This window comes from Lactuca sativa, chromosome 8, assembly GCF_002870075.4.
Source record: "Lactuca sativa cultivar Salinas chromosome 8, Lsat_Salinas_v11, whole genome shotgun sequence".
Taxonomy (NCBI): domain Eukaryota; kingdom Viridiplantae; phylum Streptophyta; class Magnoliopsida; order Asterales; family Asteraceae; genus Lactuca; species Lactuca sativa.
The window spans coordinates 143,499,007-143,571,095 of NC_056630.2; the positions used below are offsets into that span (position 1 = coordinate 143,499,007).

General features: G+C 36.5%; 3 protein-coding genes across 3 annotated transcripts; 2 read left to right on the forward strand and 1 right to left on the reverse strand.

The window, feature by feature from the left end:
* The first annotated feature begins 17,041 nt into the window (after positions 1–17,041).
* On the forward strand, positions 17,042–20,582 carry LOC111910907 (GABA transporter 1). Its single transcript, XM_023906715.3, has 7 exons — positions 17,042–17,368; positions 17,484–17,606; positions 17,724–17,818; positions 17,914–18,100; positions 18,207–18,337; positions 18,872–19,087; positions 20,040–20,582. The coding sequence occupies exons 1-7, from the start codon at positions 17,125–17,127 to the stop codon at positions 20,439–20,441; spliced, it is 1,398 nt and encodes a 465-aa protein (XP_023762483.1). The 5' UTR covers positions 17,042–17,124; the 3' UTR covers positions 20,442–20,582.
* A 123-nt stretch (positions 20,583–20,705) lies between these two features.
* LOC111910909 (anther-specific protein LAT52) lies at positions 20,706–21,929 on the forward strand. Its single transcript, XM_023906716.3, has one exon. The coding sequence runs from the start codon at positions 20,906–20,908 to the stop codon at positions 21,635–21,637; it is 732 nt and encodes a 243-aa protein (XP_023762484.1). The 5' UTR covers positions 20,706–20,905; the 3' UTR covers positions 21,638–21,929.
* Positions 21,930–22,057: 128 nt separating this feature from the next.
* On the reverse strand, positions 22,058–26,999 carry LOC111910910 (E3 ubiquitin protein ligase DRIP2). The gene is made up of 8 exons (XM_023906717.3): positions 26,798–26,999; positions 26,350–26,631; positions 25,663–25,762; positions 24,815–25,136; positions 24,319–24,722; positions 24,153–24,200; positions 22,999–23,071; positions 22,058–22,553 (listed from the first exon to the last, which is right to left on the reverse strand). Exons 2-8 carry the CDS (start codon positions 26,465–26,467, stop codon positions 22,296–22,298), a joined length of 1,323 nt encoding a protein of 440 aa, XP_023762485.1. The 5' UTR covers positions 26,468–26,631; positions 26,798–26,999; the 3' UTR covers positions 22,058–22,295.
* Positions 27,000–72,089: the final 45,090 nt, after the last annotated feature.

Sequence of the window (72,089 nt, forward strand, 5' to 3'; positions counted from 1 at the left end):
AATTATGGGATGGGATATTCAAAATCTTTAATTACCAAATTTAAACATTTAAACGATAATTACAAGATATGACAATATCCAAATCCCTAAAATTTAGGATCTAATTATGGGGAAAGAGGCAATTTTGAAATTCTAGGGTTAGACAACCCTAAAATCGAAATCTTGGGGCCAAAGAAAAAGGTTTAGGAAATCTTACCAATAATTTCGAAATCTAGGGTTTAGAAACCCTAATTTCGAAAATCAAGCCTCCAGGGTTTATTAGCCATAAACCCTAATATGTCAAGTTCATACATTTGAATAAAGCTAATTAAAAACAAAAACCAATGGCTATGATACCACTGTTTGGTTTTATACAAACAATCCTATGTGTGCATGCAACCCTAGAGTTGGATCTATGTTTTCACTATTAGTTATACAACTTTATGAACACAAAAAAAACCTGGCATGCTACTATTATTTTCAAAATTCATATATAAAAATAGAATACATACCTTTTGTTGTTATATAGCAATAACAACTAGTTCCTTGAATTTCCTTAGGTCTTGAAAGCAAGTACCACAAGTGTAATACCTCTAATGGCTCACAAACACACTAGGTGAAAGGATGAATATGGGAGAGAGGAGAGAAGGGTATCTTGCCCTAGATTTCGTCCCTTTTATGGTTTCCCAAGGCTTGGACGAAATCTTAGTGCCTTAGGGTGCTATTTATACTTAAGGCTAACTATGGTTTCAAGGTGTAAACCCTAATCCCTTAGCTTAGGGCCTAAGCAAGTCCATGGACTCCTTTCCTTAAGCCCTTGGACGAAAACTCCTAGATCCTTCTAGGATTTTCGTTCAAGCCTTAATAAAGGTGATCCAATGTCCCAAAGCCTCAACTATTGAATAATTACAAAATAGCCCCTGCACTTTCAGTCAGTTCCTTTAATCCCAAAATTAATTCTAAATTAATTTCTGATTAAATACTAATTAATAATATGATTACAAATTAATATATTATTCATATAATATATTAACAAATCATATTTATACCATAATTTATTATTCTTAACAATAAACCAGCCTCTCTCCTCAACAATCATCTTGTTTAGTCACCAGTGTGAAGGCAACCCAAAAGGACCATACACATTCAGGTCAAGTACATACCAAAATAGATATGGACTTAGACACTAATCCAACAGTATTTACAGAAAAAAGTATTCAATTATTGGGGGAAAAATCAATCCATCTTTCGGCCGCGATCACTCTCTCCTCGAGAGCTGCGTGCCTTTCCTGGTACTCCTTTACCTCCGCTCGAGCAGTGGTAAGGTCCTTGATAAGTTGGTCCACTGGATAAAAGTCGATTTCCAAATCCCTGGTGCGTGCATCGGTGGTTGTCGTAATAGCGCTGAGATTTCGAACCTGATCTGCCATTTCCCTACTCTGGTTCCCCAAATTTGTGATATGCTGGACCATGACGGGGAGGTGTAACATCCAAAGTTTTGAAGGCCAAGAAAGGAAAGAAAACCTTAATGTTAAGGGGCGACTCGGCGAGTCCAAGGAGGAACTCGGCGATTCAGAATGGGATCCGGGTCGAGGAGTAAGTAACCGACTCGGCGAGTCGGACAAGGTGACTCGGCGAGTCTGGTCTGTGCGAGGAAAACCCTAATTCTGGGAGTTGTATCCTATATAAAGGGTGTTATGTCCCTCCCTCAGCCCCCATATCATCCCAGAGAACCTGTAAACCTTATATTTCGTGTGAGCTTCCATCATTTGAGAGAAATAGCTTGGGAGGAAGGAAACTTTGGAAAGGAACTTGAAGATCAAGAAGGTTGCTTCAAAGGAGAGGTGTGTGCTCGAGATCTACTTCAGTTTGTGTTCATCTTGGAGGTATTAAGCTGCCATTTTCCCTTCTTTGCATCTAGATCTATTTTGTCATGAGATTTGGGGGTTTTATGGTTGTTTGAGACCCAAATCGGGTTAGGGGCTTAGATATGTTGTTGCCACTTCAGATCTATTGTTGGGATGGTCCAATATGTCATAAAGCATCAGGAGATGAGTAGTTGGTGAAGCCCTTTTTTCCTTAAACCAAACCCTAGTATGTTTTGAGCCTAGATCTCTTTAGTTATATGTAAAGTTTGCAACTTTACGTATGGATTGATCTTTGGAAGTATGGATCTATGGTTTGGAGTCCCTGCATGAATCAAAAGTCCTCTGCATGTTTGGAGATCTAAATGGACTCGGTGAGTCCTTTGAGTGGACTCGGCGAGTAGCATGAAGATGAGGAGGAACTCGACGAGTGGGATGAACAGCTCGTCGAGTCGGATGATGTTGGGCATGCACTCGGCGAGTTGGATGAACAACTCGGCGAGTTGGATGAAGATTTCCTGGTACTCGGCGAGTCTGTTCTTGGACTCGGCGAGTAAGGTCGCGAAGCCCCAAACCCTTCGAGTTGAGACTCGAATCAGTGAGTCGAATGGAGACTCGGTGAGTTGGATAGGTCAGGACTCGGTAATCGGTAGGCTCGACGAGTTATGGACTGACTCGGCGAGTCGTGTCGCGAATCGAAAGACCCTGAGTATATGAACTTGGCGAGTCAGTAAGTGGACTCGGCGAGTAGGGTTGATCTGGAAAAGTTGACTTTGACCAGGACTTTGTCTTAGACCAGATTTGACTTGGTTAATTGTCGGGGGTCAGTTAGACTAAGTGTTGCTTTGATATTGATAGCTCGGGGAGCAAGTAGAGCAGGAGTTCAGTGAGTGGTCGGGCATCAGCTAGTGGGATCATCAGCAAGTTCAGCCAGTGCAGGTGAGTTTCCCTTTGTATGAATGGGTCTACGGCCACAATGCCGGCCCATGTAGTTATGAGTAGAAGAACCGGGGGTTAGCCCTAGGCACAGTATGCTAGTATGATATTCGGACGAGGTCCAATGATAGAGGGCGGGTGCCCAATAGCAGAGTGTGGATGGTGTTCCATATCTCAGTAGCAGCAGTCCAGGGGCGAGGCCCAAGTTAGGAAACAAGTGAGGGTGGGCTGGGCCCATATCTCACTATCAGCAGGAGTATGGATGAGGTTCCATGACTCATCAATAGCAGGACACGGGCGGGGCCCAGAGATAGGCGAGGCCTTAGAGCAAGAGCTGTTAGTATATGTTTAGCTTCTGTGATGTTATGTGATATGTGTATGTGCTATTATATGTTAGTGGGCGGGGCCTGTGACAGGCGAGGCCTAAGTGAATAGATCTGTATCCGATCGGGGCTCGAAGCCAGGCGGGGCCGTTGTAGCGGGCGAGGCCCGAAGTAGGGGGCGAGGCCCCGGATAGCGGGCGTGGCCCAGTATGTGCAGTATGTGGTTATGCATGGTATGTGGTAAGGTGGGGAACTCACTAAGCTTCGTGCTTACAATTTTCAGTTTTGTTTTCAGGTACTTCCGGTAGCGGAGGGAGGAGCTCGGGGTGATCGCATGGCACACACCATAGATTAGTCAGCCTGGGAATGTTTACTCTGATAATGAACATGTGTTTTGAAAACTTATACTCAGACTATGTTTTGGAATGATGTCTTTGTTTAAAGTAATGTTTTATTAAAAGAAATTTTTGGTCTTGAATTTTGGGTCGTTACAGGAGGGCTCTGTCAGCTATTCCCCCGTGGTTGAGGTCGTAGTAACCATGTTGGTCGCCATATGGTGACCGTTGGCGTTGTTGTCAGCTCTACCTCTCGATCATTGTTACCCAATGGGGCTCAGGCCTGTTGCGGCCGAAGCGGTTCGTAGGCACCCTGGCGATGTAAGGAGGGTTGAAGACTTCCTCCTCTAGTTCTTCTTCTTCTTCTTCCTCCTCCATTTCCTCTTCCTCCTCAGGTTCTTCTTCTTTGTCAATCTCCTATGGGTCCTCCTCAGGATCCTCTTCTTCGTCAATCTCCTCTGGGTCCTCTTCAGGATCCTCTTCGTGATCCTCTTCGATTAGTTCTTCGGGCTCTTCTTCGATCCAGCCGGCATTCCCCTGATTGGGAAAGTATGGGTCTCCTGGTAAGTGGAATCCTGCCATGTCGTCTGCTCGAGAATAGGGGAGTAAGAAGCAGGTAACGGTTAATAATAATAATATTGCGCTATATGTCACACCCTGAAACCGATGGCGGAAACATTCCGGGGCGGAGGACGTCATGAAGTATCGCAACTAATGTACATAGTAAGCATAGTAAACACAAAACATTACATTACATAAGAATATTTACATTTGTTTCAAAGCAAAGTGTTACAAAAGTTATACATATGTATCAGATAAACAAAAGTTAAGACGAGTCTTCTATACGCTTCGTCTTCTCCAAAAGATCGTTGTGTACCTGTCTAATGTGGCCCTGAGAATACAAGCAGTTTGAAAATCAACATAAAGCTGGTGAGTTCATAAGAGGTTTGTTTTCTGAAAATGCACAAATTTCCTTTGGTTTTCCAAAAAAGTTTGATATTCAAGAAAATCCCATATTTTCTTATAAGTAAAGTTTAGTTATCTGTTTGTTATACGATCCGGTTATGTATAGTTTGTTATCCCAGGAAAAACCCTTATTTTCCTAAAAGTTAAGTTTAGTTGTCGGTTCTGAAAGTAATGTACAAGTGTCTACCATACTTTATGTGTTCGTGTGATGTTTCCTGTAAACCTGATTATCCTAGAAAACTACATTAGTTTTAACACGTATATAAAACTAATAAGTAAGTATAAAAGTATTCATAATCTAAATTACGAGTTCCATAACCATACTATAGACTGGATAAGGCTCGAAACAGGGGCCAGTATCTTTTATGACTTTTGTCACCCTTGAACCTTTCAGTTCGACTGTAGCTAGCAGCTAGGTGCGGGGTTGTCAATCCCGTATAGATCTATACACTCAAGTCACGTTCTCCCTCCAAGAGATTCTGGTTACGGGGGTAGTCCTACACTCTCGTAACTAGGGGGAGTGTTACAAGGACGTGTCTCCAATCTTAAGATTAATGAATTAAAAGACAATAAAACGGGAAATTCTGATTAATTAGTCCTTCACTCTCGTAACTAGGGGGAGTGTTATCAAGGACTTGTCTAAAGTTCTAAGTTTAATGTTACTATTCCTCCACTCTCGCAACTAGGGGGAGTGGTAAGGTTCTAAGTTTAATGTTATTATTCCTTCACTCTCGAATCTACGGGGAGTGGTAAAGTTCTAAGTTTAATGTTATTAGTCTTGCACTCTCGTATCTACGGGGAGTGATATCAATAACATTTTAAAGTTTTAAGATTCATGCTTTTAACAATAATGATATGGAAATTCATTTGTGAAATATAAAATGTAGCATTTTAAAACGAGTTTCACTAATAATATGACGGTTTACTCTGCAAGTTGAACGATTGGTTAGTACAGTTTTCTAGTGTTAAAAGCGTACGAAATATGAAACATTTCAAATGAAATCATAAGTTTGAGTACAAGATTTCCTTGTAATTTTGCTTTTATTCCCCCCCCCCCTATGAAAACATTGAATGAAAACATGGAAAAACGTAGGGGTATGAACTCACCAGTCGCGGAATGTGTCGGTTTGGATGCTAAACATCAGTTCGAGGCTTGATTATGCGCGAGGTTCCTATGTAATATGAAAAGATACATATTTGTATCTAATTAGACCTTGATATACTAATTAGATGTGATTATACACTCCAAGACGCGAAAACACTTCAAATCAAGTGTTTGGGGTGACCCGGGTGACATCTACGGACGTATAGGGCATAGATATGGAGTTTGCTCTTCAAGAGTAAACTCCTAAGGGAGTTTTCAGCCCTAAGACCATGTCCCCATGAGTTTACGGCCGTAAACTCATGGTTGATGGGTTCTTGGTTGTTAAATGGCCTTAAAACACTTGGGGAAATTAGCTAGGATCAAATCTAGGGTATAGGGAAGGATTAAACCACCAAAAGGACCATTTAATGGATTTTACGGCCGTGAACTAGGATTTTATGGCTGTAAGCTCCTAATTACTCTTTCCTTTCATGTTTTGGTGGCCCTAGATTAATCACATGTGATTCAAACTCATTTTACAAGTCATGGGGTGAAGTTAGGGCACATTTTGACCAAGATATAGGAGTTTATGGCCCATGAACATATCCTTGAGGGGTTTACGGACGTGAACTCCTAAGGGAGGGGTTTTTATCAAGTTTAGGGTCCCTAACTCATTTGTGGTTGCTTCTAGACTTTATTCCAAGGCTTAGAAGGTGTTTAAGGGGCATCTTAACACCTTAGAAGGTGTTTACGGCCTATGAATTGGTGTTCACGGCCTAAGAATTTTCTTGGGCAGTAAACTCATGTTTAATCCTTAAATGATAAGGTTTTGGTGTTCTAAGTCCAATATGGTAAGTCCCTAAGTCATATCTAAGCTCTAAAGGTGGTTTGGAAGGGTTTTAAGGCTCAAAAACCCCATTTGCATGTGTTCACGGCCTAAGGCTGTTCCAGGGCCGTAAACACATGTTTATGGTCCTATTCCATGATTTGAACACAAAATTGAAGGCTAAATATGTTATACTATGAGCTAGGATAGTTACCTTGAAGATTTGGAGCTTGAATTTGATGATTTTGGACCTAGAGCTTGGATTGGAGGAGAGGGAGTAGAGAGAGAGTGGAAAAGGGCTTCAAATGAGGCTCATTCCACTTTATATATGGTTAAAGTTTGGGACACGGTGGAATTCCACCCAATACTGATGTTAGACGGGACTTTTGGTCGTACCCGATTTAATTGTTTATAACCCGACGGAATAAAACTAAAACTTTTCCAAATAATAATTTGGGGGGTTTTCATGTGTTTCTAACAGATTTGGACACTCACGAGGTCATTATAAATTCTCAAATTAAATGATCTAACCCAAAATGTTAACGGAAAATAGGAAAAATAGACGGGTTTTGCTGACGAGAACGGGTTATCGTGATGGAAGAATTTTCAGGTTGTCACACTATAGCAACATACAAATACTCCTATAGTATTTTAAATGTTTAGATTTGGTTCTTAGAGCATTCTTTGTAGAGTGAAGTTAGGTTATTAGATTTGTTTCCCACTACGACTATCCCCCGATATGTGTAAGTCACTTCTCGAACAAATATAGTTGATCAGGCTATATCCCTCCCAAACTCGATTCTCATATACTAAGGCATACCCATAGTGTACAACTCCTCTTCTTTTACTTTATATTCTCCTAGTTATAATACTACGCGAGTATGTAATGCATGTAGGTATACTTTTAATGAGAAAACTATTTATTTTCTAAAAGTATGTCCCATTAAAATGTTTTAAAATCAGAGATTTTTAGTCCCAAATATGCTTATAGTTTGTATATCTTATGTGGTTTGATATACTTAATTCATTATAAACTATGCTCTGATACCAATCTGTCACACCCCCAAACCAAGGATGGCGGAAACGTCCGGGGTGGAGGACTTCATGTATAGCATCATAACAACAATTACAATAGTGATTTAAGCAAACACAACCAACATATATATAATTGAAAGAGTTACATCATTGTATGAATTACATGTTTACAAATCAATTACAATATGTTGACAAAATGTGAAATGTTTGACGCCTTAACGTCCCATCCTCAAAAGCACTTGGTTACCTGTTTAGTGATTTCCTGAGAATACAAGTTGTTTGAAAAAGTGTCAACACAAAGGTTGGTGAGTTCATAAGTTTTTGTATGCAATTATGAAAACCTTTTCTTTTAAAAGTAGTGTCCGTTCCAGAAAACCCAATATTTTCCTTATTGTGTAAATGTAGTCTTAAAACCCAAAGACCGGAATGTACAAATAATTTGTCATATTTATAGTAAAACAATGCAAGTTTAAATTGACATAAACTCGTTTGATTTCGGTGAAATCCCCGTAAATTCTATGTTTGTTAATACTTAATGTGAGTTATTATAACCATGCTATGACCTAGGTGACCTGAAACGACGTTCTTCAGGCGTCAGAAATGTTATGACATTTGTCACCTCATACCTACCGATCTAGCTGTTGCATGCAGCTCAGGTGTGGGTTTGTCAATCCCAATATAGATCTATATACAACTATCACGCTCTCCCTCCAGGAGACTTTGGTTACAATACAGGACTTATTGGTAAAGTGAAGCGAATGTCTCACAAAAGTCATTAACGAATTCACGTGTAATGTAATGAAAATCCCTTTTTGTATAAATGTACCCTTTTTGTATGAGTGTGTTATGTGACGTATCATAAACTATACTTATTATAGTTTATCAAAACAAGGGTAGTAGTGGTAATGTACGTAAACTATACTTAACATAGTTTATTCAAATGTTTGTATGTAATGCATGTACTTTGATTATAACAAATTGTTATTTCTATGCTTTATCTAGAAAACTCCATTTGTTAACTGATGTATGTCTATATACTAAGACAAAAATGTCATATATTGCAATAACATATAATCACACAAAGATATACACCTTGCTCAACATGTTACAAGGTGAATTGAAATTGATAGCATTTTTTTGTTGATAACATTTTCTATCACTGTTCTTAGAAAATTTGTAGAAAAATCATCAAATGTACAAATCATAATCCATAAATTCTGAGAGTTTGGAAAATGAGTCTAGTTTATCGATAATTTTTCTCATGATTTTTAGTGACCTCTAACTTGTGTGAACAAGTCCATAATCACAGACTGGTCCGGATTGATGTTTGAAATGATAGGCAGTTTTGTAAAAATCACCATAAATTGTAGACAAATCGTATGGAGATGTGCAAGTATCCATTTTAAAGCTAAGGACTTGAACTACTTGCACCTTGTACATTTTTGAAAACTAAAATGTTTAGTTTGTCCAAAACAGTCCGTGATTGAAGTCCAACTTTTCTGATGAAAGCTGTTGGAAAAGTTTAGTTGTGTTCTTGATGATTTAACTTGTATCCCCCCCCCCCCCCCTAAAACTTAAAAAAACATGAAAATATAGGGGTATGAACTCACCTTATGTGATTTCAGTGGATGGATGTTGAAAGAGAGAAGTGTTCAACTCAAGAACACTTGGGAGGTGCTTGAAGATTTGAAGATCTAACACAAATATGACGATATTTGTGTAAGCAATATATGATTTGGATGAAAGATAGTAGAATATCTAAGTGTGGGAGGAAGATACTTACCAAATGTGGAGGAAAAACCCAACACCAGCCTTTGAATCTCGAATTTTTAGAGAGAGGAAGTGGAAGGGAGATGTTTGTTCTTCTTAAGAAAGAGTGAATAAAGTGGGAGGAGAGAGGAGGGTATCTCCAGATTTGTTCAACTTTATGGCTGAAAAAGAGTGAGAAAAGTATAATTATTGAATAGGTATAGGTGAATAGTGACTAGGGGTTGTACTATGAAGGTATGGGGAGGTTGCTTGTGTCATACCCTAAGGCAAAGTCAACACTCCACCCATAAATCTTACCTACTAGATTTTATTCTTAGGCAAGGATTTTCCCCAAAATATAACTAAAATATGAATATTTGGGGTTTCTTATGTTAAAATACGAGTTTGGGTGAAAATCCCACGTTAAATCTCGAAAAACGGGCTCAAAATGCTAAAAATATTGAAAACCGGGCAAAAACTGCCAAATTCCGAAATTCGGGGCCGGAGGTTTGGTCCTAGTCCTTAGAACCGAAAGTAGGAGAAGAAACCGAGAGAGAGGGGTTCTGCTGCGCAGGTCGCCTCTCGAACCGAAGGTGAGGCTCGGTTGTGCATGGGAACAGAGAGGTCTCGCAGGCATACTCATCAGAAGGGACCGAGGGTTAGGATCTCGGACCGAACGTCAAGTCCTCGGACCGAAGGTAAGAAGGGTAGAGCCAAAACTCAGGTCTTGGTTCTGATTAGTCAGGGGACCGAAATAGACCGAGCGCTCGGTCCATTTCGGTTGAGAGGGTTTCGGTTCTCAGGAGGTTCGGCTCCTAAGAGGAGTTTCGGCTCCTTAAGGCTGTTTTTCGCATAGACTTCCGTTTTCGAGCTGTTTTCGACAAATTCGAGGGTCGGGATGCCCCGAGTGATTATAAAAAGTTGAGAGAGATTTTGAAAGAGATTTGGCATACTTAGAGAGATTTAGGAGATATTTGACATTCCTGGAGAGATTTCTCCTACAGAGAGAGATTTGGGAGAGATTTGACATTCTAGGAGAGATTTGGGAGAGATTTGACATTCTTGGAGAGATGTCTCCTACAGAGCGAGATTTGGGAGAGATGTCACATACTTGGAGAGATTTGGGGGAGATTTCTAATATAGAGAAATAGAGTGGACGAGATTTAAGAGAGGTTATATTTATGACATTTTTAAGTATCCGGCTTTACAGCTCAAGGTCTGTAAACCCCGTTAAGCCATGTTTTAGTGTCCTACACACTCCCGATGAGGGTGCAATAGTGTTTTTATCTCTTTGGTTCATTGTTTAGCGCTATCAAGGTTAAGGAAAATTAAACACACGAATTTCGAAATGATGTTTTCTCATTAAAATGGTGAGTTGTACAGTAGTTACACAATGTAAACCCTAATATACAAGGGTTAATTGAGTCGAACGGTTTGACTCTTTGACTTTATTTGACTTTGACTTGACCCGAAATTGACGATTGTCACAAGATTCGTTTTTTTCCAAATAAAATCATATATGATTAGAAACATATAATCACATCTGATTAAATGTATCTAATCACATATGATTAAAGTGGAAAAAAACAATTATTGAATCGAGAATGTAAAGGTGAATCTTAGCCACATAAATCATATGTGATTAGATACACATAATCACATGTTACTGTATGTATCTAATCGCATATGATTTATGTGGACAGTATTCATTTTCGTGGTCTCGATTCAATAGTTGTTCTCGTGTATTTAATCACATGTGATTATACGTATTTAATCATATATGATTTTTGTGAATAAGATTCAAATTCACGTTCTCAATTCAATAGTCGTTATCATGTATTTAATCATATGTCATTTTATGTATTTAATCACATACAATTAATATGGACAAAGAACAACTACTGAATCGAAAACACAAAAATGAATCTTGTGCATATACGTCATATGTGATTAGATCATATAATCACATGTGATTCAATACACGAGAACAATTAATGAATTGAGAACGCATAAATGAATCTTGTTTGCTTGTCTTACAACAAAAAAAACTACATTATGCCTTTCCTTGTTCACTATATTGGATTAGGGTATCCGTGAACAATAACATAAAACAAGTAATGCCTACATAATAGGAGAGTTAGTGTAACTCACCTCCTTGAACTTGAAAATTAGCTAGCATGAGCAAGATGGATCCTTTACTTCTCAAGAACCTACAAAATAGTTAGAACACTATTTAGCTTGTGCTTTGTTGTATTACTCTTATAGAACTTATGCATATATTTTCTTATTATCTCTTTGATTGTAGTGCTCTTTTTGGGATCTATTTTTTACCTTTAAACCCAATATTAAACTTCGATAAAATAATATTGGTAAAGTTCCCCCTTTTATCTTTTCAGAAATATGAAGATCTGATTCTAATGATTTTTGGTTGATTTTATATTAAATTTACAAGTTAGTAACTTTAAGCTGTCACTTTTTGGACCATTCAACACTCTTGGAATAAAGTGTACCAATCTACTAAGAATTACATCAGTAACTTTATATGTGGGAAACTATATATACATATCTAACTATAGGTTTTGGAATTTTAGCATTTGGAGTTCTAATGAATTTATTATGATTTTTTTAATACAATACATGAAATCTGTGACAGCATGGACCAGCCTGAGAAGATTGCCAATTTTACCCCTCAAGGAGTTGGAATTTCGAAATGTGATTCGAAGTTTGAAGAAACTAGACACACTACGATTTCTATAAAACTAAGTCTCATGATTTTTAGGTGTTCTTATTGACTTGCACGCATTTTAGAAGTTGGAGGACAGATTTGGGAAAATTGATCATAATAGCTTTTAAGTCACTTTTGGTGTTTCTATTAAGGACTTAATGGTTAAGCCTTAAGTTTATCACTTTTTATATGATTTTTGGTTACTTATTAGGTTATTGAGATGTGAAATTCAGTTTAACCTAAGGGCCTTTAGGATTGGCTTAATGGGGGTTCAAAGATAAGGATTTTCACATAAAATGTCACTTCTACACTTCTTAGGGTTAAGTTACCACCTTAACCCATTAAGCTCTTTAAGTCACCTTTAGGAAGGAAAAACGAGTCCTACACAGAGGACAAAGATATCAAAATATGTTTGGGGAAACTATGCAAGAATATAAAATCCAATTTATAATCTTAGCAACCAAACATTCAAGTTGTTGAATATATTTGGGGAAATAAAGTCCAATAAAAAAACAGAGGAAAATTAAACAAATACATCAAAATGATGTTATATCAGCAAAAAAACAGTCAACAAGCACCTACAAACTGCAACAATAAATACATCACCTTGTTCTTGATTTATTTGTGGATGTTTTTTCATTGAGGTATTCCGTCGAACACTTGGTGTTCATAAAAAATCTATATGTCACAAACTTGAATGTCTCAAATGGATTACAATAAATACTTCTAACAAAGGTACATATAGTATCTATGCCCAATTAGAGTTATGCTTATTTATATACTTCATGTCTTCGATAGTTTGCTAAATCGTATAAACAATATATTGCATCGGAATATGTTGAAATCGAATATCGACATTTTGCCAAATAGTTGATAATTAAGATCAGATAGCATTTGGTCGATCTAATGAGAGAGAGAGAGAGAGAGTATAAGTGTGTGAGAGAGAGAAAGAGAGGGAGAGGGAAAGAGGCAGTGATAGTACCTTCAAAAGGATCAGATTGTTGAGTTTAAGCATTGCATTTCTGGAACGAGTATCGAGAACATGTGAAATAGAGTAGGAAGAAGAAAAGCACAAGGCGAAATCACTGGTGGAGAGGCATAGCGGGAGGAGGCGGTGTTGGGCGGAGTGCAGGATCGGAGTGGGTGGTGTTGGTTCTATGCTTGAAGACGCAAAACATAGAGAATCGTTAACTTAAATTACACATAAGCCTTCTGTTCACTGAAACTCAAATGACGCGCTTTTTTTCCTATGCGTCTTCAAGCATAGAGAATCATTATCTTAAATCACATGTAATTCACATATGAATCACATGTAATTCACAAGTGAATCACAAATGAAATATGAATTACATGTGATTCACATATAAATCACATGTAATTCACAAGTGAATCAAATATGAATTAAATGTGATTCATATATAAATCACATGTGATTCACATATAAATCGCATGTGATTCACATTTAATTCACATATAAATCACATGTAATTCATTACTAAGTCACGAGTGAATCACATATGAATTATGTGTATTGTATACATGAATTATGTGTGAGTGTTTTTCGTTTTTATTTTCTTGTGAATTTCACGTTTGGATCTTAAAAAATACAATCACATCTGAATCTTACATGATATATACATATGCATTTTTGTGAGTGCTCTTGCATTAATCATTTTTTTTTTGTAGATTTGAAAGAATTTGTGGAAAATTTTGAAGATGTAAAAAGTTGTAAATTGAAGAAAATATGGGAATCTTGATATGAAGAAATGATAACATTGTGAATCTTTGTAGTTTTTTTTTATTTTCTATATTTTATTTTGTATCGAATAAAATATATGTACTATTATGTTTATAAATTGATGAATAAAAATAAGATTTTTTATGATTTACTTACGAATATTATAGTATAAGAAATATGCATATATACATTGAAAAAATATACATATATGCATCTAAAATGTTGATTTTTTTGTTAAAAAAAATTAGGGTTTTTTCAAATATTCTAGTTTTTTTTTTTTTAAATTAGAGTTTTTTTTTTTTTTTTTTTTTTTTTTTTTTGATAAAATTGCAGTTTTTTTTTTTGAAAAAAAGAATGATTTTTTTTAGAAAAATATAGTTTTTTTTTTGAAAAAAATACAATTTTTTTTAAAAAAATTGCAGGTTTTTTAAAAAAATGTTGTTTTTTTAAATGTTGTTTTAAAAAAAAAAGTTTTTTTTAAAGAATTACAATTTTTTTTTTGAAAAAATTGCAATTTTTTTAAAAATTACTTTTTTCAATTTTTTGTAAAAGTTCATGTTTTATGAAAAAAATTAAAAAATCTCCATTTTTTTTAAAAAATCAAAAATTATTTAAAAAAAATCTAAAATTTGATTTATTATGTTAATTTTGTCCAATAACACAAAAAATAAACATTAAATGAGATCGGTAAGATGATGATCATACCCTTAATGAGTTAATTTTGATCTAACGCTCCGCATTTAGTTCTCATGTTTTCGGGAAACTATGAGTTCTCAACCGATCTCACCTATATATATATATATATATATATATATATATATATATATATATATATATATATATATATATATATATATATCAATTACAAGTATTTTATTTATTTTTAATTGTCATCGTACAATGAGTGAGATGGCAAACGGGCAACAAGCTGTGCCGCTAACCCTTTTTGAATGGTAAAGCTAATTCTTTTAAAGACTACATCCGAAGATCTAGGGGATATAACATTACTATGCATGATTCGTTGTACTCTTTTAAGAAGCTCTACCGCATCTGGTGCGAAGAAACCAAACGTATCAAATGCAAATGGTATGAACACGTGTTGACTTTCCATGCACGATCTCTCATGTTTGGTGACTTTGCTTGTGGCTGCTTTTAAAGCAACATGTCCCGCTGTGAAACCCCCATCCCTCAGGCCCACGAGAGGGGATACCCCTGTAAGATCGACACATGCGTGTTTCCCTCCGACCCATCCAATAATCAAAATGTCAGCCGGTCTGAGGGTTGACCTTCCTTCTGTCGGATCAATCAAGAAATTAACAGGTGCCTCTTTCTTAGCAGAAACCCCGGCACGCTTAAATATGTCAAACAAAACATCTCTAACCATATCGTGCCTGTATTTGAACCCCGGGAGTTCTTTACAGTGAACTGCATGCTCTCCAAAAGAGTCCAAACATGCCTTGCGACACACAGCACATATCTCGTCAGCTGGGAAAATGGGGATCATAAGTCGATATTTGAGAATAGTACGATACTCCACGGGAGACATGTGTTGGCCAAGCCCATCTATAGGGATAGCCAGAAGAAAATCTTGAGCATGTGGTGCACGTAAGCACTGGAAAACCACTTTCTGCCGAGTCGTCATGTCGAAATGCATTTCCATATCTTGGATAATTTTACAAAAAAGGGCACTCGCCAGTGTATTCTAGGATTTAGGGGGGGCGGTGTCTTTAGTAGTAAAATTGTTAAGGTCAAAATCTGGAAGCTTGTTGCGAAGGGATGTCAAGGCACACTCATAATCAGAATCCATACCATGTATACCGCTATCCCGTAAGATATGGTCTTGCAATACCCAAGATTGGGCCCGTGAGGCAACAAAAGCATAAGAGGTGGCCTCTACTGCCGAATATAAACCCAAACCCCCAAACCTAATGGGTAATGAAGCAATTCACCATTGTATGTCACCAAAGAAAGGGCCCCCACAAACCACAATGTCCTCAATCGCCCCGCGCAATCCATTGTCAAAGAATATTGCCGCCTCCTCCATGTGAACGGGTTGGCACGTCCTCAACCCAAAGAAAAGCTTAGCAATACTCATACAAGACCGAAGAAGAAGGAGCTCACTCTGGGGGTTAGACAATTGTGGAAGAAGGCGCATCAAATTCACAGCGTTTTCGGCTCTCTTTATGGCTAGATTGCGAATGAAACTAGCATCTCTACTAACAGCACCCCCAAGAAGTTTCACCCCCAAAAGCGGCCTCCCAATGTCTGCTGGAAATAGCCCCTCCCGTAATTTCCTACCATCACACGAGGGCCAAAAGAGCTCGGTTTTCCTGATATTCAGCTGAAGGCCCAATTTTGGGTCAGTCACCGTAATGATGTCCAATGCTTTGGCCACCTCCTCCGAATCTCCGATAAGTGTGCCATCATCCAAGTACCAGGCATGGAGAAGAAGCTTGCAATTGTCTCTAATCTTATGCAAGAGCGGGTGCAACACAATGGCAAAGAGAAGTGGTCCCAAGGGGTCTCCTTGTTGAACCCCAGTAGAAGACCATATATATGTGTTGCCTAGATATAACCTTGCTGCTTGACCATATAGGAATTCGACCCACAAGGAAATAGATGGACACCTCAATTTGACCTCATGAAGTAATGCGGATCTGTCAACAAGGTTAAAGGCATTAGAGAAGTCTACGGTAAGCATGGAGAGAGATTTATCATCGTGGTGCTCACTCAACAACCTATTGACGCTATGTAAAAGTATCTAAATTCATATATTAACATTGTAAAAGTATCTAAATTCATATATTTCTAGAGCTTATTTATTATCGAAAAAATCTAAAAGTATCTAAATTCATATATTAACATTGTAAATGTGAAAAATATTTTTCGGATTCAACGTGTGAATCCGGATTCACATTGTGAATTTTCAAAAATTCACATTGTGAGTTTGACGTAAAAAAAATCGAATTTGATATCATTGAAAATGGATAAAAAATTATGAATTTCTGTATTTTTAGTTTTTTTTTTTTTTTTGATAAAAAATAAGTTTTAAAAGTTGAAAAAAAAAATTGGTTCCTTGGTTAATTATGGTATCTCTATTGAACCTCATCCTATATATATATATATATATATATATATATATATATATATATATATATATATATATATATATATATATATATATATATATATATATATATATAATTTCAAATTTATAAAACTATATAAATAGTCCTTAAGGTTTATAGTATATTGCAAATATGGTACAAAGATAAAATAGTTTTTTTTTATTAAAAGCTAACAGTCAAAATTTAGATTTAACAGGAAGACTTTTCGTTTAATTTTGCAAATCACGAGGACTAGTGGTATCACGTTTTCTTTAAAAAATCTCAAAATGAGATATCTTACGAGGACTGATTATGAAATTTTGTCTAAATTCAAAGAAATGAAAATTAAAGTCAAAAGAGTTGAGTCAAAGGACGGCAACCTTAACGACTTTTGTTCAATTTCGTTGAAATGCTGCTGATCACCACCCATCGAAACCAACCCAAAAACTCCAAGAGATGGCCTCAATCTGCTTACCGTCAACACCGGGGAACTGCTCCGGCGACGACGGAAATGAAGCAGAGGAAGTCTCAGCCATTACGGTAAACGATTCGTTTCAAAGGAACGGCTCATATACAGATACTACTGGTAGTGGTAGAGGCTCATGGAAACACGCTGCGTTCCACGTGGCTACCACCATCGCCACTCCTGCTGCCTATGCTCCGCTTCCCTTCGCTGTCTCTTCTCTTGGATGGCCTCTAGGTAGTGAATTCGACCTGTAGGAATTGTTTTGGAAATTTTGGTAGCAGTTAAGTTGGATTTGATTTATGCTGACAAGGTGTTTGATGTTTTGCTCTGGGCATGTGAATCACACAAGGAGTGCTTAGTTTGGTGGGTGCAACCTTAACCACATGGTATTCTAGTCTTCTGATTGCATCTCTATGGGAATGGGATGGGAAGAAGCACACCACTTATAGACGTCTTGCTCGTAGCATTTATGGTCAGTTCTGCTCTCTTCTCCATTCATGATTGATATGAAGTTAATATGACTTCTTTGTCACATGATTTCCTTTAGCTTTCATTCTTGACCTATCTTTTATCATCTTTGACCTTCAAGGAAATTGGGGTTACTGGTCTATTGCATTTTTCCAGCAGGTGGCTTCTTTGGGCAACAATATCGCCATTCAAATTGCTGCTGGAAGTAGCCTTAAGGTCATTGATACAGTCAATTCATGTAATTCCAAATATACAATACATTCATAAGTACCAAATTTCTATTTTGTATTTACATGTATCATCATGTGCAGGCAGTGTACAAATACTACCATGAAGAGGGTAGTTTAACACTTCAACATTTTATCATCTTCTTTGGGGTCTTTGAACTTGTTCTTTCTCAGCTTCCAAATATCCATTCACTTAGATGGTTAAATGCTGTTTGTAGTTTTAGTACAATCGGATTTGCTGCAACAACTATTGGTGTCACAATCTACAATGGTAATCATATTTCAATCCATTTATATGAGCATGAGTTAATTCGGATCATATATAATTTCTAATGGATCAAACACGTAAAAAAAAATTATTTATTTATTTGTGACAGGGAAGAAGATCGATAGAAGGACTGTAAGTTATAGTCTCCCTGGAAGCTCTTCAGCAAAGATGTTCAAAGCCTTTAATGGTCTTGGGATTATTGCATTTTCGTTTGGTGATGCCATGCTTCCAGAAATTCAGGTAATTCATTAAAAAAAAAAGTAAGTTACATATTAAAAAAAAAGCAAGTTACATTTTGGTCCCTATTAATAGCTGATTTTTGCAATTTTGGTCCCAGAAAGTTCTTTCTTTCAGTTTTGGTCTAAAAATATAGGGTTTATTTGGCACCGAGCTTTGAAGAGCTTTTACCTTTATAAAAAAACAGAAATTAAAGAAAAGGCTTCGTTTGGGAGTAGAAGATTTATTTTAGAACAAAAAGCTACTTCAAGTAGCTTTTAGCTGTTATGTTATGTAATTTACACGTTTCAAAAGATTACAACAAAAACTTCTACACAAATAGAAGCTACAGACTAGTTTTTCAAAACATACCCACAGTCATTTTCCTGAAACAACAGACCAAATTTTCAAGAGAACTTTTAGGGACAAAAATTGTGAAAATCAGCTCTACTCAGGGACCAAAATGTAAGTTACTCAAAAGTAAAGATGAAAAAGAAAAACTGTGTGTGTATTACAAGTGGGATTATGTTGTATAGTTTTGAAGTTTGGTTATTGCAGAGTAGTGTTAGAGAGCCCATGAAGAAAACAATGTATAAAGGGATAGCAGCTGCATATACAATCATTGTGTTGAGTTACTGGCAATTGGCGTTTTTTGGATACTGGGCGTTTGGTTCAGAAGTTGAGCCGTTTATTGTTGCCTCTCTTAAAACACCTGAATGGACCACTGTTATGGCAAATCTTTTTGCTGTCATCCAAATATGTGGATGTTTTCAGGTATTTCCCTTTTAAGTTTTAAAATGTCACTAAACTTGTTACTTTTTTTGCCAAAGGGATAGCAGCTGCATATACAATCACAACGCATTTTTACAACTTTCATTTTTTTGCTTGGTTTTTATGTTTTTTCATAATCCATTATTACAACTTTTTTACATGTTTAAAACAATCCATTTTTACAACTTTATTTTTTTCTTCCTTGTTATATGTTTATCACAAATCTTTTTTACAACTTCATGTTTTTTCACAACCAAGTAAAAAAAGAAGTTGTAAAAACAAAGTAAAAACAAATTATGAAAAAATGTAAGATACCTTAGATAGCCAAAAAAAAAATGTGGAACCTACTCTCACCTATTATAATGACCACTTTGGCAGAAATTAACTGACCTTTAAAACTTAAAAGAAGTTATGTTACCAAATGAGCACAACTTGACTAATTTTGGTCTTCGCCCTTTGTCAAATTGTTGTACCCGACTTTTTGTTAGGTAAATATACCATCTATTTAGAAGAAAAAAACGAAATACAAAAAAACATAACTTTTACCATTTTATCCATTAAGCCACCTAACTATTTTCGTTAGTGATTAAACTATTGTACTTTTTTGACTATTCGATAAAAACATTTTTCCCAATTACCTGTTTTGATATTTGAGCGATGTATATAAAAACATCATGTGCTGTCATCCTTTTATCTTTGCAAACATTGAACTCGTTTAACCATCAAATTATTATTATTATTATTATTATTATTATTATTCAATGGTCAAACTGATATAATAGTTAAAGACTTAAAGTAGGTGTTTGCTTTTTGGACTCAACGTGCCATTAAACTTCGTTTTTTTTTGTGTGTGTGTTTACATCAAAGTCCACCTGGACGCCACCATGTTGCCATGTAATATGCCACGTGTAGGCCATGCCATCTATTTTATGATCTGTTTTTTGGTGTTGGTAAGATATATTGCAGGCCAACATACGCCTTTTTTGAAGAAAAAATGAAAAAGGCATCAAGCGAACAAAGTGGTGGTACTCGAGTTCCATTGAAAAAGCATGTTATTATGCGTCTCGTATGCACCTCATTTTACATGGCTGTGATAACACTGGTGGCTGCAGCCATGCCATTTTTTGGGGACTTTGTGTCCATATGTGGAGCCATTGGGTTCACCCCACTTGACTTTGTGTTTCCCGTATTAGCACATTTAAAAGCTGGAAAATTGCCAAAAAATTCAACCCCGATTTTTTTCTTCAACATTCTTATAGCCACATGGTTCTCTGCGGTTGCAGTTATGGGTTGCATTGGAGCTGTTAAATTCATCATAGATGACATCAACACCTACAGCTTCTTCCACGATATTTAATATAAAGATAATCCAGGGACCGTTTTTGGAACTTTGTAAATCTTATTTCTGTAAATCTAAGTTTTTCCCATGGACTGTTTCTGTAACTTTGGACCAAAGGTATTTTTGTAATTTTTTTGAAAAATGAAGGCCTCTTTTTTATTTTTCATGCCATTTAAGAAGGATGTATAATGTTTTCTTTTTGTAGTTTAGTTATTATTTCATGTCTTATTTGCCACTTGTATATTATCATTTAATTAATAGATGAGGTCAAATATGCTAATGGTTGTTTGTCATACATATTAACGGTTTTCTATAGATAGAAATCTAACCGTTTTCTCCCCTTTTTTTCTCTCCACCTCACCCTTTCAACATAAAATCTCTTATCGATTTCCCCTTTCAACTTTCAATCGCCACCACCATCCTTCATCGCCACCACCATAAATAACCCCTTTATACTTTTAGAAAAGAGAAAATAAAAAAAAATGGCAAACTATGCCACCCTTTTAGTCCTTTCATTTATTGCCTTGTCGATGGCAACAATTGGGCATTGCAGTTGGATCAGCGGTGGTGCTCCTCCCCCGGCTAGTGTAGGAGAAGTGGACCTAGAAGTCGTCGACGAATTAACAGATGAACTTGCCCCTGGTCCAAATGGCGAGCCCACAAAAGAGAAAGGTGGATCCGCCTCTGGACCAGGACCAGCTGGCGATTTCATGATCCAGGGAAAAAGATCAATCTGGGAAGGGTTTGGCGGTGTCGGGGGTGACTTTATCAACCAAGGAAAAGCAAGCGTAACCCCTGACGCTGCTGAGACGTTTATCGTCCAAGGTAAAATTTACTGCGACCCATGCCGCATCCAATTCCCAACCAAAATCAGTTTCCCGTTGCGAGATGTCAAAGTCATCCTTGCTTGTCACAAAGAGAATAGCAATGTGGAAACTTATAGGGTTGAAGGAATGAGTGATGAGAACGGAAACTATAAACTCAAGGCTGTTGGTGACCATGCAGAAGAGATTTGTGAAATCAGTGTCACTGAAAGCCCAGAAATTAACTGCCCCGACCTTATGGATGATGAAAACCATGTTAGGGTTTCTTTGACCACCAAACATGGAATCAAAGGCAGAGCCCGATATGCTAACCCACTCGGGTTCATGGCTGAAGTTGCCGATCCACGTTGCAAGGAGGTTCTCGACGAGCTTGGTTTTACTGGAATATAAATTCTTTTATTAATTTTGATCCTTATTATTCTAATTCTTGTATTTTTTTTTGTAAATTGTAATCTAGGAAATTAATAAGAGCATGCATGCTTGGAAGAAGAAAAAAAAAAGTCTTATGTACAGATATTAAGTTAAATACAATTGGGTGGTAGTTGTCAAAATCAATGTAAAATTGTACATGTATGTTGTAACATGAATATTAATGTTATTTTGCTCCCCACTCTTTAAATTGTCTCAGTTTAGGCCCTCCTTCGGGCCATATTTTTTTAGGCATGTTTACATTTTAATTTTAAGTTATTCTAGTCATATCAAATGTATCAACTAACTTTAAATTAAAAAAATAAAAACGAAAAGTGTTTTGTGGGTCATCTATCATGCCGTATACTAAAACCAGTAAATCACGATTTTGCAATAGTAACAAAGGCAGAAATACTAGCAATAGTTACGAACTAATAAAAAGTTGAGGGTTCAAAGGTGACAACATTTGAAAATTCACCAACATATGTAGTAAAAAAAACCACAAACCTACAACTATATAGTAAGTTAAGACTTTATAATTAGTCATATTGTCTCATACATAAACTATAAAACTAGAACATCTCAGCTTCTTGTCCTTCCATTTCTTATACTATGCGGAAACCAAAGGAGGGCATAGCTGTCAAGTCACTGGTGCCGGTGCCGGAGTCGGAGTCGGAGTCGGAGCTGGAGCCGGAACTGGAATTGGAACCGGGGTCGGAATCGGAATCGGGGTGGAAATCTTTCTAGCATACGATATCTCCATCATGTATTCCTTAGCTGATGAGCCGATTATGACGGAAAGTGTCTGTGAAGTTGGCTGTGTCTGTAGCCACAGCTCCATGAGATTACCTAGCAGCAACGTTGGCACCAGTGGTTGACCCATGCATCTGAGCTCAACCTGTTGAAGGGCAAAATGGTCTTTTTGCATTGAGAGAGTATTCTTGAAACAAACAAGATATAACAAAACAATCACGATTTTTAATTTGCCCTGCCCTCCTCGACTCAAATATGGAATACACTATGGTTAAGATGAAAATGAAAGAAGCTTGATTATAAAAAGGGTAAAAGAGTAATTTGCCCCCCATAATAGCAACATACGTACATTTATGTCAGTAATATGCACATTTTACTTTATTAGGGTAGGGATATGTAAGTATGTTAATACTATGGCTAAGGAATTGTAAGTGTGTTGCTATTATGGGTAAATACATTGTCTATGTTGGTAAAAAAAAATCCTACATATTACACACATGAAAGAGAAAAAGGAGCAGAAAGTATGTTATCTTCCTTTATTCGATATGAATATGAATATAATAATAATAATAATAATGTCAGAGACTTACCTCATGTTCACTTGCGAGTTTCAGTTTGCTCATAACAAACTTCTGGATAATTGAAACAGGTATGTTTGCATCCCTGAAACCAATTTAAAATGAAATTTTCAATATATAACCAATGAGGTACTACTAGATTCAAGTCACATACATGGGACCCACAATCCCATCTTCCATGTAATATGAAGCCCTGTTATGCAAATAGGCTACAAAAGGGACAATTTTGGTATTTTCTTTTAAAAATACAGTGACACGTGATTTATAGTCAAGCACTTACGACCTTCTAAATTGCTTTATCAAAAGAAATTGGAAAGAAAAGAGAAAGAGTGTTGAGGGGCAACATCAACTCGCTCATTTTGCTGTTTATAGAGGCAAGACAAAAAAAAATATCCTCAATAGTTTAAACAAGTGCACAAAGTATAATTACAAGCAAGATAAAACTTAAAGCATAGGTATTTATTTATTCTATACATTTAGCATATTGGGTCAAGACTTTCAACCCGTTTAAACCTATTTTTTTTAATAGGTTGGGTTAGGGTTAGAATTTTTGACACTAAAACAACCTTCCAAATCGTTTAAATATATATTTATTATCATTTAACATTTTAATTAAACAATTACAATATTCTAAGCAATTATTTTTTTCATTTGTAACTTATTAAACAAATTGTAATTTTTTTTTCATCTGTGTGAAGTTTATAATTTAAATGGGTCAACCGAGGTTAAGTGGTTAACTTGTTTATCTAACAGATCAAGTTGGAAAAAAAAAAAAAAAAAAAAGCAAACGGGTCAACCCATTTATCTAAGAGATTGGGCTGGTTTGGAAATTTTAAGCCCATTTAGCTGGTTATGGATATGGTTTCCTGAGGTTCTAACTCTTTTTTGAACAAAGGGAATTTTTCAATATAAATCAGAATATTTGTAACATAAGCGATTTATAATGAATGTAACAATCAAGTGACACGGATAAAAAGTTCAGGGATTATATACATTTACTATCAAATATCATGACAAATGCAAAAAATCAATAAACTGAAGTCTGAAACTAAGGTGCAGTAGAAGAATGTGATTGTGGTAATTTATGTGAAAACGAGTCAACTCGGTTATATTTATAGCTAATAATAATAATATCAGGCCAAATGAGCAAAAAAAGAGAAACTAACTTTAGTCTGACAAAACTTCCTTCTATCTGGCCCAATGGTTCACCTTCCCTGAAAAAATATTATAAAGGAAATTTAATTTAACAAGTGAATATAAGAAACAAAATTTTTTTAACAAGATTCAAGATTGATGTTGTTGAGGTGAAATAAAAGTAAAAAAACCACTCACTGTTGTTGAGAAGGCACCAAATGGAACCAAATAGGACTTATTCTTTTCTCCATTGCAGCATTATTAGCATCAGCATCCATTACAGTGGCATTACCTGCATTGTTTTTGCGTTTTTTTCTTATCTTTTTGGGTTTTGCAGATTCTGTAACATCCACATCAGACCTCCCATTCTCATCTTGAAATTTTGATCGCTTCAGTTGATCTTTTCCTTTAAGTTTACGCAATTGCCCTTCACTCTTTGGGGTATTTTGTGGTTCTGATTTCACACTAGACCCTTGTGAAGTAAACTTAGAAGATTTACTCCTATTTGCCACTTCCACCAAATAATTCAAAGGTTTCCACATATCAACCTTCCCATTCTTTGTTTCTTTATCAGGTGAAGGGGCACTCGATGGTGAAGAATTCTGCATCATTATTGTTTATTTCTCATTACAGATTTTAATAAATAAATAAAGTAAAAAAAAAAAGTATGTATTTTTATGAAGAAAATGAGTACATTGTTCTGTGTGAATTTGTTTGAAATCTCACGAGAACTCGAGCTATCTTGGTGATCATCCATGGAGTTTTCTTCTTTCTTGACAGATTTCTCAATAGAGAAAGAGGACCCACGTGGTTTCTTTCTTGAGGGTACTTTTGACCTTTTGCCAGTCATTGTAGTTTGTGTTGACACTCTAGGAGTGCTGACTACAAGTGATGAGAGTGATCTTTCTTTTCTTCTTAATGGTAATGTAACTGAAGGCACAACTTCAGGAGCCTTTACCCTTCTTCTTTTTGAGGGAAATATTTTCCCTCTGACATCTTGCAAACTATGATCTGGCCTGTTTAATTACAATAATCAAATACATTAATCATGTTTCAACAGCATATTCTGTATCATGAACATTTGTTTTATAAAGAAAATCATGTTGATGAATGAAAATGAACAGATATGGGTTTTCATTAAATGAAGTGCTCAAATTAACCTAAAAAAGGAAAAGTTAAGAATCTGATTCATTTGGAAATGTATTAAAGATAGGATATATGGAAAATAATATATACCAAAAAGGATATTATCTACAATAAATCATCAAAATATAGCCTAATAATGAAAGAAACAGAACCTCTGGATTTGTTGTACAGCAAGTTGTGACAGTGTTCCCTAAATTATAAACATTCATAATTCTTCTCATTATAACAGGTTTGCAAACTATAATAATGTTCTTTATAGTCACATTATGCAAAAAGACAAAAAAAAAATACATATAACTATAACAGATATATCAAACTCAATTCTGTAACATGGATACAAATTAATAATTTAAGAGCACTGATAAATGACATAATGTTAGAGAGAGATTGACTGACCTCAGTTTCTCTAAAGGCACACATCCCAGATCAATATTGCATATTGGACAACATTCAAGCTCATCATCTGTGAGCTTCTTATGAATACATTTCCTGCAGACTGGATGATGTTCAAGAGAGGCAAAACACAATTAGCAAATACACATTTCTTAGAGTTGTTACAGACATAGAAAATTTAAACAGATAGGTTTCATTGTAAAAGTTTTCAACTAAAGAAAGGCCAAGTCTTTGCTATTTTTGGGAAAAAACAAGATTGAAATAGTTACATAGAAAAATTAGGGGAACTGAAAATTATGCCCCGTTTTGTCAATTCTGTTTTTTAAGATCCGTGAAACAGAATAATACTGGGAAATATGTAGGAAATTTTCAGCCAAATTTCAACAACTATGTTTATAAACAGCAAAGAACAAAAACCACGATATCAGATTAATGGAAAAGGTATCCGGTTCATTCCAATTAATCAAGTAAGAAAAACACATGCTTTTTGCCATTCAACATGAAAGATAATAGATAAAAGATAAACAAAGTATTAATTAAGAGAATCATAACCAGATCACCATGAAGAATCCCAATTGTGAACTCGTACATACTAACAACACTAAGTTAAACAAAACCAGATCGAACTCAAACTTTTGAAGTGAAGGTTATGATTGAATTGGATGAGCAACAAGAGAGAGAAATACTCACACGTATGAAGGCATTCGGGGATAGTAGTGGCATCTCGAAAGAGCTTATTGCAGATAGGGCATGTCATGCATGCCGCTACCGATTCTCTTCGTAATTTCACCACCTGAGTATTTGACATCTTCACACAACACCACCAAGCAATTCACCAACAAAGCCCAAGCAGCCCTCTTCGTAAACACACCACACACAAACACAAATGGCCTCACGCACGTAGTTCCTAAAGGAGGTGCATGTTAGCAACACCGTTTGGGGAAACACATTGAATTTACGTAGGTAATTTGCCTGCATTGAAGACAAGAAGTGAGATCAACAACGATTGAATCAACTCTCAAGGCACTAACATATATGCATAAACACGATATACGCAGCCACGTGTGTGTATAGAGATATATATATAGATAGATATATAGGGGGGGAGAAAGAGAAACTGAGAAAGCGAGCAACATACCCTCGATCTATGAAGATACGATTTGAAGATTAAGGAGGTGGGTATGAATGATTTGCGAAGAAACGACGTGGGTTGGTGATGAATTTGGACAAGAGGCGTCGCTAGATCATCTGTCTGGGAGTCGAAATCGAGAGTTTTAGAGAGAGAGAGTAGAGAGAGAAGGGTGGGTTTCGTAATTGTAAAATGGCATGGACCGAACACTTCTTTGGTTTACTAAGTCTTTTTTTTTTCTTTTTAAATGCGAAGTAAAATAGATTATTAGGAAAATCGCATATATGATATAACATCTCGATTTTATTTAATTTATTTTGCTTTTTAAAATCACAATTAATTGCATACTTACAATCTTACAACACATCCAGTTATTCTACAATGTCATCTATAAATATTGGCTTTGTATCGACAGATTTTCATGAATATATAAAGTATAAATCTAAATCTTTATACAAATATTATTATTATATTAAATTATTGGCAGTTTAATAATATAACTTATTTTCATAATAACAAAGAAGACCCATATGAAAAAGGAAGATTTAAAATATACTAAAAAATGTATATTTAGAATCATTTCTATCTTTGAGTTATTATATACAGTTTACAGGTTGCTTCTCAAATTGTAAAAGAATATCAAAGACCTTTATCATCTTATTTTCAATCATCGAGAATAAAATCTTAGTGTATTTTCATACTGGAAAACATGCCAAAATATTATAGTGCATGTTATGATATCTTAATAACAAGACAAAAAAAAAACATACGTGGTTTATAGAATGTCTAATTACAATTAATATTATAAATACAAAGAAAAAATACTTTGCATGCTTTTGCCTCTTGTACAGGGGATTCTTAATGTCAGATGTCATCTTGAGACGCAACTGTTTTTAGCATATGAATGAACGACTATTGACATCCATCTATCATATTTCATTTCGATGAAATTTACGGATCTGTTGTTATTGCTATTATAAAAATACAAGAAAATAAAATCGTTTGATCTAAATGACATATTGATATATAAATACAAGAAAATAAAATCATTTGATTTAAATGACATTTGATATTACATGATATACTGATTATCTTTCTAGAGACTACATTACATGCATATTATTCTTGATTATTCCAGATCAAGAAGTCTAACTTCATTCCCAAATTATAATCACGAGACATAGATCGGAAAATTATCAATGACAAGAAATATTACAGGACTTATTTATATATGAATTTACAAACAACCTTTAAATTATATTTTATTGTATATTTTTTAGTTTAATATTTTAAACATTATTATAAGTTAAATATATAGATGACAGCTTATAAGTATAAGTAGTTTAATTATTTATTTAGCTATTTACTTTTTTCTTTTTTGATAGCTACCATTATTTTCGTACTTAATTTTGAAACGATAAACAAAGTAGGAAGAGGATAAATTAATGGATAAAGTACACCAAGTGATAACATGCGCAGGTGGTGTGAAAGGGCCAAAACTGCACACCAGTTTTTTATTTTTTTTATTATAAAGTTACATAAATGGTCCTATGATTTAGCAAAATAGGCACGTATAGTCGTATACAGTCCAATTTCAAAAAATAGACAAACTCGGTTTTTTTGTTTTCGATCATCCCTAAGCTATCAAATCTAACAGATAGCGGTTAAATTCCTAATAAAATGATTTCTTTACCATTTTTTTCATATCTTTTTTGTTTTTAGATTTTTATTTTTTTAATTTTTTATTATTAAATTAGAAATCGTTCGTATCTACTCCTATCCCAACTCTACCACCTCCAACGCCGCCTGCCACCGCTCGCTACTTCCCATCAGTTTACCGAAAACCACCCAAATGTTAGCGGAGATGGGTTTTCACCTAGACGACTTTTAGAGTTAAATTGGTTGAAGTTGATAATTACACTCGGCAGATTATTATCGTTCTTCTCAAAAAAATGAAATTATAAAAGTACGTTCGTTATCAACATCTCCCTTCAGTAAATAAAATAAAAAAGGGGCAAGATGATCAATCATGTAGCCAAATCTCTCAAAATAACTTCACAAAACTCATACGACATATCCCCCAAATTTTATGTGTAATTTGCAATCAGAGATTTAGGAGAATTGAGATTTTAGTTGCAAGAAGTTGTTTCTAATGATCTAAATGCATGGGATGTGCTCAAAGGGTTATCTCAAAACATCGATCTCATACTGACAGCAGTCGAGCTCCAATCGATCACAAGTTTTGCTCTTCTCACCTTGATGATGGAGCACCGAGTCTGCAAAATCAATCTTGTTAAAATTAAATTTTCGTTAATAGTACTTGCCTATTCGAACTTTTATTCGCCTAAAAACACTTGGAATTGAATCTGATTTTGAACAATTTATTTCAATTCTACAACTTATTTTAGGATCAAGCTCAACGTTTCTTTGAAACTTAATGTAGCTGATGATCAAAACCTTAATCCAAATCAAAGTGGTGATGGAGAATGGGAGTGGTTTCCCAAGGTATGATGATCCAACGATTATTTCAACCTAAAAAAAACAATACTAAAAACTCAATTAGTTTTCATGGTTTATGCTTTAATCATCGACTAATCAAATGTATAACATGTACATACATACCTTCCAGCATCTTGCCATGTAACATCGGTGACGAATTCGACGATGAGAGCACTAAAAGTAGCCAACATAGCCAACCAACAATGGATTAGTTCGCACTCCCTAAACCTTTGAAGCCCAAAGACTTCATTGTATGGCTAGAAAGGTGTCGATTTCCCATATGCATCTTTGAACTGGGTTTTGATCACGTCTACAGACAAATTCTTCGCTAATTCTAGTCCAGTAAGTCCAAATTAAATTGTAAATACCTTGGCAGTTCTAGATGCTTTGATTTTCTAGAATCATTTCAAGAAAGGGAGGGGTCGTTGTGGTCGCATCTTTCGATTTTAAGACACTGATTCAAGAAGTAGAGGAATTTAGGGGAACATCTTTCCCCATTATTATTGATGCCAAATTGAGGGATAGATATTACATAAATGGTCCATGCATAATAGGGAAATAATCATAAAATATGAAAAAGGAAAAATAAAGGGTAAATATGTCATTTTACAGAAACTTAACGGCGGTTTTTTGACGTCGTGTGTCGGAAGGACCATTTCTGTAATATCAACAAAACACAAGGACCGAGTTTGTCTATTTTCATGAAATAAGACTATTATGTGCCTATTTTTCCAAACCATGGACCATTTATGTAATTTTTGTTTTCTTAATCTACCCATACAGCATCATGTACTTTTGGTCTTTTGGGCTTTCTTGTGGACTATAGGAATATGACTATTATGTGGTATAACTAAGCACGCTGAGCCCGTCGGAGACACCAAATCATCTTAGACAACATCGTTTATTCAAGAATCGAGACCATGGGCGTGTTTGGCAAAGCTATGTAACATCCGAGTTCCGATTATGTTTTTCCACTCTTTAATTGTGGCTTTTATAATTCATAAGAAAGTCGAAGGTGATGGGTTTTGAGCAATACAACATTCATATGTTGTACATGCAACCCTAATGCTTCGGATCTATGTTTTTCTCAAGTTATACATGCAAATCAAGTTATCCAAAGCATGAGCCCTAACTAGCATACAATTTTCGAAATTTGTAACATAAAACAAAGTTAGAAGAATACCTTTATCCTTTGTAGCTTGTATATCTTGACCTTCAAAAGCTTAGTGCCTCAATTGTCGCACCTCTAGTGAGTCACAAACACCAAATAGCAAGTTGGAAGAATATGAGAGAGGTTAGGAGGCTCAAAACCGGCTAGGGTATTCTCTTGGAAGCAAAGTGGCCGATTTTGGGAGTCCTAGGGGTTCCTTATATAGCTGAGCTGCTAGGGTTTCTGACTAGAACTCTAATTCTTTGCTTAGGCCTTAAGCAACCCATTAAATCCTTCCAGAACCCCAATTTGGATTAACTCTATGTAGGATACACATAGAATTTCGTCCATCCCTTCTTAGGGATGCACAAGCCCAACTTGCAAATATCATATTGATGGGTTTTTAGCATTACATCAATCCTATGATGCACATGCAAACCCTAAAGCTTTGGATTTAGTTTGTCTAGTTGTACATGCAATAATCATCCAAAAATTATAAACTCTAGATCTAGCATACTATAATCGAAATTAACATATGAATATGGTTAGGAATATTACCTTGATTGTTATGTAGTAATAACAATCACAAACCTTCTTGATCTTGACTTCTGAAAGCCTGGTGCCTCAAATGTTGCACCTCTAATGGAGTCACAAACACCACTAGCAACAAGATGACTTAGGAAAGGGAGGAGGAGGCACAAAATGCGTCCAAGGTACTCTAGATAGGGTTAGGCACGAATTTGGTGGCCTTATGGGTTCCTTTTATAGTTAGGCTTCTAGGGTTATCAACTAGGAAACCCTAATCCAGTTGCTTATTCCTTAAGCAACCCAAATATCCTTCTAGAAGGCCCTTTGGACGATTTCTATATGGACTCTCATATAGAATTTGTCCATTGCTTCCTTATGGATCCTAAGCCCAACTTTGTAAGTATCTTATAATTACAGTATCAGTCCCCTTTATTTAATTAATCTTTTTTGACCATAAAATTAATTCTTGATCAATATTAATTAAACAATATGATTTCTCTTTTAATATATTATTCACATAACATATTAATAAACCATAATTAATCCTCTTTCTCCTTAATTCATCCTATCAGTTGCTATGGTGAAGGCAACCCAAAGGACCATGCTCATAATCGGGTCAAGTACATACCAAAATAGTTATGGGATTAGACACCTAATCCAACAGTTTCCCACTTGGATAAGTCTAATAACTCTTTTGCAAGTACGACTTCAGAACCTGACTAGCAATCATAGCTTTCAAAAGCCGTTGTCAACTCTAATCTTATCAGTAATGTGTCCTTTAGATAAGGGATCATATATTCTTCAATTCTAGATATCGTATAGACATGAGACATGGACTTTAATCATTCTCTCAGTCTATGTGTTGTTTCCCGATTTCCGATTTATGACGACTGACAACAGACTACAATTGAACACATCAACTTAGTCCAGGCTTGGCCAAGCGCTTAGGTGTCATCACTAAATCATCGAGGGGCCCACAGATATTGCTTTTATCCCACATTGGATAAAAGGAACGAATAAACTTCGACTCAAATGCTTGTTTGTACTTACTTATCAAATCACACACAGCAATATGTTTTATAACACCAAGTTACTGGTGCGTTTACATATTATCAATGTGCAACCAACTTGTAAACTACAACTCACATGTCTCCGTTTCAAGAATATAAGATATTATCGTCTCACAATCACTCATGATAAAATCCATGAAGTGATTCACGTGAGCGTGGGCTTATTCCAATACTCAAATCTTATTTCAGGAGCACTCATGAATACTGCAACAAACTTTTGCTATGTCTAAAACACTTCAGACAATCTACAGTCAGATTCATGACAGTCTTGCCTCAATACCTATTTCCAAATTATGTTTGATTGTGGATGGTTTGAATAATCTTATTCTTCGGGAAGTCAAAACATGCTAGATGAAACACAAAAATAATCGAACCCAATATAGCCCCAAACTTTTGAGTATAAATAAAACACCTTTTATTTAGTCACCATATTGATTACACATTATTCATTGTATAATGTTTCGGATAATCAACTTATTACTTGAATTATAACAACAGTTGTCCCATGCTCCAAGCATGCACACTATGTTTACCTATGGTCCTTACTTTGTGAAATAGATCAATTGAATACATTCCCAATGATGCTCATTTCACAATTCAAAATCCTTATCATAAGTGTAAGAATACTAATTCTTGCCACCATTAGAATATGTTAGATTCTAACACTTTATGCAACGATCCTTTCGTAACGTCACAGCACCAAAGCCACCAAGACTTTGCCAATGATATTACAAAGTGCTCTATTGGAGATTGTTACAAGGCAATTCCATAGATATGAAGTCTCACATTCAAAGTACATTCCTTTGAACATCCTTTTTGCATAAAAGTTTCTAATCTAAACGTAGATTCTTAACGTCCAACTCCCAATATGGAAACATTTCCATATATGTCATACGACAACTCATTCTAAATAGAGTATAATCTATTCATAATAATGTCAATATGGTCCATTCATTACTATACTTCCAACTGCCCACAAGTGACCAATCCTTGGCGAACCTTAGTTTGTCCTTGACAGTTGTTTAATTATTTTAGTCATATCCGGTTCTGGTCCTTTTCCCTCTTAATGCCCTAGGCATTTGGAAAATTTAGAATGGTCGAATATTACAGCATATGCAATCGATCCTATACTAGAAGCGTATGGGACACGATTCATGAAAAACGTGATACTTTACCACTTTCTTGCTATAATATTGCCATATATAGAATTCTTTTAAATTGAACCTTTTCAACATAACATCCATATATGTCCTTTGATTAAATTTGATTAAAATTCCTCGATCCAGGATTTTAGATTTTGAAATGAAGTATAATATTCTCTTTCCCTTAATTATAGCAAAACAACTTTTCAACCCCTGCAACTTTGCAAAGTGAAACTTTTGTTTTCTATAATTAATATTGTTAACTTGCAACACTTAAAATAATAATCATGCTCCCACTAACATGATAATTATATCCATACCAGCATAACTTTTATGCTCCCACTAGCTTTGACACATATTCAGAAAGCAGTTGGACTTCTAGAATTCAATACTTATTGACTTCCAAAGTTCATATTTCTAATATGATATGCTTCGATAAGCATTTATCTAAGCTTATCAAACTCATACACCTTTCCTTAGATAGCGCATATGTATGTCTAAACTAATTCATAACTTATATCAATAAGTCCTAAATGTTTAGACTAATTGTCAAATCTCACAATTCGAACTATGAAGAAGGATGTTGTAATCATAATCGAATTTGAGGACGCAAATATCACAACTGCTATCTCCTTAAAATCTCTCTTATAGAAAGCGTTTCCTCATAATTATTTTCATGAAACGGAGAGAAGCCTTACCACTTATTTTTTATGGCGTAAGTGTTCCTATCCATGTGAATTTGTCCTCATAATTATTTTCATGAAATGGAGAGAAGCCTTACCACTTAGATTTTATGGCGTGTTCTATCCATGTGAATTTGTCATAATCATAATCATAAAACAATGTTCGTGACAAATCCAAACTCATATGGACTGAACTGGTTCAATCTTAATTTCTTGTCATCTGGTAGCACAAGAGCCTACCATGTCTTCCAAGTAGTTGTGCGGATCACCCATACAAATCAATGAACTTTCATTGATTAAGGTGCTTTGCCTTTATTCATTCAAATGAGAACTCATAGAAATCACATGCATGGTCAACTCAACTGGAATGGCACAGAAACAAGAACGTGTCAACATGATAGGTTGCAAACCTCAATTCGTGTGCTAGTGTTTAACAATAGGTTTACTCTTGATTAGTGAAAGCATTTCCTCATAATCGAATTTGAGGACGCAAATATCACAACTGCTATCTCCTTAAAATCTCTCTTAGTGAAAGCGTTTCCTCATAATTATTTTCATGAAACGGAGAGAAACCTTACCACTTAGATTTTATGGCGTAAGTGTTCCTTTCCATGTGAATTTGTCATAATCATAATCATAAAACAATGTTCATGACAAATCCAAACTCATATGGATTGAACTTGTTCGATCTTAATTTCTTGCCATTTGGTAGCATAAGAGCCTACCATGTCTTCCAAGTAGTTGTGCAGATCACCCATACAAATCAATGAACTTTCATTGATTAAGGTGCTCTGCCTTTATTCATTCAAATGAGAACTCATAGAACTCACATACATGGTCAACTCAACTGGAATGGCACAAAAACAAGAATGTGTCAACATGATAGGTTGCAAACCTCAAGTCGTGTGCTAGTGTTTAACAATAGGTTTACTCTTGATTAGTTCTTGAAACTTTTCAAGATTATTTAGACTCCCAATGTCCTCTTGACATATAAAATTCTCTCGTCAAGAAACATTCATTGACAAAAAAATATTCAAGAGTTAGTGCGGTTTCTCATCAAGACAAACATTTCATACAATTGGCCTTAGTTGGTCTTTGTCTTATCCAAGACATCACAACTTACCAATGTCAAATGTGCAAGAGTAAAAAAATTTCTACTCCACATTTGATGAGTGCTATAAACCTTCTTAAGATGATGCCACTCAAGTCACAATCTTGCAGTACGACTCTAAGGCTTGATTTTGGAACGAAGTATGACTCATCCTTTTGATTTAACCATTTCAACAATTTCCAATTCATCTGCTTAGAGGATCAATTGTGATACGGTTTCATAATCACTAAGATGATCATAAAACATGATACTTAAGTACTCTCCCTTCTTTTCAGATTGGAGAGGCTTTTATCTTTCTGCCTAATTGATTCTTCTTATTCGTTCTGCTATTCATTGGAACTTTTCCAATGATTCAGAATCACACATAATCTTGTAAGCATAACCATATTTACTAAACCTTTAGTAAATCATGACGAATAGTCTTATCATTTTTGTGGTGGACTTGACCAGTGCACAACATTGTGTTCTAGTCCTTTAGTCCTTTACTTGACTCACATACTTGTGTGAACAAGGAATAAGTCTTAACTTCCTAAACACGGAGGTTCTAATTCATCACACAATACAATTTGTATGATTCCAAGTTTCTGTCGAATTGAAACTTGGGGGATGAGAATCTTTCCTTATTTGATAAATTTCTGACACTACCACAACTAACATAACTAAGAATCACATCCATTTCAACATTGGTAATAATAGAAACAAACAAACATCAATTTTCACAAATGTCATTGAAAAGAATTATAAATAAGACAAAAAGCAAAATTTATTTTATTTATAAAAACGCGGAAAAACTTGTCCTTACAACACAATTGAAATGAAAACTATGCTATTACATATTGACTCTTCTGGAATGGTACACGGGACTATCTCAGACTCATCCTTTCTCTTGCGTAGAGAAAAATTTTCTGGACTTCCAATGTTGCCATCATCAATGTCCATAGAAGTTTAGGAGGTTGACTTACAAGACACAATTGCTAGACTAGTGTGCCAAATCATTGCTGATTCAGCAACAATAAGCAAATAAGTCAAATTAATGAGGGTCACGTCGTGATTCCATCATATAGTACTCTCTAATGAACTCACTATATGAGCCGGGAAGTGATTGAAGAACCCAGTCAACATCCAACTTCCTCAGGAAAACAACACCCATCATTTCCAACTTGTCAAAGTGTGACTTCATCTCCAATACATGTGCACACACATACTTCCCAACTTCATGTCTTTTTGCCAATAGGAGGTGGTAGAGGAAGTGCCGCATGATTTTCATTTCCATGATCCTATCGTGGAACATCACCTTCAAGTGGAAAACTTTTTCCAAAGGATCTGGGGAGACCATAATCATTTGGCATCTACAAAATGGGAGAAAATTCAAGTTAGTTGATAAGAATCCTTTATATAACACCCAAATGAAATATCAAGGCTAGAATCCAACACAATATTCTGCAATTAGGAAGAGGGATGTCGTAATCCAATTGCAAAATATTTGAAGGTAGGTAAAGGACGATTTACCAATTTCCACCATGAAAAACGAAAAGAAAATTAGGTTTTAAATGCTTTGAAACTCCTAGATCTTTTGAGATTCATTGAACTTTTTAATGACAAGTTTAATCTCGATTATGCCCTTCAAGTTTGTGACTGGGATGCCGAGGATCACAAACAATGTGTGGATAACCATGCAAATTAGCTTGGTACTCTCGATGTCGATCACCACCCAATCAATGTGTCGGTTAACCACACACGCTTAGGGCTGTCAAATCGGGCAGTCGTGTCGTGTTTTTGTATGACACGACACTGTTGGATAAGGTGTCTAAGTCCATAACTATTTCTGGTATGTACTTGACCTGACCCGGCATGGTCCATTTGGGTTGCATGGCATCATGCATTTGGATAGACTAAATGAGAGAAATAACACTTGTGGTTTATTAATATATTATAAGTTCTAATATATTAATATTATTATTTAATTAGTATTGATCAAGAATTAATTTGAAATTAATTAAGTGATCAAAAGATAACTAATTAAATATATGGGTTGATTATGTAAATCATCCATAACTTGTATAGTGGGCTAAGAGGCTCCATGGATTATCAAGTTGGGTTAAACCCATAGGATGCTCCATGGACGCTCCATGGGAGTTACAAACCCATGGGTTGTGGAAATGAAGAGCCATGACACATTAGGGTTTACATGGTGTAACCCTAGATGTGTCACACTATATAAGAAACATACTATCCACCAAAATCGGCTACACAAATATAAGTGAGGGCTAGGCCGATTTTTAGAGTGTGTTTATTCTCTTAAAAGCCATTCCAAAAGCATTTGGTATTGTGTGAAGCATTTGAGGCATCACACTTGGGGTGCTAGGCTCACAGGTCTCAAGGAATCAATCAACTACAAGGTATGTAATTCTAGCCATCCTTTTCGGATTAAAGTTCCCCATGTATGCTAGATAGGATTATGAACCTTGGAAAACAAAAATTTTCATGTATTTAGAAAAACATAGATCCAAGGTTATTAGGGTTGCATGTACACTTAGGAAGTGTTAGAATGTTCAAAACCCATCAGTGGTATCAGAGCCTAGGTTTGTTTGTGAATACTTGATGCAAAATAGTGTTGAAAAATCGATTTTTTGTTGTCTGCTCAGGGGACTCGACGAGTCCACGGGGAGGACTCGACGAGTCCAAGAGAAAATGCAACCAACTCGGCGAGTCTGTTCGTGCACTTGACGAGTTGGTCATGCAGAATGCAGAAATTCGATTTGTGCTGCTGGAAATGGACTAGAAACATTACCCTAAACTGTTTTGGTGTTATAAAACTTGTTTTAGATGGTGTAATGGTTGTTCTAATCCATTTACAATGGCTAATATCATTTTTTTCATGATTATATGTGTTCATATGTTCTTGAAATGTTGATATGAATATTCATGTTCTTATGAGTTCTTGATAGATCATAGGAGTCACTTGTTTATATGATTAATTCATGATTTTTATGTGTTTTAATGGAGTCCATAACTTGTACTCAAGTTATGGATAACCACAAGTCTCTTTGTGTTAAAAGCCATTAAAAGAACACATAAGTTATAAAATGAAGAGTCTTCATTTTAATAACTCATATGTTATGAATATGAAAGGTTTTGTAAAGTTACAAAACTTGCCCTCAGGTTTTGGAACAAGTAAAGTCATGATTAAAACTTTAGTTCCAACCCTTAGATTTTTAAAAGTTAAAAATCAACCCTTATACGTTATAATATTATAAGTTAATAATATATATATATATATATATATATATATATATATATATATGTATATATGTATAAGATCAAGTCGTCTTACCGCTAGTACGCCTCATTCACGAAACTGGTCTATAAGGGGGTATAAGGTTGTTTTCTATAAAATGGCAACTTAATGGGTTTCCACTCTCATCCACCACTTCCTTGATCGGTGGAGGGTTGTTAGCCGAACGGGTAGGACAAGGACTTATAAATTCTCATTAAAAGTATGATGAATATTATAAAGTAACTAAATATTTTTATTAAATTCCCAATCTTAGTTACTTTAGGAAAAATGTGAATAAGGTGCTAATCCATGAAATTACACTTTACACTTTGTTTAAGTCGCTGGTGGAGCATGTGTGGTTAACCGGCACACTAACTTGGACTTAACAAGGTAGGTAAAGGGTGACTTAAGGTTTATCATAGTATCGGTGGAGCGTGTGTGGTTTACCGACACCTTGATTGAGTGATAAACTTTAAGGGTACCAAGTGATTTGCATGGTTACTTCACACCTCGTTTTGTGATCCTTGGTATCCCAGTCACAAAACTTGGAGGGCACACTCGAGATTGAATCATGCCTTTGAAAAGTTCATTGAATCTCAAAAGAATCTAGGAATTTCTAAGAACCAGTTAAAAACCTAATATTTACATTTCGGTTTTCATGGTGGAAATTGGTGAATCGTCATTCACCTACCTTTCAAATATGTTATAGCTTGGATTACGGCATACCTCTTCTAAGTTATAATATATTGTGATTGGATCCTAGCCTTGATATTACATTTGGGTGTTTTATTAAGGACTCTCTTAATATCTAAACTAATCTTGTTCTCTTCTTTCAGATGTCTTCAAACAATGTTGCTTCTGGCTCTAATCCTAATGGATCCTTTACCCTTATGAACTTGTGTGGGAAAGTCACTTTTGATGGATCCAACTTCAATGAATGGATCAGAAACATCAGGATGATTACCCGCTACGAGGACAAAGAATATGTCCTCTACAAGGAGCTTAAGGAGATTGATGAGACCACTACAACTCCCTAGGAGATCACTGACTTCCGGGCACATGAAAGGGATGCTACCAAAGTGGCATGCATCATGTTGGCCACCATGACAGCAGAACTCCAAAAGTTCTACCCTTTTGAAATGCACCAAGATCTAATGGAAAGATACCATCAAAGTGCACGACAAGAGAGGTATGAAATCATCTGCTCCATGATAACAACCATGATGAAGGACGGAGAATCCGTCACGAGCCACATGCAGAAAATGCAAAGGTATGTGGATCGTTTGTTGAAGCTTAATGTGAACTTCCCTGAGGAGCTTGCAATAGATATCATTTTTCACTCCTTACCCTCGTGCAATGATCAATTCCGCATGACATATCACATGAATAAGGAAGAGGTCACACTCAGCAAACTTTAGGGACTCCTCAAGACCGCAGAAACAGGTCTTAAAGGTAAGTTGGTTGTTAACACTCCTACTCCAAACTTTGCCCCTGTCTTGACAGTCGGGAAAGGTAGAAGGAAGAAGAGGAAGAGTTCTTCGAAGGGTACCAAGGTTAGGACCCTTGATGGCTTTTCTTCAAGTGGAACCAAGAAAGGTTTCGTCACTCCTTCTTCTGACCCAAAAGAGGTTGAATGCTTCTATTATCATGAAAAGTCACATTGGAAGTGGTACTGCCCAAAGTACCAGCAAGATGTGAAGGATGGGAAAGTTAAACCCAACCATGCATGTATTTACACTATCTTATCTAATAACTCACCCCATTCTAACTCTTGGGTCCTTGATACCGGTTGTGGTATTAATATTTGTTCTGATTTGCAGGGACTAAGAATAAGTGAGAATGTGGAGCATGGAAGAATAAACTTAATCATGGGGAATAGGAAAGCTTTACCTGTCACCAAGATTGGAGTTTATACTTTATCGCTAAGTAGTGGGTTTAGTTTAAATTTGAATAAATGTTGTTATTCGCCAGAAATGGCAATAAATATTATTTCCTTTCATGCGTTGTATAAACAAGGTTTTACCTTTTCATTTGATAATGAAGTTGGCTCGATTAATGATTTCTTTAATAATGTTCTTTATTTTAAAGCATTACCTTGTGATGGTGTGTATGAAACTGTATCTATGGTTGATAACTTAGGAAATAATGTATTGTGTATTGATTTTGTTAATGATAATAACTTGGATAAAGCATCATTATGGCATTGTCGTCTTGGACATATAAGCAAGAAACACATAGGCCAACTCCAAAAGGATGGAGTCTTGGAGTCATTTGACCTAAAGACAGATGATAGTTGCGAATCATGCTTGCTTGGAAAAATGAAAAAGTCACCCTTCACAGGTTCTTGTGAGAGGGGTGAAGGTTTGTTGGATCTTGTACACACGGATGTGTATGGACCCTTCAAACATGCCACAAGGGATGCTAATCGTTATTATTGGACTTTTACTGATGATTACAATAGATATGGATATGTCTACTTAATCAAGCATAAGTCAGAGACTTTTGAAAGGTTTAAAGAATTTAAACAGGAAGTCGAGAATCAATTGGGCAGGAACTTTAAGATGCTTCAATCTGATCGAGGTGGTGAGTATCTTAGTTCAGAGTTCCTCGACTATCTTAGGAAATGTGGGATTGTATCACAACTGGCACCTCCCAGGACACCGCAGTTGAATGGTGTGGCTGAGAGGCGTAATCGAACCTTGTTGGATATGGTTCGTTCCATGATGAGTCGAGCTTCGCTACCAATCTCATTTTGGGGGTATGCCTTAGAGACTGTCACCCATATCCTTAATCTAGTCCCTACAAAGAAAGTTGCCAAAACTCTTCATGAGATGTGGACTGGTAAAGTACCCAAACTAGACCACATCAAGATTTGGGGTTGAGAGGCTTTCGTGAGACGCAAGACTCATGATGAGCTCGAACCTCGAAGTGAGAGGTGTATTTTCATCGGGTACCCACAACAATCTTGTGGTTACCTCTTCTACAGACCTAGTGAAAATGTGGTCTTTATAGCTAGGAGGGTTGTCGAGAGAGAGAGAGAGAGAGAGAGAGAGAGAGAGAGAGTTCATAAGCCAAGGAAACAGTGGGAGGAAATTTGACCTTGAAGAAATTCAAGAGTCAAGTGGTGAAGGAACTTCAAACCCTAACACTCAACTTGAGGAGGAGTGATGATGAATCTTGTGTATATGTCAAGGCTAGTAGGAGTATAGTTAGCTTTTTGGTATTGTATGTGGATGACATACTACTCTTAGGAAATGACATCCTAGCTCTGCAGGAAGTTAAGTCCTGGCTTGGGAAGTGTTTCTCTATGAAGGACCTATGAGAAGCTGCCTATATTCTAGGGATAAGGATCTTGAGAGACCGGAGTAAAAGACTAACTGGACTTAGTCAGAGTACCTACTTGGATAAGGTGCTGAAGAGATTCGGCATGCAGGATTTCAAGAAAGGAGAGTTACCCATCCAGAGTAACGCCAGATTGAGTAAGACACAAAGCCCGAGTACTGAGGATGAGATAGCAGAAATGAGTCAAATACCTTATGCTTCGGCTGTAGGATCAATCATGTATGCTATAACATGTACTCGACCTGATGTAGCCTTTACTTTAAGCATGGTTAGCAGGTATCAGGGGAACCCTGGCAAGGCACACTGGACTGCGGTAAAGAATATCCTCAAGTACCTGCGACGGACTAAGGACTGGGTCCTTACCCTTGGTGGGAGTGATAGCTTGAGAGTTGTAGGGTATAGTGATGCTAGCTTTCAGACTGACAAGGATAATTTCCACTCTCAGTCGGGCTGGGTCTTTACCCTAAACGGAGGGGTAATTACTTGGAAAAGTTCCAAGCAGGAGACAGTGGCTGATTCCACTTGTGAATCAGAGTATATAGCAGCAAGCGAGGCAATAAAGGAGGCTATATGGCTAAAGAACTTCATCGGAGACCTTGGAGTTGTACCAGCTATAAAGGAGCCAATGGAGATTTTCTGTGACAGCAATAGTGCGGTTGCCTTAGCCAAGGAACCAAGAGATCATGGGAGATCCAGACACAATGACAGAAAATATCACTTCATCAAACATCAAATAGAAGAAGGAATCCTCGTGGCAAAGAGGGTATCATCGGATGAGAACCCAGCAGATCCCCTCACGAAAGGACTGAGTAGGGTTAAGCATCTCCAACATGCTCAGAGCATAGGGCTGAAGGATGATATAAGTTTTAGTAGTTAGATAAATTATGAAATTTGTAAAGTGTAATTGACATTAGATGATGAATAAAAGGTGTTTTATTTATGAGTAAAGTGTTGCTATCTCTTGTCGATCGTTTACTATATTTCTTTTGCATGTTTTGACTTCCAGAATAATTATGTTTGGTATATCATATTATTCAAACCTCCACAGTCGGTCATATGTCGGAAGTAGGTATGAATCAAGACTGTCATGATTGGTTGCAGAGGTCTAAGGTGTTGGACATGGCTACAACAATCATGAGTGCTCATAAGTTCTGAGCATTGGACTCAACCCAAGCTCACTGGAATCACTTCATGGAATTTTATCTCGAGTGATCGTGAGACGGTAATATCATATAAGTCTTCAAACCTAGAGATTTGTGCCTATGAGTTGGTTATGCATTGATTGTATGAAAACGCATTGGTAACTCGATGTTATAAAACGTGCTCTTGTGTATAATTCAATGAGTAGTAGAACAAACATATGAATCGAAGTTTATCTGTTCCTTCTTGGATTAGAAGCTGATATCTGGGCCCCTCGATGATTTTGTTTTGACTTATGTACCGGGCCCGGTCAGAACTAAGTTAATGTGTTCAATTAAGTTCTTTGTCAAACAAATCGGAAATGGGGAAACAAACTGCTGGACAATAAGTGAGACTTTGTTCCATGTATTTGTCCGGCTGATATCTAGAACAAAGGATTATATGATCACTTATCTTAAATGGCTTATCATCATCTTCTCAGTTCTGAGAGACCTTGAAAGAGCTACGATTGTTGATCGGTTCCTGAAGTCATACTTGCAGTTATAGTTATTAGACTTATCCAAGTAGGAAACTGTTGGATAAGGTGTCTAAGTCCATAACTATTTCTAGTATGTACTTGACCCGACCCGGCATGGTCCATTTGGGTTGCATGGCATCATGCATTTGGATAGACTAAATGAGAGAAATAACACTTGTGGTTTATTAATATATTATAAGTTCTAATATATTAATAATATTATTTGATTAGTATTGATCAAGAATTAATTTGTAATTAATTAAGTGATCAAAAGATAACTAATTAAATATATGGGTTGATTATGTAAATCATCCATAACTTGTATAGTGGGCTAAGAGGCTCCATGGATTATCAAGTTGGGTTAAACCCATAGGATGCTCCATGGGAGTTACAAACCCATGGGTCATGGAAATGAAGAGCCATGACACATTAGGGTTTACATGGTGTAACCCTAGATGCGTCACACTATATAAGAAACATACTATCCACCAAAATCAGCTACACAAATACAAGTGAGGGCTAGGCCGATTTTTAGAGTGTGTTTATTCTCTCAAAAGTCATTCCAAAAGCATTTGGTGTTGTGTGAAGCATTTGAGGCATCACACTTGGGGTTCTAGGCTCACAAGGTTTCAAGGAATCAAAATCAACTACAAGGTATGTAATTCTAGCCATCCTTTTCAAATTAAAGTTCCCATGTATGCTAGATAAGATTATGAACCTTGGAAACCAAATTTTTGCATGTATTTAGACAAGCATAGATCCAAGGTTATTAGGGTTGCATGTATACTTAGGAAGTGTTAGAATGCTCAAAACCCATCAGACACGATACGACAAGGTTTTGTATAACACGAACACAACACGACACGATGTCGTGTTTTTTTTCATTAACACGAAAACAAACCAATTAAAACACGACAACACGACACGACACGACACGAAAAATATAATATTACATAGCTATTAATGTATTTCTTTCATACTTAAGGATATATAACACGACAAACACGAAAAACACGACAACCACATGCTTAATCGTGTCAATTTTGTGTCGATTTATGAACACAAACACGACATAACACGACATAGTGTTTTTTAATCTTGACACAAAAAACGACACGAACACGAATTCGAATTTTGATTTCGTCCTGATTTCGTTTCGTGTATTTTTGTCGTGTCGTGTCATAAATTGACACCCCTACACACGCTCCATTGATCAATGATAATCTTACGAGAAACCCATTTCCATCCTTCATTGGTCCCATATTAGTGTGCCGGTTAACCACACATGCTCCACTAAAGACCAACAAGGTGTAATATGCAATTTCATGGATTGGAACCAATTCCACATTTTTCCTAAAGTAACTAAAATTTGGGAATTTGTAAAAGTATTTAGTTACTTTGTATTTAATTATACTTATAATGGAAGGTTGTGTCCTATCATACCCATTCGGCTAACGACCCTACACTAGTCAAGAGTGCGGTGGGTAAGAGTGGATACCCAATGGCGGTCATTTTACAGGCCGCTTCTAAAACATCCCAAAAACATACTCTGAAAATTTCGTTTAATTTAATAATAAAAACCATAGTTGATAAACCTCATATAAAAATCATAAGCAATGTATCTCAAAATATTACAAAAACTGTCAAGTATATCAGAGTATAAGCATCCTAGGCTGAATAAATGGTGTGTGCACTGCAATCTTCTCGAGCTCCTCTTTTGAAAACTGAGTACCTGAAACCAACACTGAAAACTGTAAGCACAAATCTTAGTGAGCTCCCCCCAAACTACCACATACCATACAATAACATATAAAGCACATACTAGGCCTTGCCCACTGCATCGGACCGAAGTCCGGAACTGACTAGGGCCTCGCCCTCTGTATCGGACCGAAGTCCGGAACTGACTAGGGCCTTGCCCACTGCATCGTACCGAAGTTCGAAACTAACTAGGGCCTTTCCCTCTACATCGGACCAAATTCCGGAACTAACTAGGGCCTCGCCCTCTGCATCGGACCGAAGTCCGGAACTAACTAGGGCCTCGCCCTCTGCATCGGACCGAAGTCCGGAACTAACTAGGGCCTCGCCCTCTGCATCGGACCAAAGTCCGGAACTAACTAGGGCCTCGCCCTCTGCATCGAACCAAAGTCCGGAACTAACTAGAGCCTCGCCCTCTGCATTGGATCAAAGTCCGGAACTAACTAGGGCCTTGCCCACTGCATCGGACCAAAGTCTGGAACTAACTAGAGCCTCGCCCTCTGCATCGGATCAAAGTCCGGAACTAACTAGGGCCTTGCCCACTGCATCGGACCGAAGTCCGGAACTGAGTGAACATAGCATAACATAATCATAACATATAACAATAACGCATATATTGCATACTGCATCGAACCGCAATCCGGAACACATAACACATAAACATGCCTGAATCACAAAGACATCAAGCATATTGAACTACTTCTCGGGACCACCCCGGCATCATACCGCAGTCCGGAACTAATGCTATCTAAACGGGCCGGCATTGTGGCCATAAACCCGTTCCTACTGGAAGGAAACTCACCTCACACTACTGAAGTCCTGTAGTTGCTCGGTGACAGATTCCCGATCTGTCAATATCAAAATAACACACAATTAATAATTGGGTTCTAACACATATTCATAAATCCATGCTTGGGGTAGAAGACTACTTTACCCCGTAACTTAGCTTGACTCAAGCCTAAGGCCCAATCCAAAGGCACAAAAGTCTAATATTGGACCAAGGCCCAATTATGGAAAATTGGGCCCAAACCTCTACATGGACTTCCCTTAAGGCCCAATTGTTCAGTCCAGTCCAACATGTCTCATTCTAAGGACCTAATATCATACAACCATCTAGGCCCAAACTATGGCCTAATTTTCCAAATTGGGCCCAATCCTTCATATGGGCCTTACCCTAAAGCCCAACTAATTACTCTAATCCATTTGATTATTCTTGGATGGCCCAACACAAAGCCCAAGTGAATATTAGGGTTTTCTCACTTAGCCCATTAAGGACTTAATCCATTAAGTCCTTTACTCTACTAGATAATTGATATAGAGAAATTGGGCTTAATACACAATCCAATCTCAATGGCCCAAAAGTGGGTCCAATAAGTCCAAGGCCCAAATACTTACAATTAGGGTTTTTCACTCAAACATGGCCCAATAGGCCCAAATAAGTCTTTAAGCCCATTTGGGTCTTGCTAGGTCCATTAGGGTTTGATTGTCGGGCACCACCCACTACCGCCTCGGGTAGTGGTGGTTAATGGCGGCTCACGGCGACGGCCACCACCTTACAATGGTGGTTACTATTATTATTTTCGTTATTCCATGCTAATTACAATTACAAGGCTTTTATCCAAAATACACACTAACTAATACACATACACACAACCACACCATGGTGGCCGGCGGTGGCTCGTGGTGGCAGTGGACTTCTTTGATTTTCCGGCCATATAATGAGCAAACAACTTCAAAAACACACTCATCCAAGGATTCACTCCCACAGCCACCACCCCACGGTGGCTTGTGGTGGAAGAAAACGGTTTCAGGACTACAACCACCATGGTCGGCCGCCATGGTGGGTTTTTCTCTCGATCTCAGGCTAGGCTATCTTGCACACACAACAACATAATCAGCAACAACATCGCAAGATAATTTGAACGAACCCCCAACATGGTGGCGTGAAGTGGTCGGAGGTTAGCAACCGAAAAGAACAGGCGCTGGGGCAACGGAGGCACGAGATAGGGGCAGCGGCGGCAGTTTGTGATGGCAGCGGGTGGAGATAGCACTAGTGACAATGTGGTTAGCCTGTAGATGACAACTGAGGGCCGAGGAAGAAGATGATGGAGAAGTGGTGGCAGCTAAAGGTAGCTACGACTCGCTTCGTTTCATTCCCGACTGAAAAACATTTCCACCGCCGGTCTTTGTCTTTAGCAACAACGGGGATGGCGTTAATGACACTCGACAGTGGTTCTCTAACTCCAGCAACGGAGGCGGCAACTGGAGACGAAGGGAGGTGGCGGCTGGATACGGCTCATTAGGGTTAGGGTTAATGTATGTGATGAGGGGTGAGGGAAAGGTGGTGACGGGTTTTAAACCCCGACTCTATCTAAACTTTATTCTATTTGTACACAATCAGTCCCCGTCCCACAAATTCCTTTCAAATTCACTCTATAAATTTCCAGTCGGCCTCCAACCATCTAAAACCTTTCCAATTTAAGTCCAATAGTTACTAAACAGCCCCTCTCCCATAATTTATTCTTAAATCGAATCCAACACTTACACTTTAGCCCCTGCCTTCATATATCTTTTCAACTTTAATTTAATTTTACCATTCGGCCCCTTACTTTAAGATTTTAATTCAAATTAAATCCAGGATTTACCAAATCACCCTCAACCTCCAAAATTCTTTACAAACTAATCCGTGGATTACATTTTAACCCCCACAACTAACTCTTTGCTACACTATTCCGCATTTAGGGCTATTATTCATTTATTAATTTTTTTATTTACTTATTAAATAAACGGGGTGTTACAGCTTCCTTAAACACCCCTTATAGATCAGCTTCGTGAATGAGAGCTATTAACGGTAAGACTGACTCTTTACTCATACATATATAATATTAGATTGTTAATTTTATATAGTATAAGAGTGTATTTTACACTTTTAAAATACTAGGTGATTTAATCTATTAATAAATTAAACTTTTATTTTGATTAATCTTAAACCATATTATTATGGATTCATTAATTTTCTCTTTTAATTAGACTTAATTAATTTAATAAAATCATAAGGATGTAATGTGAACTTTTCAAAACACTAGGGTTCTAGAATTTAATATTTCAAAATTAATACATTTTAATTAAATTATAAATTCCAAAACTTTAGAGCAAATGTTGAAACTTTTCAAAATATTTTTTAGATCAAATTTGAAAAATAATTAAATATCATAAAATTAATAATTATCACATAATTTGACCTAATCAAAAAAATCTTACAAGATGATTCAAATCAAAATACAAATAATTAATCTTTATCTTATAAAACAAGTAATTATCTTAAACTGACAATTATCCATTAATTTGATTAGGATATCAATTACAATAGTTGAAAATTCTTATTTTTATTTGGAAAACAATTTATGGTAATTATCCAAATCAAATTAGGGCAAAATTTTCGAAATTTGTTGTCAGACTGTGTTCACGAAGTGAATATACTATGTTCACAACGTGAATCTCGTAGATCCAAAATTCGCAATTTTTTTAGCTTTGAAAACTTAACTTTTGCATCATATAACATAAAAACTACCCTAGGTTCTGATACCACTGATGGGTTTTGAGCATTACATCAATCATATGGTGCACATGCAAATCCTAAAGCTTTGGATCTAGTTTGTCTAGCTGTACATGCAATAATCATCCAAAATTCACAAACCCTATATCTAGCATACTATAATCGAAATTAACATATGAATAGGGTTAGGAATATTACCTTGATTATTATGTAGCAATAACAATCACAAACCTTCTTGATCTTGATTTCTGAAAGCTTGGTGCCTTAAATGTTGCACCTCTAATGGATTCACGGACACCACTAACAACAAGATGACTTAGGAGAGGGAGGAGGAGGCACAAAATTCGTCAAATGTACTCTAGATAGGGTTAGGCATGAATTTGGTGGCCTTAAGGGTTCCTTTTATAGTTAGGCTTCTAGGGTTATCAACATTGGAAACCCTAATCCAATTGCTTATTCCTTAAGCAGCCCAAAGATCCTTCCAGAAGGCCCTTTGGACGATTTCTATATGGACTCTCATATAGAATTCGTCCATTGCTTCCTTATGGATCCTAAGCCCAACTTAGTAACTATCTTATAATTACAGTATCAGTCCCTTTATTTAATTAATCTCTTTTGACCACAAAATTAATTTTAAATTAATTATTGATCAATATTAATTAAACAATATGATTTCTATTTTAGTATATTATTCACATAATATATTAATAAATCATAATTAATCATCTTTATCCTTATTTCATCCTATCAGTTACTATGGTAAAGGCAACCCAAAAGGACCATGCTCATAATCGGGTCAAGTACGTACCAAAATAGTTATGGGCTTAGACACCTAATCCAACACATATAATTTCAATATCAATCCCGTTAATTCAATTAGTCTCTTTTGATCACCAAATTAATTTCTAATCAATACTAAATAAATAATATGATTTCTCAATTAATATATCATTCTTATAATATATTAATAAATCACAATTAACCTCTTTCTCCATAGTTCATCCAATCAAGTTGTAAAGGTGAAGGAAACCCAAAAGGATCATGCTACTATCGGGTCAAGTACATACCAATTATAGTTATGGACTTAGACACCTAATCCAATAGAAGGATGGGGCGAAGCAGGAATCCATTAATCGTATTCGCTGAAATTTAAAAATTTGAGATCTGGATTTAATCATGGGGGTCGTGGCGCACATGGACCATGGGTTGAATGATTCTTTTAGGGTTTTGGGTATTTAAAGGCCATTTACCCCTAGGGATAGGTCATTCACAGCCACTATCACCCCTTAAGCGATTTTTCAGAGACCCAAATCTCATCCCTCTTATTGTTGAGCTTGGTTTCCATTTGTGATCTCATTTGTCCATGGTTTGAAGTGAAGATTGAAGATCAAATGTTTTCTTATGTGCATTAAAGGAAAGCTCTTGTGTAGATCCAACGCAGTTGCACCTTTTTTCTAGATCTTTGTGAGTATAAAGTTTCAATATTGTTCTTTGAATCACTAGATCTTATCATGTTCATTTTGGTCTCTTTTGTTGGTGATTTTGGAGTTGGAAGAACTCCAACACCACTTGAGCGCTTTGTTCTGCTCCTTATACCTCTTGTACTAGAAAATGTAAGGTCTTTTGTTCTTCATTAAAGCCATGCAAGTTTATTAAGAATTTTAGGCCATTTTTGAAGTGAAAAGTTTAGATCTTGATTTATTGGGGATGTCTTAATGGATAAAGTTTGAAACTTTATCCATTAACACCTTGTTAAAGACTAGATCTAAGAATTTAGAGCCTTGAATTAATGGATTAAGCCATTTAGCCTTGCATAAATGGTCTAGACGCGGTGTATCCTTCTTTGACGCAACATGCTTTCAAGGGTTTTCCGTTTAGCGTTTGTTTTAGCTATGAGACTTGACTGTTTTGTCTTGTAGTAGGCGTGAGGCACCTGTTTTACAAGATGTTGACAGTTTGACTTTTTTACTAAGTTTGACTTTGGCTCAAGCTTTAGGGTTTTAGGTCATAGATTGAGGTTTGTCCTTTTATTTAATGCTTAGTTGGTTTGTAGTTCCACCCTTCATATGTCCTACAAGTTATGGTGATATCCAATTATCTTTGAGGTGATTTTTTTCACTATACTGCGTAGGACTTGTGTCACACCCCCGGCCAAGGTGGAACACGCCGCGAGTGGGAATAAGTTCATGGATCACAGATAAAACTGAATATATAGCACAAGTACAACGATAAACAAAACAACATTTACATTTCATCATAAGTTTGAATACAAGATTCTTACAAGTGATAATAGATAGTAGTTTCCTTAAACATGTAGGCGGATAACAAAACTAGATAGCTAAGTCATCTGAAATCCACGACAAATCTTCCGTCTGAAATCCTGTCTAAGGATCCCCTGAGAATACATGTAAGTTTGAGGGTCAACACAAAGGTTGGTGAGTATCACCGGGTTTTCTGCTTAACCACAGTATAATACGTTTAAAAAGTCTAAAAAGTATTGAATTCGTAAGAAAACTGTATTTGTAAGAATGTTTGATAAAGATAGAAATATAAACCATGGTTGCTAGGTGATAAAAGTCTAGTCCAGTTTATAGTAACGAATTTGTACGGATAGACATATAAACTATGGTTTATAGGTAATAATCATCTAGTCAAGTTTATAGGAATGGTGCAGATAACCATATAAACTATAAGTATCGAGTCAAGTTTATAGTAACAAATTGGCACGAATAACGGATGAACAAACATACGGGTAAGCTTATCTGTCAAAGTTGTATTTAACAACCACATATACAGATAAATACATATACGAATATACGGATAAAGTTATTTGCCAAGGTTGTACTCAACAACCGCATATATGGATAAACAGATAATTGACAAGTATATTTGATAAGCATAGCATAGAAGAGTACGATACTTGTTTAAACAATTGATAAAACTTAGGGTAGTGTACACAAGCATGTATACGAACGTAAGATACAAGTTCTATAACTTGAATAAATATATAAACCTATATATTTTTGTGTATGTATAAGGTATATTGAAACTACCAAGTTGATAAACATTTATATAGGCATAGCACAATTTTTGTTGGAATATATATGTTATTTTTATTAGTTGTATTATCTTAACAGCATAACATATGTAACTATTTTGATTTAAAACGATTTTGTTTACTTAACATGTAAGCATTTAAACAATTGTTTCTCAAACTGGTAAAGTGTTTACACAAAACAATGATATTTCAAGTGGATTTTGTATGATAAATATTACTTAGTACACGTACTACCATGTACAGAGAAGGGCTAGACATGAAACACCGAGGGCATGACCGTTTTGGCACTGTAGCACTTCTGAAATCCAACAACCCATACAAGCCTTCAAACAAGATTCCCCGTACCGTAAGTAGTAGCATAATAAATATTATATTCATGTGATTTATATTGCATAAAAAACGATGGTGTTGTTTGTTTAAACAAAGTATTTAGAAGATAAATATATACTCGATATACAAGTACTACATGTATTCCCCCTGGAAATATGTAAAAGTGGGGCCGTAACACTCACCTTAAAGAGCGGTTATTGAGTCGTTTTGAAAACCGGGAAGTATTGTTGAGAGGTCGTAATATCTGGGATTAATTCGATTTTCTAGAAAATTTCGATATATATATATATATATATATATATATATATATATATATATATATATATATATATATATATATATATATATATATATATTAATTGTTGGATGTGATTTGGTATTTTGATTGAGTATATTAATTTCTCAAGTTTCGTTAATTCAAAATTTATTTAAATAGTTATTTTAAATAAATTTTATCTAAAAATTAAATTTATTATTTTCCCAAAATATTTAAATAAATCCAAAATTTTATTTAAATTGAAATCAAATTAATAATTTCTAAAATTTATTTAATCTAAGGTTAAATTAAATTAGATTATTAAAATAAAATTAAAACGATAAATTTATATTAAAACTTTGGGTTTAATTGAAAAGGTTTTTCCAAACTAGGGTGGAATTTGATTATTTTTAATCCAAGTTTTAGAATTAGGACTTAGTTTGAAAACAAGTATCCAAGGAGGGTTTGAAAGAATTATTTTGTAATGAAAGTTAAGACATTTGCTTTGAATACTTACCGTTAACATTCCTCGGGAACCGCCCCAGCATCAGATCGTAGTCTGGAACATACAGATGCAAACACATGCAAGAAGTACAAAGACATCAAACATACTAACATTCTTCGGGTACCACCCCAGCATTGGATCGAAACCTGAAAACATATAAACTACATCGGGCTAACCCCGGCATCGGACCGGAGTCCGGCATACGCTAACATACATAAATGGGTCGGGATTGGTGCCTTTGACCCGTTCCTACTGGAGGAAAACTCACCTCAAATGTCGAGTGAAGTAGCTGGACGTCTCTGCTCCCGCAACCGGCTCTACTCACGCCCTATACAAGACAACCCTTAGATACCATTCCTTACTTCAAGACCCTTTCACGGGTCAACCTTGGTCAAAGTCAATGTCCAAGGCAAAGTCAACTCTCAGTCAAAGTCAAAGTCAACAATATGAGTTGACTCAACTTGTCGAGTCATCCCCCTGACTCACCGAGTTCTCTTGCTACTCATAGTCGTGATAACACGAGCCAACTCGTCGAGTCCCTTCACAGACTCGTCGAGTTCCACCTTGTAAAATCGGGACAAATCGACTCAACTCGTCGAGTCCCCCTCTAGACTCGCCGAGTTCCTCAGTATGTTTGGGCCATCTTAATGGATTAAGCACCAACTCTTCCGATTTAATCTTCCTACTTCTCATACACCTTGAAAATGTCCTTTTAAGGGTAAAATTTTCAACTTTACCCATTAATACCTTTCCTTAATGGGTTTAGCTCAAACCCTAACTCTTTAGGACCTAGATCTTGGTCCACAAGCCATCCAAACTCCAAACTAAAGCCTACAAATAGAGATCCAGACCCTAAACACTACATGGACACGTAAAGCTTCCACCTTTCACTCCATGCATGGCCTTTTGGAGTTTAAAAGGACAAAATGACATCACATGGATTGCATGGAGTTTCAATGGCCATAAATTTTGCACCTTTATGCCATGAAAGCCCTTTATCATCCCATATCTGAAGGTATGCTCACTTGGGACGTCCATATCCCAAAGATCAAGCTTCTCGGACCAAAAACACAATAAAGTGAAAATAAGGATATCTAAAGAACTACTAAGCAAGTTAGAGACTTGATTATTAGAAAATGATGAGGATGAAAGGAAGTCTCTAGATCTACTCTCTTCTCCTTGAATCTTTTAGCTTCTTCTTCTTCCATAAGCTTCAAAACACACAAAGTTCACTCAAAAATGGCTCACAAGCTCACAAATGCATTAGGGTTTTTGGAACTAGAGTTTGGGACTTGGAGGCTGGGAATGAGGCCAACAAGTGGGGATTAGGATGCTTAAATAAGGTGCAAAACCCTGAAATTAGGGTTTCATCCTAGCAGCCCTACTCGTCGAGTCGAAGCTCTCAACTCGTCGAGTAGGTGACTTTAAATCCCGCATCCATTCTGGTTTCTACTCGAAGAGTTTGGGGCTCCCAACTTGTCGATTAGATCCACAAAAGTGAATAAATTATAATTAAATACGTACCAGGAACCAGGCGTTACACAATCATAGATTACCAGCAAGGGTCCTTAGTTTCTACACGAATGACATGATTTATGGTGAGAAGACAATTAATGACTACTTTTGTCATATCTAGTGCGTAGATTTCATTAAGTTTTGCGGAACTTTATGTTTTTTCGTGTTTCGAAACCTATGGTCGATAAAGCTTTAATTGACACTATTATTAGTAAATATTGAAGCCTAAACATTGTTGTTATAAAACATACCAATAACCACATGTGGTTCCGGGAGAGCCTCTCCTGCAGTGATCATAAGTACCCTTCCATTTCCAACCTGATTCTTAAGTTGCGGGCAGTCCTTCCTAAAATGCCTTGGTTGGTTGCATTCAAAACAGTTATGGCTTCCTCCTGTCATAATGGTTGGGGTTCTTCCATAATACCTCGAGATGTGACCTCTCATGTTACATTTGTTACAGATCACCTCCCAGCAATCCCCGACATGGTGGAAATTGCACTCTATACAATAAGGTAAAGTCCCATTGTAGGACTTAGCTAGGGTGGGAGTATTGGTAATTGCGGCGTAGACAACCAATGGTTCTGGTTCAACCTTGTGATGCTTATAGTGGTCTGTCTCCCTGACAAACTGCCCACGCATAACTAGTTGTAGAATACTTATACTTGATAGAAGGCTCAGATAATCCTTTGAGTAGAAGATTCATCCCTAAAATGGTTAGACTCGGACGAGAGCTTCACAACATGGTCAAATCAATTACTCTGAGATTATTTAATCCAACTGTAAGTGTCTTGTCACTTTCGATCCGCAAGCTACTCCATACACCAGAATCATTACATCATTGCTTTTGCCCGAACATTCCGCTGCCTCTTATCTACTTTCCAAATGAATCGAGACCTCCCAGGTCCCAAACTCATCTGCTAACTATCTGGAATACCGGATCACCTACCCGGTTGCTGAGCCAATGAACACCCTCTCAGTCGCTCCCAACGACTTCCGAAGAAAACTTCGACTATCTAAACTACTCTATCCACGTTGCCACTCTTAGATCTATACATCATGGGGTCCCCGATCCCATACCTTGATCGAGCGGTCTCTGTTAGGTCCCACGTACATTTCTAAAAGCATATAGGCTTTGCCCACGGGTCTCACCCATACCATATCACAGAGTGGCCTTGCTTACAGGTCTTACCTATCAAGGGCTACATAGGTCCAACTCTACCTCGAATCCCATCGACCTATCCTTTCCTGATTCCTATCATGTTGTGGCCTTTTCATGACCCTGCAATCTGACCCACCCATGCCTAGCTTATCTGACTAAATTTGTGAATGATACACTTTATCCTGTAGTCTAACAACACTTTCTCACACCATATGACCACATGAAGAGTGTTACGGCTGCCCTGCAGTCGTACAATACGTTCCCCCGCTATCCGGCCGTTAATGAACCACGGTCTTACTTCACTTCCCACTAACTCAACCTTTGACCATGGTCTTACTGCTGATCACCAATCCGAACACATCCAAAGTCAAGCACTCACGCGGTCTAGCATCCTAACTAAACTCACGTCCTGATGGGAATTCTCAACTGGGTTTCCAAATACTAGCTATCAAACAACAAGAATACGTGAACCCAACGTTGGGAAGTTTCCCAAACTCCCAACTCATACACTCCTCAATCCTAACAGCCACTTGGGCTGCTTTCCCCTTATAGGAATGCGAAATCATCCTAGTTTCGCATCCACTCCTGTTCCTGAATACCCGAATGATTCTCCCCCACTTGATTCAACTAACATCTTACATCACACAATACTGGAAGGATTCCCAATCCTTATTACCATCCATTGATTAATGAGTGGGGAACCAAAACTTACCACTAATAGTGTTTCAAAACTAACCAACACTAAAGCAGTACCACTCTTAAACACTACGGAACACTTCCCGAGTTCCAATCACGCTTGCCACAGCTACCGCATCCTGAGAACCCACTATATAAGGAGACAACCTCACACTACTACTCTAAGATTCATGGTATGCAGATGGCATATAATACGAACATAAGAAGACAATATAACTCCAAGACACATTTACTCATACCAATGCAAGACAATAGCAATAAAAAATGATAAGAAAGTAAAAGATACACACCTTCAACATCGGAAGTCGTTCGTGCCTCCTCTGTAGTCCGCTGGAAAGCCCTACTCCTCATCGTAGATGCCACTGCCCGACCCTGACGGCCGTCGTTGATCCTCAATGTCGCAGGGGTAGGTGCCATCACATGTCCCGCTGCATCCAAACTTGGATATTGGGCCTTCTTGTGGACTCGTTGACTGCAATGAAAGCAAATCAAGTATGATCCCTAAGTGGTGGTAGCAGTACAATCCCTGATGTAATGATTGATACGGCCGCACTTGAAGCAACCAACATCACCACCACTGCCACTCCTACACGCACCCTCGTGTGTCCTACCGCACTTTCCACAGCAACTGCATCCGTGGTAATCTCTCAATCTCGAATCCGACACCTTGGGCCTCTTGACCGCCCCCACGAACGTCTAAACCTTGTCTGGCTTCTTCTTCCTCTCTGCCTCCAAATCGATCTCCCTCTCCCTAGCTCGAGCGACCATATCCTCCAGCGTCTTGCAGTTGGACCTGCTCATAAACTGCCTAATTTTGTTCCTCAACATCTCATGATATCGGGCCTTCTTCAGCTCCCCCTTTTCCTGAACTTGGCGGTGATCTCTGCCACCGTCTCAATAGTTTGTAGGAGGTACTGGAACTCCCATGCTAGTTTTTGCACCTCAATCACTAGTGCAAACTCGACTCTGAGCCTGGCCGAGAAGTCACTCCATGTCATTGCATCAATAGCGACATCATCTTCAATAGCATGTCCAACTTCCTCCCACTAATCACGTGCTTTGTCCTTCAGAAGACAGGAGGCAAGTCGAACCTTGTCCTCCTTGGGACATCGGCTAGTACAAAAAGCGTTGGCGACATCTGCCAACCACCGACTGCTAGCAATGGGGTCCCTAGCCCCATGATTGTTTGGAGCCCCACAAGCTCTGAAATCCATAAATGTCAACGTGCGCACCCCCATCATGGACACCATCTCAGTGCGGAAAGCTCCCAGCCTCTCGTCAAGAATCTCCAAGATACCCTCCTTGACCGTATCGAAGATCACAGGAGTTTGGTTCATAATGTTGTGTGTAACCTCAGCTGAAATAAACTCTCTCATCTGCTCATCGAGTTGCCCACCTCCAGATCCCGAACATGATCCCCTGCCTACACCAGAACTGCTAACGGATCTAGTGTGTAGCGTCACCATGCTGCAACATATCATAAAATCATCAGAATACTCATCACTATCGAGGGATCACACACACGCTACAAGTTTCCTGGTTTTATCTCAACCCTCCTTGACTCGAGTACAAATCCTCTGCTTTCAGTAGTATGGGCCCATACTACCTTCCACATCTATCTGAACTTTACTCAAGAACTGCCTTGAATCCACCAAGTCCCTTTCTACCACTACTGGTTCTCATGCTAATTGCATCCTAAGCTTCCCCTAGGGTAATCTTTGACCCACTCTCCGCCATCAACTACATAAGAAGTCCCTGCTATCTCTCTCTAATTAACTCACGAATACCTTTACCTATTACTAAGACTAGATAACTCTTTGAATGAGAGGTCATACCCTACAACAGTTGGAGTTAGACAAGAGCTGCGAAATAGGGCTAGACTTAACCTTTTAAAATTATTTAGTCATCTTCATATGTAACTTAACGTATTCGTTTACTAGTTACTTAAAGATAACTAGGACTCCTAAAATCACAAAGCAAGCAACATTCGGGCACTGAGTAATCATAATCAAGCATATCCTACTCATGCCATCATATTACTGACTAATCAGTACTAACATACAGTTCCATAAGCTCATACAACATGCATATAAGGCATCCTTTCTAGATCCTTAGCCCTAAACTAGCATGCAATTCTTATACACATATAACAGACATACAAGGCATCATTCCTAGATCCTTAGCCCAAATCTAGCATGCAGTTCTCATAATCATAATATAACAAACTTGTATGGGTAATTTGGGAGAACTTACTTGAGCTCGGCTGATTGCATGCACCACACCCTTTTCTCTTTTCAAAATCCTTTTTACAAAAATGGTTTTCTTTTGAAAAAATTTCATACCAGTTCCTCAGTTTGAGTTCATACATACCCGATAGTATGCCCGAATCCCTCAAACCAAGACTCTGATACCAAATTGAAACATTCTTGAAAATACGGTCCAAAAATTTCATTTTTTTAATTATTAAAGAACCATAATTATCAAAATCAATTCACCCAAAACATAAGTCGTAGTACCAAATCAGAGTATCACATCAAAACTCATAACAAATTATCAGCGTAAAAACATCTCAGGCTAAACAAATGGTGTCTGCAGTCATCCCGAGATCTTCCACTTACTACTGGAAGTACCTGAAACCAAGACTGAAAACTGTAAGCACGAAGCTTAGTGAGTCTCCCCAAACTACCACATTCCATACACATAATCATATAAACTGGGCCCCCGCCCCTGCATCGGGCCCCTCCCGGTATCGGACAATGTCCGACATCAGGCCCCGCTTGGCATCAAGTCCCGCTCGGTGTACAAATCTGTCTATCTGTAACACCCGGTTCGTGGTACGTATTTAAATTCAAGTAAGTTCATGTTTTGCTCTAGGACTCGGCGAGTTGGAGGCTCAACCCATCGAGTAGACTCAAATTTTGACCGGGATGTTTAATGATTTACTCGACGAGTAGAAGCTATCTGGATGAAACCCTAATATTTAGGGTTTGCACCCTATTTAAATGACTTATTTTGCCTCAACCAGCCCCCATTATCCCTCCCGCCCAGAGAAAACCCTAACTCGAAACCCTAAGCCTTATTTGAGTGTTCTTAAGCTTTTTGGCGCCTTTTGTGTGTATTTGAAGTTGGAAAAGGAGAAGGAAGCTTGGGAGATCAAGAGGGAGCAAGTAGAACCAGAAGTCTTGGCATATTTCCTGTTCATTTGAGGTATAAAGCTAATACCTTGGCTATTCATCACTTAGATCTTGATTTGGGGCTATTTTCTACATTTTCCAAGCTTTAGTGAAGCTATACTCGGATTTGTGTGTATATTTGGAGTTGTACTTCAGATCTGTAACCATTGAGGGTTCCCATGGCATAAATATGCCAACGTTATGGCCATGGGAGACCCATGCAACATATAAACCACCTTTTTATGGCTTTTTGAGCCAAAGACCCCATGCATGGACATCAAGTTCATAGCTTTACGTATAATATGGACCCTAGGAGTTCAGATCTATGGTTTGGATGCATTTAGACCAAGTAAAATCGACTGTATAGTTTAGAACAAAGAGGGAATTGATGAGTCGTTCATAGGACTCGGTGAGTCGGGACATATTTTCCATCAAATCCTTTTTGTTAAAGGACCAGATGATAAGATTGAAGATCACTCGGTTGTATAGGCTCATTAGGGGCCTGGAAACCATAGAACTCGACGAGTGTATGAGCTAACTCGGTGAGTTCAAGGCAATGTCCCAACCACATGAAGACGAACTTGAAAAGTTCTGGGAGAACTCAGCGAATCATAGACTAAATACCTTCATACGGATGTTGACTAACTCGGCGAGTCGAGTCAACCAGATGTTGACTTTGACCAAGGTTTTGACCTTGACTTTGACGTGGACTTGAGTTGACCCTGGTAGGGGTTATGAGTATGAAATGGTAACTTAGAAAGGATGTTGTGTAGGGATCGAGGAGTCGAGAAGAGTTGATTTCTGTACCGAGGACTGTGCAAACACCACACGACATTGAGGTGAGTTACCTTCCAGTAGAAGTGGGTCTAAGGCACCAAGGCCGACCCACTATTAGTTGATTTTAGTGGAGACGATTGTCTATGTGATAATTTTCTGGTTTGCTATTATTTGATGTGTTTTATGTGCTAGTATGCTATGTTCTATGTGATAGTGGTAGTAGGAGGGGGGAAAAGTCCCTGATTCGGTCGTTAGGACCGAAGGGTAGGTCGGACACCCCAGATCTGTTTGAGAGCATGGTTATGATATATTATTATGTGATAGTAGTAGGGGGTAAAATAGTCCCCATGATCGGGTGAGATAGACCGGAGGGTAGGCAGGCACCCCATAATGGCCTGACACGGGTAGGTCAGTACCCCAAAATGGCTTGACATGTGTAGGTCAGCACCCCAAAATGGCTTGACATGGGTAGGTCAGGCATAGGGATGTCAAAAAGTCCCGTGGGACCCCGATCCCGAGGGGGCCCCGTCCCGTATGGGGGCATTTGTTGAAAAAAATCGGGGACGGGGGCGGGGGTGGGGGCAAGGTTAACCCCCGTTTTAATTTCGGGGGCGGGGGTGGGGGTTGGTAGTCCCGTCCTGAAACCCCCGTGGGGGCCCCGTTAATAAATTATATAAATTGACATATGTTAATTATATAAGTATAATAAACAACAAAATGATTTTTACGTACAAAAATTCAACAAAAACATGTTTTTAAGTTGTTTGTAACATGTAAAATTATGTTATAAATATCTATTTGTTATCCAAAAAATAGTTTCTTTTAGCCCAAACAAGAACTTATTTTAGCCCAAATAAGTTAGCCCAAAATCAATCAGGGGCGGGGGAACGGGGGCGGGGGCGGGGGTCAGAAGGGGAATTCGGGGGCGGGGGCGGGGGTTGAAAGAATGGAGATTTCGGGGGCGGGGGTGGGGGCGGGGGAACGAGAAAATTTTGGGGGCGGGGGCGGGGGATGCAATCCCCGTCCCGTTTGCCCCCGTTGACATCCCTAGTCAGGCACCCCAGAATTGCCCGACAGTACGTATGGTTGTATGGTATGTGGTATGATGAGGGAACTAACTAAGCTTTGTGCTTACGGTTTTCAGTTTTGGTTTCAAGTACCTCTTCATCTAAGGGGAAGGAGTCAGCAGGGTAGCAACGCATGGCAAACACATGATTCCGCATTTAAGAACCCTAGGATTATACTTTGACATTATACTATTTTACATTATGGTTTTTGAAACATGTAACAATGGTTTTGTGGCTTGATGAGACATCAGTAATGTTTTACTCAAACAGTTTTATGGGTATTATAATTAAAAACAAAATTTTTCGATCTCGGTTTTGGGATGTTACATTATCCTAGGCCCCGCCTGTCATTAGGCCTCGCCAGTTATACATATACAATCAAATCACATAAACATGATAGCACATAAAGATTCATACACAACACTACATGTTCTCATCCTAAGGCCTCGCCTAACATGGTCCTCGCCACTACTCTGCCAATGATGAGATATGTAACCCTGTCCATACTCAGCTAGTGGTGAGATATGGGCCCCCGCCCACACTCACTTTCTTAACCAGGCACATACAAGTATCACACAAAAATCAAGTATAACTAAGCATGCATACATTCCTTGGGTACCACCTGACATTGAACCGTAGTCTGGACACATACATATAAACATTCCTCGGACCCCGCCCGACATCCAACCTTGGTCCGGAACATACTAACATACATATACGGGCTGACATTGGTGCTTTCAACCGTTCCTACAGAAGGAAACTCACCTCGCAAAGTTGAATGTTGAACCTCACGGATAATCCTCTGGCTGCTAGTTGGCAGATCCCTGAACTATTGATCTCTCGACTCCCCGAGCTATCATCACCAAAATAACACTTAGTCAAAACCAGTAATCCTTATTAGGTTAAAATGACCATTTTACCCTTGATCTTATTTGGTCCATGCCTAAGGCCCAAAACTAGGGTTGTTCACTATTTGGATAAAACTGAATTGTCCAATTGGACAATTTGGATTGGACAATTTGGTTCGGATATTCGGATTTTTGGATTGGTTTTCAACAAAACGGAATTATTATTTTGAATTTCGGATTGGTTGTGGTTTATTAATTAAGAACCGAATAGTCCAAAAAAACCGAATAAACATTTATTATTTATTTATTTTTAATATATATCTATAGTTATTTATTAATTTTGTAATTTATTCTTTAAAATAGGTTCCAAATGTTTCACCCGATAAAAAAACATTAATATGCATTTTCTCTCAAAAGTTTTCTATCTATAAAATATTTAACAATAATATACATTCTTAGTAGTTGTTTATAAATTTCAAATCACAAATAAATAATTTGTGTTCACTTCTTCTGTAAAATTGAGTAATATTGATATTTATATGTCATTTTAAAATGTTTCAGTTTTTGAAAACCGAATTATTAAGACCGATCCAACCGAATAGTAATTGGATCGGATCGCATTAGATTTGAATTTAGTTTGGATTATTCGAATTGATGTTTTGGAAACCAAAATCAATTTGGATTCATTTGATTGAATCGGATCAAACCGATCCATCCAAACAAACATCCTTACTCAAAACCATACATGAAAGGCCCAACACTAGGTAGACTTCTCAAGCCCACTAATGGACCACTAATGACCCAATTTTCTAATTTGGGCCCAACCCTTCATGGAATCACCCTTAGTATCCATTCCATATTTCATAATCCTCTCGGGTCAACCTTGGTCAAGGTAAAGTCAAAGTCAATATCTAGGTCAAAGTCAAATTCAACGTTCTGAGTTGACTCAACTCATCGAGTTATCCTTCAACTCGATGAGTTTCCGTAAATCACAAGTCGCGATATCTTGTATCAAATCGTCGAGTTTCCCCAAACTCGTCGAGTTCTTCCATTACAACAGAATCAGGACACTCTACTTCAACTCGGCAAGTCTATCCCTGAACTCGTCGAGTACATCTGTCTGATAGCCCTTTTTTAACTCATTAAGTCATTATCCTTCGGATTTGAACCCTAAACTTCATATCTCAACTGAAAATGCTTGTAGAAGGGTAAAGTTTCCAACTTTACCCCTTAATACCTTTTCCTAAATGAGATAGGCCTAAACCCTAACCCAAAGGCCAAAGTCTAAATCCTAACATCACCAAAACTACAAGAAAATTTGTGAGATCATAGATCTGGACTCTAAGGACTAAATGATCGCGTAAAGCCCCAACTTTTTCCTCATGCATGGCAATAAGAAGCTCCAAAGACCAAAATGGTGACTTAGAAGTTGCATGGGACTTCCATGGCCATAAAGTTGGCACCTTTATGCCATGAAGGTCCTTCGAGACTCTAGATTTGAAGTGCTTTCCATTTGCGACGTCCAACTCTCAAGAACCAAATCATTTGGACCAAAAACAAGCAAAAGATGCTAAGAAGGAGATCTAATTAACTATTAGTCAAGTTTGAGACTTGATTACCAGAAAGTGACAAAAATGGAGTGAGGTTTCTAGATCTAGCAACTCTTCTTTGTTCCTTCAAACTTTCCTTCCTTCCAAGAGTTTCAACCACCCACAAGAACACTCAAAAAGGTTCACAATCACTCCCAATAGCACTAGGGTTTCGAGAACTAAGGTTAGGACAGTGGAGGTTGGAAATGAGGACAAACCCTAAAGCATAAGGTATTTTAAATAGGGTGCAAAGTCTCGGATTTAGGGTTTCCCAAACCCTGTCCAACTCGTCGATTTGATCCTCCCTAACTCGTCGAGTTGGTTTTCCAAAATGCGCGTCCCAACTTTCCAACACGTCGAGTTTATTACTTAAAATCGACAAGTTGGTCTTTAGAAATAAGGTTTTATTTCCATATTTAACCTTTTAAATTTATGGGTGTTACATAACAACCAGTACCCCATGGCACATGTACAATTTTAGAAAAAAAAACCAACATCTTACTTGTTCCTTGAGGATTATCACATAGCTTCGATTCCACCAAACCTAACCCGCCAAACAGGAAAAGATCATCAAAAAATTAAGGGTCGGAGTATTGTCTTTTGAGATCACAGAAATCATGCTGATGCTCAGTTACATGTGGCATATTCTTTTCAATAAGAATATGAACCGTCTTTGTAATGAATCGGTATGCCAGAAGGTGTTTGAATTTTTTTTCCAACCTTACGATGTGTTCCTTCTCGGGTCAGCATGTGTGGATATGGTCGACAATCTTGGAGTACCCATTATGTAATATATGTTTTGTATTTGGATAATTATTGTAATATGTAATGTTGAATAAAATAAACGAGTAAAAATATGGTAAATAATGTGAAATGGTGGATTTTGGGCCAAAATAGATTAACAGTGGATTTTGGTGTAACACCTGGTATGTTTTCTTCAATGTATGTATTTTTTTCTCTGGGACTCGACAATTTGATCCTCCAACTCGTCGAGTCCCAGAGAAAAAAGGATCATCTCGTCGAGTAGGGACGTGGCTGCGGACATTTTAAGTGACCGACTCGACGAGTCGGGAGACTGAATCGGCAAGTAGGTGCTGGATAAGTGAAACTCTAAATCTGAGGGTTTGCACCCTATATAAACAACTTGACTCAGCCTCCCTTGTCCGTATCACTCTCTTGAAAGCTTCATATCGAACCCTAGCCTCTTGTGTGTGAGTTAAGGCCATTTTTGGTGCTCTTGTGTGGATTGTAAAGCTTGGAAGGAAGAAAGGAGCTTGGAAATCGAGTTGGGTCTTGTAGATCCGAAGATCTTACTTCATTTTCAGCAGCTTCAAGGTAAAATGCCCCTGTATTGACTCATCTATGTGGTTATTCATCTTTAACTTGGGATCTCTATGGATTTCTAAGTCATATTTCGGATTTGGAAGTGTTGAGTGAGTTTTGACTTCAGATCTGGGCCTTAAGAGGGGTCTCATGGCATAAAGGTGCCAACTTTAGGGCCATGAGAGCCCCATGCACATTGTAGGACACTTTATATGGATTTTTGAGCTAAAAACCCCATGCATGTGCATCAAGTTTGGAACTTTACGTATAAAATGGACATTAGGAGGCCAGATCTATGGTTTTGGTGTGTTAGACCTCATTTAAATCGACTGTATGGAATTGGTCAAGGTTGGACTCGGTGAGTTGTTCTTGGCACTCGACGATTCGGTGACCATTGTGCACCAAACCCTTTCTGGTAGGCCAACTCGGCGAGTCAGGTCAACTAAATGTTAACTTTGACTGACCCTGTTTAGGGTTGTATGTGATGTGTGTTGACTTGAAGGTTGTCGTGTAGGGATTGAGGAGTCATAGGGAGTCGACTTGTACACCGAGGCTAGTTCAGACACTACACGACATTGAGGTGAGTTACCTTCTAGTAGGGGTGGGTCTAAGGCCACAATGCCAGCCCACCAAAAAGGGGTATTTAGAAGATAATGGTCTTTGTGATAATTATCTTGGTATGGTTATGTGTTGGTTATGAGGTTTATCTGGGTTTATGTTATGTCTATGGTAGGGATTAGTTTCCCTGGCAGTGGTCCTTAGGACCCAAGGGTAGGTCAGTACCCGGATATGCCTGACTGTATGCTTATATCTGTTGATTGTATGCTAGTGGTAGGGGTGAAATAGTCCCCGGTTACCGGTTGAAAAATACCGATGATGGTTACTGGTTGAAAGATACCGATGAAGGTTACCGGTTGAAAGATATCGACGATATTGTATGGTATGTGGTATGATGGGAGAACTCAATAAACTTTGTGCTTACAGTTTTGGTTTTGGTTTCAGGTACCTCTTCGTCGAAGGGGAAGGAGCCGACGGTGTAGCAGCGCATCACACACACACACACATGTTTCCGCAAGAAGTTTTTGGGACTGTACTATGATTTTCAATACTTATGATGTTATGGTTTGAAATACAACATTATGATTTTGTAATGGAATGTCTTATTGACAAGGTTTTGGTAAAATTTTTATTAAATGCGTTAACTCAAAAAAAAATTGGCCTTGAAATTTGGGTCGTTACATCAGGGGAAACAAGGGTGATCGGGGTTGGAGGCGGGGGAAAGGGGGAATTCGAAGTGAGGGTTAGGATTGCGGGAAACAAGGTAATTCGTTGGCGGGGTAGGGGAGGCTACTTCCACCCCCCATTTAGTCTTGTTGACATCCTTACACGAGAAAACCACCCCGACAAATAAGGTCATATATAAAATTGACACAAATATAACTCTAGTCGGACACAGTTTTTCCATGTAAAACATTTAGAGAGTTAAGGTATGTATAATAGTTAAAGAAGAAAAAAAAATATTTATTTAAAATAAAACAAATAAAAGAGAAAAATAAGAGAATTTTATAGGACCTTACCACTCTTTGAATAACATTCTAATTTTGGGGAAAATTAAAATGCTGTTAAATAAATAATAAAATGGTTAAAATAGATAAATCCATAATAGTAAATATTCCTAATTTCAAGTAAATTAGAAATATAATGTTGGCTTGAAACAAAAAAATATGATGAGAGACAAAAGTGTCATTTTAATAAAATTAGTTATGACACCTTGCTTTGACTTAGCTTAGTGACTAAGAAGTCAAGATTTAATTGTTTTGGGGTAATTCTAGGAAGTGTCTAGTTGTGGTCAAATTAGGAAGGTGGATACTTTCGGTACAATTTATGCTAAGTAGCCAAATATCAATCATAAACCTTCCCCCTCCCACATTTGAAACATTTTTTTGATATATTAGTAGGATAATATGGTGATTTTTTTGGCTTGAGGGAATTATTGGAGGATGATTGAAGTGTTTGTGAAGAAGTCCATCTAGGAACCAATCATAGAAGCTTAAAACGGTATGATTTTTCTTGCCCTTCCTCTTAGAACTGAGTTACGGTTTGAGGCTTTCCCAAGTACAAGTTCATTGACGTTTAGAGTGTCTAGATGAATTTTTTAGTTAGATTTAATCATTAATATGATGCATAAGTTGGATCTTGCATGTTATTTTGAAGCCTTAAACCCACATTTGAGGGTTATTTTATTTTTAAATTAAAGATAGATTTAACTTGTACAAGTTTTCCAACTCATATCTATCTAAAATCGATAATAGATATAGTATGAACATATATTAATTTAATTGAATTTATTAAGGTATTTGAGAGCTTCTACCAAAAATTGAGTTGATTTGTGGCATGATTACTTATTTAAATTGTTTTATATTCCATGAAATGTCATAACTCTAGCTTATAATGTCCATTTGATCTACTATTGTTGAAGATTCCATATCGAAGTTAAGTTTATAACCTAATTTGATATCTATTAACAAACGTTTTGAGTCTTAAACCATTAGAACATAACATTTCAATCATCGATCATCTTGTAATCATGTTTTTAAAAGGTTTAAAATATGCTTAGAATATCATTTGATCCATATAAAGGCCATTTAGAAACACACAAGATGAATATAATAGGTGAAATGAAGCATATGGCTTAGGTTGGAAGTTTAATGTCTTCACGGGTGCTTTAAAACATTTTTTAAGCATTAAGTCGTTTTAACCATTAAGTTAATATGTATTAATATGGTCAAAGAGTCCAATAGGTCTTATTACATTTATATAAGTCATTTGAAGTGTCTATGGAAGGTTTTGGGATTAGATGCATCAAATTACATGGAATGTATATGGCAAAGCTTTGGAAATGCCATAATTTTAATTTGCTCCTTTGATCTAATTGAAATCGAACCATTTTCATTGTTTCCTATCGACATAACGAACATATGTAAGTGATAAAATAAGATTTCAAATTCTTTATGTATTAAGAGCTTAATTTAGCACTTAAGTGACAAGTATGAACTTGTTTCATATGTGGGCTTTCAACATCCAGACACCATTAAAGTTAAGGAAGTAACTACTACAAGTTAAATTGAGTTACATTAATAGTACATGTCCTTCAACTTATTTTTATTTTTGGAATTGAGTTGATTTCATATGTGTAATGTGAATACTATGGTGACACTAGGTTTGTGGGAGACAAGAAACACCGGAGAGACCAAGGGGGGGGGGGGGGAATGATACATGATGCTAAGATAAAAGGATATATGGTGGTGCAACGTGGAGGCTATGAATAAAGGAGATAACTTGGTAGGAGGAGATGAGAAATTGGCTTGTTTTTGGTTGAAGTAAACTAGTTGCGAGGTGTATGGGTGTTGCAAGCAAAATCGAAACAAAACACCTTCACAAAAGTGTGTATGAGAAAGAGGGGATGAGGGGGGAGAGAGAGAGAGAGAGAGAGAGAACATAATTCTAACTCATATATATATATATATATATATATATATATATATATATATGGAGAGAGAGAGAGAGAGGTTCTTTTGAGAACCAAAAAATTTGTGAGAACTTGCGAACTCATAATTAGCTCATCAATTTTCAACACCAAAAACAAAAACCTTCTTCAAATGGCGCGTCTAAGTCATATCTAGGCTAAAAAAAGATTTGACAATTTTATTTATTTATTTGTTTTTTTTGTATGATTGTTGATGAGTACAATCAGCAGTTGTACGAACTATTGATGAGCACAATTAGTAGCCATATGGACTGCTGATTGTGCTCATCAGCAGTCTATATTACTTCTAATTATGCAAATCCACAGTCCATATGATTACTAATTGTGCTCATCAGCAGTCCATATGACTATTGATTGTGCATACATACAAATTTCGAAAATAAATAAAATACTTGTCAAATCTTTTTTTGAGCCTAGATATGTCTTAGACACATCATTTGAAGAAGATTGGTGTTTTTAGTGTTGAAAAATGATGAGTTGATTATGAGTTCATAAGGTCTCATAAATCTTTTGGTTCACACAATAACTCAGCCATATATATATATATATATATATATATATATATATATATATATATATATATATATATATATATATATATATATATATATATATATATATATATATATATATGAATCCTAATTATTATGTGATTGTATAACCAAACATCAACCTTTGATCTCCCAAGGGTATGATCGACATTTTCCTTTTATTACCCAAATTAAATTAAAATAGTGATATATATGGAAGCAATTAAGTAGACGTTTCAAATGCTAATATATTTCCTATCGTTTAATTAGATTTTAGATGGGCATCTTTATTTCACGCCTTCTTTCTTAATTATTTTTTTTGATGTACATAACATTCTTTATGATTCACGTAATTTTTTTCAGCTAGCCCTGCAATTAATTTTTTCAATCAATATTTTGTTGTACCAAATGTCAAATACCACACAATATGTTTGTTAGTAGCAAATAATTAAAGTGTTATAAACAAATAATACTACATATTAATTCTTTCAGAATACTTAATACTAGGCGAATGTCATATTAATCAATTCTTTGAGATTTACGTAATATTGTAACTCAACATAGGACCATATACCTCAAATCACGTCTTCATTCTAAAGGAACCTTATAATTTAAACAACTCATTCACATAGAATGTTTAATACAAAATTACAAATTTCATTGTCATGTGTGCATTCTTAAATAAATTTGGTTTACATCACTTCCAAAAAATTAAAATTTAATTAATCATTCTTCACGAATATGTTGCAAGAGAAAACTTAACGATTTGAATAGTGTTAAATTGATTGAGAATAACATTGTTTTACCTCCTTATTTACAAATTCTATTTCAACTGTATCCAAATACATATTTGTGTCACTACTTTTATCTTCCTGCTTGGCATCTTCCCTTCTGACGAACTGCCCCATCCGAAGAGCATTCGCATTCACCTCAAAGTGCTCGATCTTTTTCAACTTATATCCACTAAAATTTGTTATAAAAGGAGTCCTTTTTCCAGATTAATGTTTTTTTCCTGATGCAAACATTAAACACATAAGCTAACTGCATACATATTATTAATTTATTAACAAAATATAATAATAAAATAGACTTTATAAACTAATAAACAATTGTATTTTCAACTTTTTTTTGTGATCTACATTTCGCCCTTTAATCATAGTTGCTTCTTGTTCTACAATGACTTCTATCATTAATAATTCTTCATCACCTTCTACTTCTGGATGGGTAGGTTGTTCTATTAAAATTCATTCTATCAATGAAAATAAGTTAACAAATTTAGTATTAAGTTACCTAACCAATTACAATTATTTTACAATATTTACAATATCAAAAAACTAAACCATTATACATATGTACTCCAAGAATACGTGTACATCCTTAAAAATAAACAATATTTGTGAACTTGAACTTGAATTTTTGAAGAATAGAGGTACATTCTAAAAGAATAAGCAATATTTGCATTATCAATAACTAAACCAATCTACATACGTACTGTATTATCATAGAATTGATGTTTTATTATTTACTTTTTTTATTTCACACAATTCTCAAATAATGATTTACTTCATTTTACTACAGTACTGTATTGTATATCCGTACGTTCTAAAAGAATAAATTGCTATATAATATGTGCACAACAACAAACTAATGAACTAACTACACAATTAATCTAACAACCAAAACCATTAAAAAAACCATTTTCATATACAGATGTTAAAAATACAACCATTTTCTATTACATTAATTTTATAAGTAACCTTTAAAACCAAAACCAATTTATAATTCAATTGTAATAGAACCATTTCATAAGAACTACCAAAAGCTTTGTAATCAACCAATTATTCTTAGAGCATTAACTGTACAAGTATAAGAAAATATATGAAGAACTGATACTAAGAAGCACCAACGCCAGCAAACCTAAAATCCCTTTAACATGGTGAAAACCAATCAAACTTTTCCAAACTCTAACTTGTTCAAACCCTAACTTATTATAACTAAAATTAATACCAAATTCTCTAAGAATACGTGTACATTCTTAAAGAATAAACAATATTTGTGAATTGGGTCTTGAATTCTAGAAGAATACATCAAAAAACAAATAAAATTTACCTACCAGTGATGAATCGATAAAATCATTTGTCGTCATCGTCATCGATCCGAAGTGGCGCAAATGTTGTGTTTGACTGTTTGCTTACATTGATTTTAAGTTCTCTTGTAATCTTTAGCTTCAACGTCTTCTCATTGCTCAATTCTTGAGTTAATGGCTGCTTCTTTGCTTTGATTGTAAACCCTCTATCGCTTCTTCTTAAATGACTACTATAACTGATTTATTTTGGGGAAATCGTATATTCATATAATCATATCAACATTTTTCACTACTAACATTGAATGATAGTAGTAGGTGGAAAAAAATAATTGAGTTATACGCATGTAACATTAAGACTTCCATTTTTAAAATACGACACAAATGGTTTAATTACCCCTGCTAACGATATTATCAACCATTTAATTTAAAAAATAAATCATAAATTAATAAAATCAGTATTCATTGTTCACCATTTGATATTTTAATCCAACGGCCCAAATTCAGCCATGCGTTCACACTATATATATATATATATATATATATATATATATATATATATATATATATATATATATATATATATATATATATATATATATATATATAAGTTTAGGTTCTATGGAAAACAAAAAACTCTAAAAATCATAAAAATGCATAAAAAAATACTTATAGATCACAAAACTTTTTTTGAATCTTTTTTTGAAAAAATTGCACCTTTTATTACAAATTTGCTGAAATTTTTTTTGGAAAAAAACCAATTGAAAAAAAATTTTGATTTTTTATTTATTTTTTCAGCGACTTTTTAAATAAATATGCGATTTTTTCATATGTAAAATCAATAAAAAAAGTTTTGTGATCTCTAAGTATTTTTTATGTATTTTTATGATTTTTAGGGTTTTTTGTTTTCCATATAACCCTTCCCTATTTATAAAAAAAATTCAATTTTTTTCAGCGATTTTGTGTTAAAAGGTGCGATTTTTTTCAAAAAAAAGTTTTGTGATTTCTAAGTATTTTTTATGCATTTTATGATTTTTAGGGTTTTTTATTTTCCATAGTATATATATATATATAT

Coding starts and splice junctions, on each gene's coding strand:
- LOC111910909 (XM_023906716.3), top strand. CDS start 20,906: ATGGCAAACTATGCCACCCTTTTAGTCCTTTCATTTATTGCCTTGTCG.
- LOC111910907 (XM_023906715.3), top strand. CDS start 17,125: ATGGCCTCAATCTGCTTACCGTCAACACCGGGGAACTGCTCCGGCGAC. Junction 17,607..17,723: donor TCTTGCTCGTAGCATTTATG/GTCAGTTCTGCT, acceptor TTGACCTTCAAG/GAAATTGGGGTTACTGGTCT. Junction 17,819..17,913: donor CTGCTGGAAGTAGCCTTAAG/GTCATTGATACA, acceptor CATCATGTGCAG/GCAGTGTACAAATACTACCA.
- LOC111910910 (XM_023906717.3), bottom strand. CDS start 26,467: ATGTCAAATACTCAGGTGGTGAAATTACGAAGAGAATCGGTAGCGGCA. Junction 24,723..24,814: donor ACAAATTCACACAGAACAAT/GTACTCATTTTC, acceptor ATAATGATGCAG/AATTCTTCACCATCGAGTGC. Junction 24,201..24,318: donor TTGGTGCCTTCTCAACAACA/GTGAGTGGTTTT, acceptor ATATTTTTTCAG/GGAAGGTGAACCATTGGGCC.